We start from the raw sequence: 72,089 nt of genomic DNA, 5'->3' as shown, positions 1-72,089 counted from the left end.
GGAGTGCATAACGAGTACCTGAGCTTACTATGTGCTTGTTGATGCCGCCTTTGCGCGGGAACTTCAGCTGCCACAAGGGTTAAATAATGATCATGGGCGTTAGTCATTGGGATGGAGATGTGCCACAAGGCGTCAACCTGGGTGTATCCACGTCAAACGATAGTATAGCTGCCAAGCACCAATAGTCACTCTACAAGCTTTCATATTGGGTGCAAGGCCCACCACTGGAGACATGGGCGCTGCGATCGTTGTGACGTGCCGGGTTGAATCCCGTGATCTCCGTTGCTCCGGCGAAGGCAAGCGGACAGTTGAAGGCGTTGCTTTAAACCGCGATTTCTGGCATTGTCCCTTTTGAACAGCGTGATTGTGCTCTCACTTCATGCGTGCAGACATCGACAGACTAGAAAATCGGGGAAAAATGCAGTGGCAGTTTATACTGCGCCGTGCCACAGTGCGAGCCTAGCGTGAGCTTTCAGTTTCACCGTTACCCTGCTTTGCAACAACGAGATACCACTGCCACCTGAGAATCCTTTATTGTTATTTACAGCTGATGGGATTACTTACTTATAGAAGATGTCTTTAGAACGAGTCCATCTAATTTGACTTCTTGGTTATCTTGCGCTACAGGCGACAACGTGGCCAGCCTGAAACACTGATTCACCTTCTATAATTGTTGGGGTTTCAAGTCCCAAACGTACGATATGATTATGCGGGACGCCTTAGCGGAGGGCGCCTGAAATTTCGACCACCTTCATGAGGTTCTCTAAGGAGCACCTAAGTCTAAGTACACTGGCCTCTAGCATTGATTCGCCGTCTAACAGCAGCCGCGAAGTGTCATACTACTTATCGATAAAGTTGTAAATGCTGGACACCGTTATTTTCGCTGGGCCAAAAAATTGCCATACACAGCTATCTGAACCACTTGGAATCGGTTCATGCTTATGACGCGTGAAAGAAAACATGGGGACAAAGCAGAAATACATACAGGACAAGCGCTTGTCCTGTGTGTATCTGTGTTCGTTCCCGTGTTTTTCGCGCTTTATAAGCAAAAAATTGCCATCTAGATCATAGTAGGCCACTCCTTGCAGCATGCCAGTGCATTAAAATGGACAAAGTAATACGGCCGGCTGGCACGCGCTGCCTTTACTATCCCAATCGAGCCCTATCGGGACCGTATTTTTCGATCGCGATTGGCCCCTTTGTGCAAACTGAAGAATGGAGTAAACTGTCGAAAGTTTTCATTCCATTGTGGCTCGATGGCCTTAGAAATTGTACCTTCTGCCAACCGCAGAAAACTGCCACAATAAGGAGCAATAGATAAATAATAATATTGAGCCGCAGACAAACTTGCGCTCATGTAAAATGTTATCTAGCTACAACTCTGAATGAGGCGCACGCCTGCATATAGATCTTGTGCGTTGCCTCCAATAATTTGAGAAAGGTTGAGGCTGCATCCAGCTCTAAGCATGTTGAGCTGCTTTCCACAAAGCGTAGAAACCGTTCGCATCGTGCTTTATACGACTCAGTGTACTAAAGAGAAATGTAAATTTGTTCACGTCATTTCTTTCTCGTGTCAACCGCGACCCGTGTTTAGATGCGAACCTAAATGAATGATGTTGCACCGTGATCACGTCGCCTGCATTTGTCGCAGCTAGAATATGTTTGTTTTTCTCAAGCACACCCTAAAGCCCATTAAACGCTTAGTTTCAATTCGTCACAAAATATTTTTTTTACCTTTTGCAAAAGCAGCGCACTCAGTCCCCGTGGCTTTCATATCCGCGGTCGCAGAAGACGACGCCGGCAGTGAAGGTGGTGTCTAATTCATTTTGAGGAACGTATTAAATTTATTAGGGTTGCTTTTCATTAAATCTTGCAACGTAATTTTGAAAGTAGAAGTCTTTCGAGGAATTAATTTTGATCCGAAGATGTTTTTTGGCGAGGTTAAATTGCTGTATTTTAAGGGAGTCACCGTTTTTTTTAAACGCCTCAGTCTTAACAACACGACGCGACAGGTCAAGTATGTCACGCGATATCCAGGCAAGGTGGGGTTTTTATTTTCGTTTTTAGCAGGACGGAGCATTCAATACAAGGTGCCACAGTCTTTTCAAAAAAAGCCACCAATGAATTCACATCATTGCATTCGCTGAGTCGTTTGAAATCATCAAAAGAATTAGATAAAAGATCAAGAATAGACGCATCATCGGTGCGTGAAAAATCGGGGAATGCAGAATAGATAAAATGTTGGGGCGCACAGGAACAGAAACCGTACTATGTACCAGTTTAGATATCCGGCTCTATAATATTTTTGCTTGCAGTTCATTACCCTTGAGCACAATCAACCAGTATGTGAAACAAGTGTGCGAAGTGAGTCGGTGCCCCATCGAGGCGGATAAAGTTTATTGCGCGGGCCGCGTCGTTGCGGGGACTGTCGAAACAGTCCAGAAAGGTAATTTTAGGTCCCTCACGCCGATTTTGCACACTAGTGATATCAACAGTGCTTCACTAGAAGTTAAGTGTACCGCTTGCTACGTAACGGTAGATCGGACCAGCTGTTCATGCAAGTGAGGGTACAATATATAATCACTGATGGCTGTTGAGAACAAACATCTACATGCTCCAAGAACCAATACCTCAGCTTTTTCCGAAAGTACCATGTGACTGGCATTATAAGTTTGTTTAATTTTTCGAAAAACCCTGGGTGATTTTTTTTGTAAAAAGAAGGTTTGTCTAAAGTTTTCTGTAGGAGCGACAGCAACTGTGTCAAGCAACGTGGCTTATTCGCGAAAGTGGATGTAACTTCCATGAACAAATGCTAAGTACTTAGTTACCTAGAGATTTCCTAATTTCATTTGTATACTTTGGGACATATGTTTTAGTCTAGGCCATGCTATAACGGAGTTAGAATCATTTAGCAGAAAAATTTTCTTAACACCGATTTCTTGAAGTACAGAGGAGGAAAGAGAAATGCAAAAGGCAGTGAGGTTAAGCAAATATCGTCCAGCTGGCTACTCTAGCCTGGCGGAATGGAGAAAGGGAATAAAAAGATGAGAAAGTGAGGAGAGAAGGAAATGGGCAGTGAAAGCGTTCTATCGTGTCCGACTGCGTCGCTAGTCAAAGGGGTTCACACAGGCCCGTCATCGTCAAAGAACAGAAAATTAATTTTACTGCTGCATGGACCGCCGAGTGATGGGGACGGTGTTTGGGCAGCACCTGCGCGGAGAGTGGCCGATCGTCCAGTCGTCGCAACGCGTCAGAAAGTGTTTGTCTTCCTGAGGCTAATCGAGGACTGTAGCGCAATAAATGGTCGATGTTTTATTCGGTGCCGCAGAGCTCGCATCCCGCGTTGTCGCTCACTCCAGTTATTATATCGTCAATTACTTCGTGAATGAAACCGCGAATTGAAAGCTCACAGTGAATAGAAGATGCAGGTGTATCATGTCTGGAGTGAAGTTGCAGTCAAGCGTTCAGTTGATGGAGTCCGGTGCGTCTTATGCTTTGCGAGTTTCACTCTGCCATTGAGAGGATACGTGCAGCTGCCGAAGCTGTTTTGCAGTGACTGTCTTATAACGCGGATTTGGAATACTCTACGCTACTTGTCGGGATGTGTGAGCTGCTTTATATGCGTAATCATCGCCACTGAACCCGCGTGACAAGGCATCCGCTGAAAGTCAACCGTGGCATTTTGGATTCATGTGATGAAGCTTCACAATTTCTTGAGTCGGCTGTTCATGAAATCCGCGTCGTAGAAGAGACCGCAAACACTGTGACGTCGAATTTAGGTCGCAAAAGAGCCCATTCATTCGGTCTTTCAGAATCGATAAACACTAGGGCACTGCGCAGAGCCGCTAGTTCGGCCGCCGTAATAAATATCTGTGCTTTAACATCCTAACACCACAATATGATTCTGAGGGACGCCGTAATGGAGGGCTGCGGAAATTTCGGCCACCTGGGATTCTTTAACGTCCACCTAAAATCTAAGTACACGGGCCTCAAACATTTTCGCCTCCATCGAAAATGCAGCCGCCGCGGCAGGGATTCAATCACGCGAACTTCGGGTCAGCAGTCGAGCGCCATAACCACTAGACCACCGCGGCGGGGCAGTACGACCGTCGCAGGCGTAGGGATATGCAAGCTCTTGAGTCGCAGAGTTATTCCTCGTGTTGGTGTGACCACCACACCACCAGAACTACATACGCCGTAGCCAATCCATCGGCATAGATGTGCAGGCGGTTACGGTAGTTATCGTGCAAATATAACATACATTCAATTGTTTTCCTGCAGGGGCAGGTAGATCTGGCTTCTGCGGCAGCCCTGGAATTGTTAGGCATACCGGTAGACATTTGAAGCACCCCGGAGGAGACACACTTTTTCCGGCAGACAGGTACTTCGGAGTAAACGATGCACAATGTGATCATAGACGTGCGCTAAATGTCATGAGCAGCCTTTCAGTAGCGAGGCTTGTTAGGTGGTGGGAAGAGGCCTTAGCGTATTACCTGAGGTAGGTACGCATCGTATCAACGGTAATCTACATTATGATTGAGTAATCGCGAGCAATGACAATTATTTCAGCCTTTCACGCGCAGCGTTGTAAGCCAAGGCATATTCTAAACACTTGGGCTTGAAAGCACTGAATCGTACTCCGGTTAATTTTCCATATATTGGATATTCCAGACAGCCTGTGCCCCAGGGACCCAATAGACAACACCCTGCAAAGCAGTCACGTATACTGTAAGACACTCCCCTCTTTTTTGCCTTCAAGGAACCTCAACAAGTGACAGACTGCTGTCAGTTTCTTTATGACGTAGTTTACGTGTGAAGTTCAAGAGAGGACTGCCAAGATCCAGTGACTCCTGTTTTATGGTATAAGTTGACCGTTAATTTATATGCCGCAATGAGACACTGGCTTCTGGTAATGCCAGAGGCACACACTTTGCACAGGATATCTCGAGTCCTTGTTTACGAATGTAGCATGATGTCACTGTGGCTGCGTGCTGAAGCCGAGCGCGAAGCTGAAGCTGTGTCACTCATGACATCTAAATATAGATGTCGTCATATTGTGCTTGGCCGACTGTCGACTAATGCCATAAGCCGAACAACAGCGCGTAAAACAGGACACACAGAAAGGGAACGCACACAGTGCTCCCTTCCTGCTTTGTGCACTTCCTTTCTGCGTGTGTCCGCGCTGTGTGCATCCCTTCCTGTGTGTCCTGTGGCTTTTGGCACTGTTATTCGGATCATGTGAACCAACAAGCCCAGCTTTCCGCACTTTTGGAATCTTATGAGGCTTAGGTATAGCCGCGTCGGGCTTAGCACTCAGCATTGAGGGACGTCTCGGAGGCTTTGGTACACGGTTGTCGGGTCATATGCTGTGTGCACGCAGAAAGATTTCATCTATTAGCAGCTGTAAAGATCTTTCCACCAAGACCCACTCCTTCTAACGCGCTAAAGATCGCTTCACGGGTGACATTGTCGTAAGCCCCTTTGACGTCTAGAAACAGATATGCCTTACAGACTTTCTGGGGTTTGACACATGCCACAAAGCCCACAACGTTGTCTGCTACGAGAGGCCGCAGCTGAATCCGACTATTTTATGGATAGATATTGTAGCGTTTATGGCGTCCAGACGTGTTACAAGTATTCTTTTCGTTACTTTTCCCACACAACTAGCAAGGGTGATAGCACGGTATGAAGAAATGTCCAGAGACTGCTTGTCAGCTTTGAAAAGTGTAGTCACGTGGCTTGACTTCCATTCCTGTGGAGCAGCAGCACCAGTCGGCCAGGACTTATTGTAGAGGAGCAAGAGTGCCTTCCGAGCTTCGTTGGTTTCGTCTACAAACTTGCAAAGAGCGCGGTTCGTGATTGCGTTTGGTCCTGGCGCTGAAGAGCGTAGCCGAAAGCAAGCGCAGCTTCTAGCCCATCCATAGAAACAGGACACTCCATGCGAGAATCACGTGACTGCAGTGGGTGATCGAGCGTCCCCGTACCTGTTAAACTTGCCTCGCCGGCAGTCATTCTACAGAAAAATTCTGCGACGTCAATCTCTCTACATTCTACATGGAGTGCAAGGATTCAAGCAGATGGAGCTGACCAACGGCATCGCGAAGGCTATAGACAGTGTTTTATATAAGCGACAAAAGGCTTTCGGGAATGCGGGGACCCGAAAAAAATAAGTTATCGTTGCGAAGCCGGCTTGTTCATGTGATGCTGCATTTCCTTTTCTGTCTATCTAGATAATTTCAAATCATTGGACAATGCGCACCCACATCCTTTTTTTGTCACTCGAAGTTTCTCGAGTTTAATGCTGAAATTTGATGCTTGCGAAACTCTTCAAAAGCGAATGTGTGGTTCTCCGTAGGGCACTCTTTATGGCACATTTTATGTTATACGGCGAGCCGTCACAACACACTTCCACGAATACTTTGGTAAAAACAGCGAATGTGCTGCTGTCCTGCATTACCCATTTCACAGTGAAGCCTATATTTTGACGAGAGTATGCCCATCGTAAGCTTTATTATCGAAACTTTCTGCAGCTGAGTAAGCGAAGGGTAGCCGTTAAAGATTACATCTTCTACGTTGCGAGAATTGCACTGGGTTACGAGGATTACTCATCAGTGCATTTCGAAGGCAGTGGAATACGGCCGGGACAGGCAAAGGCGATCGTCAGCGGCGGAGCAGGCGAGTACTTGTCATGACGTGGCGCCCCCGCCATTACAGACACGCCAGTGTTCTTTGTCGGGGCTAATAGTAGTATGGCTTAATAAATAGCTCATAAATATATCATGCATTCGTCCACGTAAGATCAGCCTACACTGAACAGTCTCATTATCTATCCGGTTCCTTAGTTATTTCGCGTATATATATCTTAGACATGCAAACAGAGATGTAAGCATGCGCTGTGTCTGTGGCGTAAAAAGTGGAGAATTTTTCGCTGGCACGATCCACCGGAAGGTAGCCAGCTGTCCTTGCATGTTACTCGCTTATGTGTTTCAGGCAAAGCTGCCTGTATTTGTATGACAGCATAACGACATCTACAAGCTACACAAAGCAAGTGTGGGTGAGCATCAGCGCCATTTCTGTTCTCTAATAGCTGAGCCAGCTGTAGCTGGGAACGTTTGTTAATGCGCAAAAAAGGTTTCATGGGTGGTTATGCGCATGTGTCGCACTTATTTTTTTCTAAAATTTTAGGAACAGTTCCACAGTAACCTTTAATTTTTTTACCTTTTTGTTGTTGCATTTTCTGTATTCTTGCTTATTTATGTGACATTAATATCCCGAGGCTAAAATGAAATGACTGACACCCTCTTCTGAGGCGCGTTATTTTGTGCGCGAGCGTTTGCGCACAAATTAATTTAAGCTCCTTTATATTGCGCGAATACATCCATCATTACGTGTAATCGTAGTGTCCGGAAGCGTATCTGATACCGTTCATGGATGCGTGATGGTCCTGCCACTTTGTAAGCCTATCACTTCAACTGTTGCGTAGAATGGTACGTAATTGCTGGTGCTCTTGTGAACCTGAAAATATCACGCGCGCGGCAAGCTTTCATTTTCTCAGATTCATAGTCGGCTGTTCAACAGCAATGTCAAATCGAGCTTTTCTTCCAGTGAGTGGCAGCCATTAGAACATTACAGTGACCAGGCCCGTATCCAGGAGTTTTATTGGGGGGTGTGACACTTGCTGAAGGCCTTCACTATTCGTGAAAAACACCTATTTTCATTATTCATTTACTGTAAAACACCCCAATCCGTCAAAATTTCGGAGGGAGGCCCGGGTCCGTAGCCGCCCCCCCCCCGGCTACGGGCCGGACAGTGACGTTTCACAACCCGAACGCGGGCGGCGCTCCAGCGAATTGATGCTATCTCCTTGCGCATTGCCAATAGATTGCCCCTTTAGATTAACCGTGATGTCTTTGTCGCACAGAGTGTTTCGAGGCAATGAACGGAGCGTAGTACCACTTTGCACGGGCACGTTTACCACGTGCCCCCGATTGCCATATTGGTCGCCATTGCAGAGAAGCCGCACATTTTGCATAAACAGTATGCAGTTGTACATCAGCCGCTCCGCAGCCGAATCATCAGCCGCTCCGCAGCCGAATCATCAGCCGCTCCGCACCCACGTCATCACAACCACCACAGCGAGGTCACTTTTATTGTCTTAGCAATTATATGAGCACTCAAGGCGCATTTTTACCGCCGCTGTCATGTTCCGTGTAAAGTCGGAATTGATTACATGTCCCCGTGCGTTCTGTGTTCTATGTGCAAGTTTAAGTTCGCGAAAGCTGCCCCAACGGTCAGCTCACGCAGATATGTAACGTGCAGGCCGATTATGTCGTGCGAAGGAGAATGGAGGGGTGCCAGTAGAGAGGCTGCGTCGCTGGGGTTGCTAGTGGCAACGGGTGAGGTCGCGCGCACTATCTCAACAGAGACCACCAGCCGGCTCATACCTTTGTACGTGCTGTGCTCTAACCGCTTACTTCGCGTTGAAGCGGCAAACAGTACGAAAACTGCTTCGCTCGCTCGAGCGACCATGTTCCCTTACGCCAGCGTTTTGTAGAGTTACGCCTGATTGGATCCTAAAAGAGCTAGCCCCATTTCGTATAACATTCCGATTCATTACTATCGCATTCATTGCTTCACCCTTGTTGCAAAACTGTACACTCTTTTGTGAGCCAATACTGTTTTAACAGCGAATCAGGTTAAGCTGTCCGTAACTTGCGCTCCGTCGTAAAGAGCTATCATCATAATGCACCGGCACGCACTCTCTTCATTCTTTTTACAGTAAAGTTGTTTAATTTATCGGTAACTTATGCTCCGTCGTGCAAAATTCCTCAAGTGGGTATGCGCCTCAGGAATTGCGCAAGCCCCACTACCGCCCACAGCAGGTGCGAGTGTCAAACGAAAACGCACACGTGAACAAGAGAGATAGAGAGATAAAGCAATAGAAAGAAAGGGAAACAAACAAAAGAGAGGTAAAGTTGGAAGAAAGACAAATAAAGATAGAAAGAGCGAGATAGAGAAAGAAATACATTGAGGGTTCACAAAGAAATAGACAGAAACATATACGAAAAAGTGGGGCAATAAACAGAAAGACAGAGAAGGAAGAAAGAAAAAAATAAAGAGAAACAAGAAAGGCCACCCAGCAGCGCTGTTGTTTCAGGCTTGGCATCACAAGTGCGAAGCTGCCAAAGTTTTTTTTTTCTATGTCTAATTTATCAGTGCGGACACTAAACATATTGAAAACAATATTTTCGCAATGCCATACATAAGCTACTTATGGTAAGTAGGCATATCGTTGGCAAAACTATTTCTCTAACCGCGATAAATCATTCACGCAATCTATGACGACATCGGTCAGGATGTCACCCTGGAGTTCAGTCGCCTCCAAGTACGTTCATCTATTTGTCGGACAGGTCCTGACGCAGGCTGGGATTGTTTGTTCATCAAATACAAAATTTTGGATAGCTTTTGCTACAGGCTCCCAAAACTCATAATTTATTCGTCTGTCTGACAGTGCATTTCCGATACGTGCTGATAAAATACAACTGCCCGATGTGTGCATGACATGCACATGCAGTCCTACAGCATTAAATCAATGCACACAGCACACATAAAAAAGAGTGCTAGTCAAAACTTATTTCTTTTTTCGAAACAATACATAAATGTCGAGGAACACTTAAATCTGGTCAATGGCGGCTGCGGATGTTGAACGAAGAGTGCTGCTATACCCAACCTATGAAGAGGAAGATTTGAGATATATCTGCGTGCCTTAACTGTTGGCTATCGATTAAGATGTTTGTTATTATTACTGTGTCAAGAGACACGTGATGGCGGGCAACGCGGTCGTGCCGGCGTCTAGCCCGGCCGAAATTGGGAGCGCACTCGCGCCTTGCGGCACCATCTACATGACATTCACACAGGACGATGAGGAGAGGGAGCGATGATTTTCTATGTTATAAGTGCCCTGAACTTAAGCCGACATCAAGGCACAGCGTTTAAGGGCACCCGCCGAAATTTGATATTCCCGGGGAAAAGTTTCAGAAGCATCAGGTGATCAGTGTACGTAACTTCTATACTCGGTGTTTCAGATAGCATAAACTAAGCACCTGAAAAAAAAGTACTTGAATTGCCACCAAAGTTGTGTGCCGTCCTTCCAGTCAATGTCGGCAATATCCGCGTAATCTGGTTTGCTAGGCCCCAATGGTCACTAGTACAGAACTAACAACGTAAAAAAGGTGACCACCTCAATTTTAAAATAGTTACACGTAACCTGTCGTTAATCCGTCGCAACTGAAATACTGTTCATTTCAGTAAAACAGTATGGTGGACGGTAATGACCGAGATGATGTAGAACAGCTGAATTAGTGATGCTCCTATTCCAAAGTGGTAGCAATTTTCGCGCTTGTATTGCGCTCAAGCATATCCAAAGAACTCTCATGTCTACATTTTATGGGCATTTTTTCAACTCCAAGAACAAGCAAGATACAAAAAGTGGGAGGCTGTATTCAGTCGTGCAGTTCCTTCCTTTCACGTTACCTTACACTTCCGTTTAAGAGTAAGTCAAAAGCAGCGCCACAGCTGTGTCGCCTCTTCTTTAGAAACAAGTTTCTGGATGTGAGAAAAAAAATAGCTGCGCGGTGACAGAAGTTGCAGAAGCCAGCCTTTCACATTGCTTTCTTTAACATCTTCCACGCCTCAACTGCGGTTTAACAAATGGGGCTTTACCACGGTGACCACAAAGGGTGGCACCTAGTTGGCTCCTGCAAGAGCGGGACCTAGGTCTTATGCTCTTTGCTTTTTATAACACATCATTTCGTTTATTCCTGGACGAGAACTCTTGTAGGTGGAAGAAAACACGGCGCGCTACTAGATCATCATGACATGCGCTTGCAATAACCCGGATACGAACCGGTGAACATTCCTTTCACGTTTTTCAATGTCACTTGTATGACGTATACCCAACGCGCTTCCAGCGTTTCCAATGTGTAGCTGCAAATTCAAAACATTTCCTTGTTTTCAGTAACAACGGGCGCTGCGGGCCAAGTGAACAACGTGACTCCGACGCCAGTTCATGTCTACTCATCGCAGGTAACCTCTCGCGCAACTGCGTACGCTTTACTGCTGTGGCTACTACCGACGTTAACATCGCCGCATGCGTCTGCCGCGGTGGTACAGTCGTTAAGCTTATCGGCTGTTGATCGAGACTCGCGGTTTCAATCCCGGCAACGGCGTCGCATTTCAATGTAGGCAAAATACTAAACGCCCTCCTACTGTGCGGTGTCAGTGAACGTTAAGGAAAAGCAGATGGTCTAAATTTCAGGAGCCCTCCACTATGGCGGTTCTTATAATCATTCGTGCTTTTGGCACGTAAAACCCCATATTATTATTATTATTATTATTATTATTATTATTATTATTATTATTATTATTATTATTATTATTATTATTATTATCATTATTATTATTAACAGCTCTTCATGCATGAGGCAACGAGAAAGGAAGTCATGGTTTGTACACCCCTTCCACCCCCTCTTTTCATTTCTTTCATCGCGACACGAACTGACAGAACAAGTTCCCTTGAAAATCATTTCAATAAAAACAACACATTCAGTGAATATACTTCGTGAAGCCCTTATTATAAACTGGAACAAGCCTGGAAGCTTTTAACGCATTATACTATAACCAAGAGTGCTCCTGCCACGTTATCGGACGACGACGACGAAGTGTTTATCTTGCCGAACGCTGCTCATTTCGTTTGGCATTATATTTGTGAATTTTCGCAATTTCCGGGGATCATCGCTCTCCTGCGTGCAGCGATGGATCCAGACCCCACAGTACGCAGTCCGGACTTGGCGTCGCCTGCGACGTCAACCTCAAGGAAGCGCAACAGCCGAGATGACGACACCACCAGTGACAGCACTGAACTGTACACGGCGAGTAGTGAAGACAGCGACGACAATTTCATCCCTGCAGTGAAGCGCAAAGCTAAACGGCGAATGGTCGGTGCGTCTTCGCCAGCTAGCATCTCTACCGTGAAGGCTGCCTGCAGTCGTAAACGCCATACCATACTCTTTGTTCCTGTTGACTCTTCGGTCAACCTGAAGAACATAAACAGGCAAGTGATATCGGCGCGACTCGAAGCTATCGTACCAAATGAGATACAAGATATTAGACTCAACCCACGGAAGAACATCTTGGCCATAGACGTTGAGCACCCGGCTTCGCTACATACCTTGCGAAATGTTACGGAGCTTGGAGACATCAGACTCAGTGCTTACATCCCGCAGGATAGCGACACGACGACGGGCGTCATTTATGACGTCGACGTTTCTATACCTAATGCAGATCTTCCTGTGCTGATAAAGCCAGCTACTGAGGCCACGGACATATTGCAAGTATGCCGGCTTGGCAACTCCCGTTGCATCAAGGTGAACTTCAGAGGCGATTGCATCCCATCGCATGTGAAGGTTGGTCACTTTCCTCACGTTGTCCGACCCTACATTCCAAGGCCTCTGCAGTGCCACAAATGTCTGAAACTGGGCCATGTTAGTGGCGTGTGTAACAACAAGCCAGCATGCCCACGTTGCGCCGAACCACACAAAGCAGAGACCTGCAAAGCAACTCTCCTAAAATGCAGCAACTGCAGCGGAAACCATGACGCCACATCGAAAGACTGCCCAGTACTCAAGAAGGAGAGGAGCATTCTGAGGCAAATGGTGAAGGACGGATCCTCACGAAAGGAAGCAGTAACGGTTGTACAAAGACGGCGTTCCCGTCGACGACGGTGCTCGAAGAAAAGAAAAAGCAGTCATCTGCCAAATGTGTTTCACCTACGCCGCCACCGCCACCACCGCCGCCGCCACGACCACAGCGACCGCCCCCGCCCCCGCCGCCAGGTGTGATTCGTCCAGAGGTGCAGAAAGACACTGAGGCGCAAAAGAGAGCATCCGACACTGATTGGCCTGCTTTACCGCGGGCACACGTGCCTACGGAACCAAAGCATCTACAGTCGAAACGGCTACGTCAACAACAGACAGTCTATCCGCCCAAGAGGTCCAGGTTTTTTCTGTCCTGAGGTCGCTGATGAGTGTTATCCGCACTCTCCTGGCTAGTCTGCAGATACCTGCCGCTAAATGCGCACTGCAAGTCTTGGACACACTCGAACCAGTACTTGCCGGCTTGCAGTAACAAGATGGCACACCATACAACACATCCGCCTTTCCGTGAACAAGTCAAGGGCGCTTCCATAATTCAGTGGAACGCCAGAGGTCTGCAGTCAAGAATGCCTGAATTTAGACAGTTCGTTTTTGAGAACAAGTTCCCCATCATCGTCATTTGTGAACCACATCTTTCAAAAATAGCTCGACTGTCGGGCTATGAATCATTTGTTTCTTCGTCATGCATTGAGCGAAGTCAAGTTGCTGTGTACATCCGTAAAGAGCTCACGTATGTTCGCCAAAGAGTAGAGCCTATCGAAGGCAATCACTACGTGTGTCTACATGTCAAAAAGAAGAAGTTGTCGTTCACACTGATAGGCGCATATATACCTCCGTCGCGTCGCCTTGATCAACAGATCCTAAATGATATATTTGCAACGACTCCAGCACCTTGGATATTGATGGGCGACTCAACGCCCATCATCCACTGTGGGGAAGCGTCAGGACAAATCGAAGAGGCACGAGCCTTGTTGATCTTGCATCACAGCATGGACTTCGGGTGCTGAACGACGGCAGCCCGACTTATCTCCGAGGAGTAGCTTACAGTAGCTGCCTGGACTTGACATTAGTGTCGCATAGTATTGTCACGAAAGTTCAATGGTTCACAGATGTTGAAACCCACGGCAGTGACCATATTCCCACGTACGTGACAGTAAGAGGCCTGGGCGGTTCTCCTTCTCCTGGACACTCAAGACGTATTGACTGGGAAGCGTATCAGATATCAGTGGAGGACAAGTGCATGCACGAACCGCCGGAATCAATTGAAGAAGTGATTCGTAATGCGATGGAGACTTCCACGAAGATGTGCTTGAAAACATCGAGACGTACAGCACTCGACCAAGAGTTGGAGCAACTTCGAGCTATCCGCCGGCGTGCCGAAAGACGATATAGACGCACGAAATCCATCTATGACCTCAGAGAATCCAGACGCATTCAGAAGAAAATCCAGCGTCGTATGCACAAACTACAGGAACAACGATGGAAGAGCTTCTGTGACTCGCTGGATCCCCGCAAGCCTTTGTCCCCCGTATGGAGGACTCTTCAAGGCATTCACTCACATCCGCAACAGCGTCATCCCTTCGCTGCGCTGGCACTACATCAACGTCGCTCACAGCTTGAGGTCTCTGGTGAATTTTGTGCCAAGATCGCTGGGGACATCGCTATACCGACCGACCTGCTTACCACATGACGTTCCGGTTGCACGAGATCAGCAAATGGAGGTTCCATTCTCTATGGAAGAACTTCATGCAGCACTGAACACGTGCAGGCGCTCGTCGTCCCCAGGTCCAGATGGAGTGACCTATGCTGCCTTACGTCACCTGGGTCCGAAGGCACAACGCTGTCTCCTGGACATATTCAATCAATCTTGGCATGATGGCGAAGTCCCCGACGAGTGGAAGTGCAGCCGCCTGGTGCCTTTGTTGAAGCCCGGAAAGTCTCCGCTGGATTTGGCATCATACCGGCCCATCGCACTAGCAAGCTGCGTCGGCAAGGTCATGGAGAGGATGCTGCTGACACGCATGGAATGGTACCTCGAACATTATAACATCTATCCTGATGCTATGGCTGGCTTTCGACGGGGTCGATCTTCAATCGACAGCGTCATTGACTTAGGTGACCTTCCGTTCAGCAGCAGAAAGCTAAGAAGCGGCTGTCGGTAGCACTGTTCTTAGACGTGAAAGGTGCCTATGACAACGTGACCCACGAGGCCGTTCTCGAAGCTCTCGAAGCAGCAGAACTTGGAGGTCACGTTTTCGATGGGTAAGCAGCTACCTCACAAAGAGATCCATGTTAGTCCTAACAGAAGATGGGCCTACGAATAAGCATTTCACAAGTCGTGGGGTGCCACAAGGTGGCGTGCTGAGCCCGACTCTTTTAACCTAGGTGGGGCTCACCGAAACGCTGCCACAGACGGCTAATATATCTCTCTACGCTGACGATATCTGCATCTGGGCGTCCGGCGTGACACGGCCTCAAGTGCGCGCAAGAATACAGAAGGCGGCAACATTGACATCTGCATACCTTCGCCAGCAAGGTTTGACTATCGCTACAGAAAAATGTGCAGCAGTGGCGTTTACACGCAAACCGATGTCTTTCTACCCAGTGTGCATCGAAGGCCAATCAATTGCTTATAAGAGCAGCCATAGATTCCTAGGTGTCATTGTGGATCGCGACCTAACCTGGAGTCCCCATGTCGCACATCTGAAGAGAAAACTGATATGCATTGAGAACATATTTAAGTTCGTTGCCGGAAAATCATGGGGACCATCCGTGCATTCAATGCTGCAGCTTTATACAGCCCTCTTTCTCGGATTTCTACGGTACAGCCTTCCTGCCCTGTCCAACACGTGCAAGACTAACATCCGTGCACTACAGAGCGTGCAAGCCCAAGCACTTCGGACATGTCTTGGCCTTCCAAGATGCTCATCGACAGTTGCAACTATCGCTATCGCACAAGAACAGCCGGTCGCAACTCATATCATCGTTGAGACGCTGAGAGCGTACATACGGCATTTGTCACGGCTACCGTCACATCATTTAGCGTGTTTGCCAGCGCGGAGGCCCCATGCTTCATTCTGCGGTATTGTGACAAAACACTACGACATATTACCACCTGGCTTCAAACCTGCGATGCGTCCGGCATCTGCGTTGTGGACTCTGCATCAACCTGACGTGTGCTTATCGGTTCCTGGAATCGTTAAGAAGGCACGCATGTCACCGCTAGCCCTGAAGCAGTTGTCTTTGCGTCTGTTGGAAGAAACCTACATTGATCGCAAGCATGTTTACACCGATGGCTCCACTAATTCCAACAGCTCTACCGGAGCGGTGGCTTGTTCCATCTGATGACGTACTGTTACAGTTCAAGTTTTCTCACATCACGACGTCGACAGCCGCAGAGCTCGCAGCGCTTCAAGGTGCGGTCAAGTACATCCTGCAGCAGCCACCTAATCGATGGGCCATCTTTTGCGACTCCAGGTCAGCCTTACAAACACTACGGTTTGCTTTACGGCACGGATTACACGAACAATCCGTGTACGAGATAAGGCACGACTACCACCAAGCACTCGAGGAAGAACATGATATTATATTTCAATGGTTGCCGAGTCATTGCGGAATTGTCGGCAATGATCGCGCGGATGAAGCTGCACGATCGGCTCATGACCAAGATCTGCGGACACCCATACCACTCTTGAGAACAGACGCCGCGTGGCGACTACAATCACTTGCACGCCGTATCACTCTTCTGCAATGGAATACGCCGGGTTTTTCCAACGCGCGCCTGTATTCGATTGACCCAAATTTGCAACTTCGTTTGCCATCAGGGCTCTCAAGACGCGATGCAACTTTACTGTGCCGCATGTGGTTGGGCGTGGCATTTACGAATGCGTATTCGTGTCTCATTGGAATGGCCAGCAGTGCGGCATGCAACATTTGCGCCTGCGAGGAGACGCTTGAACACATTCTATGCCACTGCCCATCATACCAAGCTCAACGACGTAGTATGGAAGTCAAGCTCCGTCACCTGGACTCAAGACCGCTGACAGAAAAGAAGATCTTGGGACCTTGGCCTACGGTCTCGCATACGCGCAAGGCCACGAAAGCCCTCTTGTGCTTCTTGAGGACCACCGGACTTCACGAGCGCCTGTGAACTAACAGCGCGAGTTCGTGTTGTGTAGTTCATCCATCCCTTTCTTACTCTTCTTCTTTCTTCTTTACCCTTTCTTTTCTATTATTTCCCGTTCCCCCACCCCAAGTGCAGGGTAGCCAACCGAGCCAAAGCTTGGTTAACCTCCCTGCCTTTCCTCTTCGTATCTCTCTCTCTCTCTCTCTATAACCAAGCTGTATGGCTCTTCGTTTCGTTGCTCTGAAACTAGACACTAGACGTAAGAGCAAAGATAAGGGTATTTTGAACAATTTAACCAAGCCTGCAAATACGTGGCTGCACAGTCCTAAGGATGGGTTTCGGTGTTTAGTTGAGTAAATTTTATTTGTCCTACGGTTATTGCTACTGGTGCCCGGGACCACGCTCCCAGGGGTCCATCGCTCGAGGAACATTTTCCGAGGTCCTCAGTAATGTCAATGACCGGCTGGAGTGTCCACTCCTGGTCTTGGAGGACCTCGCTGAGGAGGGTGGCTTGCAATCGCTCAGCGAGGCGCCCCGCTCCAGGGGGTCCTGTTGTTGTCCTGCTTTTCCCTCTTGGTCTTTCTTCGCACTCCCAAAGCAAATATGCTTTAGGAGTGTCTTGGTGTCTTGTTTGTTACCTAACATGTGACGCCTCTACTACGGTGGAAGTAGCAGCAGCACATCCTCAAACCATCAGTCACTCGACATACAAGAATGATGACGTAAGAAGAGTGTTCTAACAAATTCTGTGCGTTTTGAAGCCTCTCTTAAAGAGATAAAGAAGCGAAAGCTACCTTTCCTAAATATTGTGGGTGTATGTACAAGTGCTAGGGAAAAGACAGAAAAAGGGATGCTGTATTCGTTTGTACACGAAAGGAACCCGCTCAGGAACCATGTTCTGGTCCTTAACGATGTGTCTGTTCTTTCGTTCGCATGACGCCATGCGTGACCGGGCAGGGTCATATCCTGTTATACCAGCGCAATGAAAACTTCTAAATCAAATAAAAGTGTTTGAGGTCGTATTCTATTTTTCGCGTTGCTTACACACACATAAGTCAACAACGGCGCCCATGTTGGCTCCAGCAGCTGGGGAACTAGTGTTAATGTTTTTTCTAATCGCGCTGGCATGGTAAGAGAATTGAATGCATGTTTTGGCCTAAGCGTTTTTCGTCGCTATTTTTATTTTTTGTGACCTAGCGTCATGAGCGATGGCGTGCTAATGCATACCCTCGAACCCAGCACAATTACAACATCCCAAGTCATAAATCTATAACACTATTTCAAGTTTTCTTTTTCTCTTTTTGATGCAGCATAATGTCATGTCACATAGGTTAACAGATGCGCCCATTTTGCTAGTGGCAGCTCAGCCATAGAGTGTGCGCAATTTCGAAGCCATGGTAAGAACAGTTATTTATTTGCGGTCGTCTCTTCCCGATTCAATCCACGCAAACCTAGCAAAGAAACGTTATTCTCCTTGACAGAACCGTGAGAAGATCGTTTCAAATGCTTTCCCAAATTTTTCTTTTAATAACTTGTAATAACATTTTAATTATTTTCTAATAACTTTTTATTATCTTCAAAATATTTTTTAATCATTAATACTTTTTTACATTGTCGAAAGCCTAGATTTCAGCCTATGCGCGAGCATCGCTGATGTTGAACATTCAGCAATCTTGATGAGTCCACGTTAAGCGCTTGCTGGTGAAGCATGACCATTATATATAGTCCTCCATTTTAATTTCCCTGACTCCTGAAATACATATTTATAGGCTCCTTTTCTTACCACGCATACCTAACTGTGATAGATGAGAAAGGGTTACGGGACTTGGTTAGTCAAGGCCTGACAGAAAGCACTCAGGCATGGATTCATCATGCCATATTCGCTGAATATTAAATAAAATATCTGATCGCTTAACGAAAATCGCTACATATCGCACCGTTTCTGCGCTGAATATGTTTGCTCTCGGCTTCGTGTTATGTTGAGCAGAACGCACTTATATTTACTTCGTAGAGGCACGTTTATGCCTCCATGATTCTGCAAGGCATTCTAACTTGATTATTATGTTTTTTTTATCTTGCAGATAATGTCTTTCTGCGATATGAAGCAGCTATGCATTGTAGCGTTCACATCACTGGTAGCAACGCTACTGATGGTGCTTTTCTGGCTTCGAAGCAAAACACGCATCAGCAACACACCACCTGGCCCATGGTCCTGGTTCTCTCTGGGGCGGTTCAATCTTTCCACATGTCGCATTCCTTTGGACAAAGCGACGGAATGGTTTGAAAAATACGGCCCCATAGTGAGGTATGTATGCTAGGTTGTTATGTAAAATGTTCTGTAAAACAAAATTTTGAGATTTCCAAAGCTCAGTGAATATTACACATGTGTTTCTTGCACAATGGACCTTATATTTAACACTGCGTTTGGCCTTTCGCTTCAGAGATCCTTTAGTTACCGCGATCTATTCTTGTGCCCGAGCATGTATAGGCGCAGTTCCTATGGCAAATGACCACGATATTGTGGTCACATGTTACTTTTATGAGGTGTGCCCAACATTTAAGACATGGTACAAAAGAACAAAGCTAGTTTGAAAGGCGAATAGATTGCTGAAACTCCAATGTACTTGCATTTTAACATAAAGTGCAACTGCTTTGAAAGCCTTCGTTACTCGGTACAAGGCGATATCATTCTTCGTCACCTAAAATTGTTGTGCACTGTAAAGCCGCCATCACTTCTATTTACACGTGAAGCACAGTAGGAAGTACCAGTGCGATAAAATGAATGTGAAGATACAGATTCAATAAAAAAGTGTGTATTTGCCCGTCCCCTCTGCTTTTTAACCAAATGAAGTGACCGTCACTGGTAACTCAACTTCGTTCTCACTTCGGCAAGAATTAACACTACTGATAATCATGGGACTAACCTGATATAACCGCCACTTTATATAACCTGGTATAACCACTTTATTTGTATATAGAAGAATATAAACAGCAGAAAACTCTCTCCTGTATTAGCAAAGTTAGGTGGATGATATAAGTATTCTGCTTTCGTGTTCCACTTCTACGTGTTCAACATCCATTTTTTTAAATTTCTTTAGGGTTCATTGAAAATTTCAGTCATTTATTTCTGTTTGCGCTTCGTAGAAGTACAAATACAGCTTCTTCAGGAGTGTGCTATGATTCTCTCGTAAATGGCCGTTTTGTTTTCTCCAACGATGCGTGTGCATCGGCAGCAATAAACAAAAGTTCTGGGTGTGTGTGAAATTTAATTTGAATAGCCTTATGGACGGAATTCGGTTTGCATGTTGACTAAATGCCATAGATGCTACGGTTTCATTTCTATGAATGTATTGTGACAAAGCTAGAAGACAGACACTATTATAGAGTGACGTTATTACCCTTGTAGAGAGCCAAAATGCTCAACTTAAGGCCAACTCAACGGCGTCTGTCAGATCATGAACAAAATGAAAAAAAAAATCACCACAAGTGCTGTTCACCGCTCATTCAAAGCATACTGTGTAGCATACATGTTAGGGGGGGCGCAGAATTATTCCTGGAAGACTTGTTGTTTTTGGTGCAGATAAAGGGATGCATCGAGGTAAAACAATCTACGGCCTCTGTAATGCCATCAGCGGTAAGCACGAAGCTATGGGTATGAATCATATGAATCTTAAGCAATACAACCATCTGCTTGAAGCAAGGCTAGCGATGGTAATAACTTCCATCTACATAGCGTGTTTCAACAACCTCCTGCTATTTAGGGCCTATTTATATCGCACCTAAAATATTCGCATGTGTGAAGCCTGAAGCAGGGCAGTGTGGATGTGGTGATGCTGAGCGACTACGAGCTGATCAAAGAGCTGTTCTCAATGCCACAACTCCAGTACCGCCCGACAACATGGGGCCAGAGCTCCCGAGAGAAAGGTAAGATGCGTATGTTTATAAGGTTCCTAAGCACCTGCCTCTCCCACCCCTCCGTAAAGCACTATTAGGTAAGGAGGAACACTGGGAGGCTGTCTTGCGCAGCTCCAAACCCGACATCCAGGAGGCCATCCTGGGTTGGGCAGAGAGGGTTGCGGAGGACTACCATGTGTAGCAAGCTCCTTCTCTCTCTGACCCCTTGTCCCTTACCTAAGGGAAAATAAAGTTTTCTTCTACCTATAGAAAATTGCATTTAAACCAAGCAAGCAGTGGAGTATAATAAACAAGGCCACCACCTGAATTCTTAACAAATAAAGCAAAAGCGAAAAAGAACAAAATTTAGATGTCTGATCGTCATAAATGAACTGTATGGAGATATTTCTATTTCACTGAAAAAAGTCGCATTTCATGAAGACAAGTCGCAAAGAAGCACGGACGTTACAAAAGGCGGAATGCATCTAGTGACGCTCAGGCCCTTGAAAGGAAATCCCACCTCTCACCCAAGACGTTCTCTATAGGGCTGTAACAAGGAGTCTTTAAATAGACCGCAATAACAGAAACCAATAAAGACCATTCGAGCGGCATTTCAATGATTTCAGCATTTTCGGCTAGTTTGAGATAGACGAAGAGGCACTACCTTGTAACCGACCGCATAAACATATTGGCGAACACAGAACGCTCTAGCTAACTTATTAGAAAATCTTTCAACGAACAAAAGTTAGCCTTGTTTTCCACGAGGTGCATGTGCCACGATAATAAGACGAAGAAAGTGGTCAAATGCAGCAGGATAGTTCATCTTTAATTTGGAATTTATATTATGTATATTATCGTACTCGTAACATTCATATAATTTTACATTACCACCTATTTCATGGTCATCCCCCACAGCCTATGCAGCCTCCAGTTTTTTTAGGCGAAGAAAAAAAAGAGGCATCGCAATTTTTAGAGCTGGATCACGTATTTTAGAAAGTTTGCCCAAAAGTGAATGGGTGGCTCAGGTACATGGTTACGATGTACAGCCGTCAGCACCGTTAACTCGAACGCTCCGACCCGTGCCCTCGGCTTGCTTGGACTGAGGTCAGCGCCGCCAAGCGTTGAAAATGATATGCTTGCTGCAGTTAACGATAGATGGAGCGCGCGTCGGTTTCACTAGTAAATTTCTGTTTCCAGTCTGCCTGACCAGCGGGTCGAATGCACTCACTTGGCATCCCGTTTTCGCCACGTTTCGCTCGTGGCTACGTTATCGCGCGCGCCCATGGCGTTCGTTGTCTTATACTTATCTCGACAATGAACCGTTGCGCGCGGCAGCTTACGCACATTTTGAGTTTGCATTCGTAGCTGCTGCTCAAAGGAAATGACATGTATAAAAAGCAGAGCAAACGCACGTTCATGGCGTTTGTAAAAGCTGCGCAATTGCATTTTATACATGTGATTTTTATACATGTGATTTCCTGACCTCAGTCCAAGCAAGCCGAGGGCACGGGTCGGGGCGTTCGAGTTAAAAGTGCTGACGGCTGTACGTGAGCATATACGTTGAATTATTCAAAGTACGCATTGTACGAGTGCATAGTACAAATGCGGTGCCCTTGCGGCACAGTGCAAATGGTTGTTCAGCCACCTTCAATGTCAGATTAGCGTTCTTTGTATTTGCAGCTCCTTACACTCGGTCAATATGTGGTTATATGTGCTGTAAAATGTAAGTCCCATAATATAAGCAGTATACGTTACAAGATCACGTCTCATCCGCAGGAATAGAACGCGTTTAAAAATGCCCCGCGTGCGAGCAATTGCGCAGGGACGCTTGGCGCGTCGCTACAGTGCTCACGGTTGTCCGTCAGTCTCATCTTGTTCAACGTTGATCTTGTTCACACACCATCGAGATGCGAAGCCTGTACCGCCACTAGCAGTGCTGTTGATCACCACGACATTCCTGCCGGTTTAGCGACCATGACTTATTTTTGCAGCTTTTCAAAGAGGTGACAACTGTACTTGCGAATATTACGCTTGATTGCTTTGCTTCAGCATCAATATGGGTTTAGTTAAAAGTCATATTTTGTACAATTAAATGCAATGCATCATTCTTCGGACCACACTGCGATTTTGCGTTTCAATCAGAGCAACTCTCGGGCCGGGTTTCCATCATTGATCGCTATGGTCCCAAACTTATTCACAGGTTGCTGTGGTTGGTCACAGCGACTTAGTGTATTAGTACTAAAGTGCATTTGAGAGATTTAATGTCCGGGACCCCACGCGGCCTGCGTGCCGAAGCGCTTGCACTACTTTGTATTGTCGTTTGATGTGACTGGCGAGCAAAGGAAGCTGGAAGGGTACAATGAACGCAAGAAGGTGGGGACCAAACAGCTAGGGCGCCTAGCACTAAGACTGTTTAATAACACATCTGTTTAGAACGTTTTCTTGAAATATCTTGAAAAATAAAGTTCGCTTATGTCATTTCCGTGTTCTTTCTATCGATAGCAACGGAGACGGTAAGGAATATAATTCGTTTGGAATAACAGTTACAAAAAGCGTTAGGTCCCCGTGCACCTAAGCGCTTCCTCGGTATAGCGTTGATTCTCTCTCATGCGGATATGAATGTGTGTTTCCTGCTTCGCAGGTTTAACGGCACTAAATGGAGAAGCGTGGAAGCAAAACCGGGAGTTTTCGATGAGAGCACTGGCTAAACTAGGATATGGAACTGAAGTCATGCGTCAGTACATTCAGGTAAGGGCATCGAATTGATCTATAGGTTTAACGTGACCTACGGGTAATCATTGCTCTTCTTTTTATAGACAATGCGTGAAAGCTGTGGCCACGGCGCAATATCAGTGGCTCTATATAAAGCATATTACACGGTCGTTATACCTCTGTTCAGTCTCATTACTTCGCTGTAAACGGGAAACAATTATCGCCGTTAAAGTAAAAATAAGTCTACGTCCCGAACTGTCCAGCTTCATCCATCGGATGTTGTCTATAACAGGAATGTATCATTGAGGGGTCGCTAATAAGAGTAAAATGTACAACAGTGGCGTTGTTGTTATTACTGCGCAAGTTTACAAAATGCATACCGCTATGAAGCAATCAATGAAACAAACCATATTTCAATTCAGCACAAAAGTATGTGTCCGTCATAAAACAGACGTGTCCTCAAATGCGAGGTATACAAAGAGAAACATTTCAGCTGTCCCGATGTAAGATATTTATCAAGTGCAACAATCTTCTATGGAGACCTTACCAACTTGAAAACTACGCGAGCTCCTATTCCGTCGCTCACTCGGCGCTAAAGGATAGATCGACAACATTAATTTTTAAAGCTACAAAACTGCACGTCTCGTAATTTTTAATTCTCCGCTGAGTTTATTAAGAATATATGGAACAAATCTAACGCAATTGTTCAGAAATATTTTTAAACATTACCTTAACGACATGGAGCAAGAAATACATGATCATTTTTAAATGGGCCTTGCAACGCTTCTTTAGCATGGTCAGAAAACGCTGCCGATCGGTGGTCGAGCCTCCTGAGAACATGAGAGCCAAACATTATAGCGCAGCACGCGGCTTTGAATTTACAATTGATTCTCTAAGTCAGCTAGAAATCGTTCCCTGTTATCTCTTATCATCCCTGCGTAGCTTTCAGCGCGCTCGCTAGTACGAAAGAAGGGAGAAAGCGCTTTAAGCCTAACATTTGCGATGTCACGTCTGGTGTTCCCCAGGGCAGCGTACTGGGTCCATTACTCTTTTTAATATACATTATCGACTTGCCTGCTAAGCTTTCATCCAAAGTTAGGTTGTTCGCGGATGATTGCGTCATCTACCGCAAAATTCAATCCATTGACGATCATCAAACTCTACAAAATGACCTTAATCTAACCTTAACGCCTCTTAACGCCTCTAAATGCAAGTTAATCTCGTTCACTAGAAAGCGTACTAAGTCATCGTTTCTCTATACTATTGATAATAACATTGTTTCAGCCACACTATCGTACAAATATCTCGGCGTTCACCTTTCATCAGACTTATCTTGGACTACGCACATATAGCAGCTCTTTCTTCAAAAGCCTCCCAGTCTCTCGGCTACCTGCGCAGAAATTTGCGCAAGGCTCCTTCTCACGTACGCGCATTATCATATCTAACTTACGTTCGCCCACAATAGACACTTTTAGTTGGGCGTACGTATCGAGCCCACGTACGCAGCACTGCCACGGGAGAGAACTGCGCATGTGCAGTACGTAACGCATCGATTCCAGAGATGCGCGCGTACGCCCGATAAAAAACGCGGCGTGCGTAAACGTGACCAGGCGAAGCGTACGCGGCGTGACGCTCTCGCGATATCTCGATTGATATAGTAACCAGATAGCAAAACGGCAGCGATGGCGTCGAACGCAGAGAGCAACAAAGCCGGCCCAAATCGAGTTTATTTTACTTTGAGCGACGATATTGCGCTGCTAGCGGAAATACAAACTAGCGATCCGTTTAGGCACCCGGAGCAGTGGGAAGAGATAGCTTGGCGCCTCAGGGAAGCCCTGAAAAAACCTTTTACAGCGCGCTGTGTGCGCGAGCGCCTGAACCTGTTGCTGGCACGGTACTCGGAGAATGATCAGCGAAACAAAAAAAAGTAAGTCTGGATGGCTTGGATGCTAGTGGCCATTATGACGGCCGCTACTACGCGAGGGCGCTAAAAAGCACCCAAAAGCTGTTTTATTTCTAATAACATACGTCCAGTTGAACCAAACGCATCTCTGTACGGCAATACGGGGAACTAAAAGTGTCGTTGAGCGCTTCGCATGCAGCGTACGCAACGTATCGTGCCGCGTACGTGGGCTCGTTACGTACGCCCAACTAAAAGTGTCTAATTAGAGTATGCTTCATCCACATGGTCACCACATCAAGATTACCTTATCCGTACGTTGGAAGCCGTCCAGAATAGGGCCGCGAGATTCATCGCCGGTAACTACAACTATCATTCAACCATCACCCTAATAAAACAAGACCTTGCATTCATGTCACTGGATCAACGACGCGTCATCGCCCTTTTATGTTTATTTCATAGGTACATCTACAGTAACAAATTCCACAGTTTGCCGCTTCATCTTCCTCTGCGCACATCTCGACGCATTCACAACGCACGTAGTTTCATGCGAATTTATGGTCACACACAGGCATTTAACTCATCACCATTACCTCGAGCCATAGCACATTGGAACGGTCTTCCAGATCACATTGTATCCATCTCTAATGGTGAAACTTTTCGTGATCACCTGATTTCGTTGCGTTTTTCTATTGTATAACTTTGTTGCGCCTTGCTGTTTATCATATGTATATTTTTTGTTCTTTGTTTTTTACTTTTTGTCTGTATTTTTTTCTTGCAATGTATCTACTAATGCCCCCCTTATACAATGCCCTTTAATGGGCCTGTGAGGCATTTTGAATAAATAAATAAATAAACAAAAAAGCGTGTGACAAATGCCTATAACTCTGCTCGTACGTCGTGGATTATAAAAACTTTTGCGGCAGTTGATTCGTGATACAATAAGCTCTTTTAATGAAGCAATTAGACGATTACTTGGAAAAGTGTTGCAGGGTCCTTTAACGTTTCCTCATGCCAAGGCCAACTGTGTTCAATTCCGTTGGTTATTATATTCATCGTGTCACTATCAATACTTAATGCACTTGACAAAATGTTCAAAAATTGTTTTTTGCATGAAGATTTCTCGTTTCAACAGGACAATCTAGTCAGCGATGTTAACCCCTAAAAAAGAAATCGATGCGTAAGGAAGTCGTTTTTATGTATTTACGACACATCGTGGCGTTCAGAGTGAGTGAATATAATTACACTTCTGTAACAATACAGCTTGATTAGTCGACAGTATTGTCAAGATTAGCAAGCGTTTACTACCATTTATCCAAGAGTGGTGGTAATGGTTGTCATTTAGCTAACATTATCCAACATATTCTGTAATTAAACAAGATAATCCAAGACGTGGCGACATTATAGTTAATTTGGCAACACTTAACGTGCACTCGCCCATATATCCATCACTAAGCGAAGACTAGCCCGACTTTTAGAAATACTGCCCGTTGCTCGTATTATGAGAACAGAAGCGGCAGGCCGGGACACTATCGCATGCGTTTTGTAAATCGCAAGGAAGAGGTTCATGCCGACGCCGAGATATAATATCGTTTATAAAAATATTTCTGATATTTTTGTGACATATGCTACATAGATAAGGCTTTCGGTGACTATCGCGGGTTGTTTCAATAAGAAGACCACAGAGACACTATTAACCCACATTCCCCCCCCCCCCCCCTCCACGTAAAACGCAGGAAGAAGCTTGCTACTTGTCTGACTTCCTGGAGCGCCAACATGGATGCCCCGTATCCTCGTTCCCAGTCGCGCACAAGAGCCACATAAACACCATGTGCCGCTTCTTGCTGGGTTACCGCTTCGACCTCGACGATCCGCAATTTGTCCCGATACACGAAGCCCTGTTGGGTTTCCGGCTACAGTCAGCTGCTGCACCAGTCGAACATCGCGCTGCTTGGCTCCGCCGCACGATCATCGACCGCCTATGGCCGAGTTCTGTAAGCGCAAGCCGTCACCGCCTGCTGACTTCACTGAACACCGTTGTAAGGTGGGACTTCGTTTCTTTCTGCCAAGCCTCATCTTCACTGTTTCCTCTTTACGTTCTACAGCGTATTGAAACATGACACAAAGGCCGATACACGCTTCACCTACGTAATGAGGGATAACCAAGAGGGTTGTTTTTGCCCCGGGGGGAAAGCATAAGTGTAAACCACTTGGCTGGACGCCGGAATTGAAGTCAGGGGAGTGGCATATGTCACGGGAGCTTACTAAAGGAAATCCTATTTGCTGCTCGCCGCTATTTCGAGCATCGCTGCGTGAAAACGAAGAGAGAAAAAATTAGATTTCAGGAAATATGTTGACATTGAACTCCTTTACTTTCATTAAAGCAGGCCCTTATACCGGACTCGACTGGTGATGATGATACTAATGAAGGCCGCGAGATCTGATTCTAAGGCTAAATCTTTATGTATCTCGTTGCGCGGCCCCATGAGCGAAACACGGCAGGCTAACGAAATGGCGTCTAAACCCACGTGACCCGCGTCACTAATGGCGGCATGCTGTCACGTCGCCGTCTATCATCGTCACAACGTCACGTTGTGATGTCATTATTACATCGCATTTCTTCGAAATTTGTGACGCCATAATCACTTCTTCACCAGCCGTCATACGAAGACATCATCATGTGATGTGATCAGTTTACCAGTTGAAAACAGTTGAGAACGTGCAACACCAAGTGAGTTGCGGAAATGTTTAGAGTGTGGGACAAGGCAGTCGACTGAGAAAGACCAGGTAATTTAATGTGTGTCTCACACTGCGGATCATTGTGTATCGCAAAAAATATGGTCCCCGATTGTATTACGTAATGCGTTACCAAGTGTGAAGCGAAGTTTCGCCTTCAAGTGTTACAGGCAGTGTCACATGATGCAGACCTTTTTGTCAAGAACAGATGACGGTTTACCTCGCTTTCATGAGTAAAGCAGAAAAAAGAGACATCATAACCAATGAATGAAAGTTTGTCGAGAAGAGTCTTTTGTTTTATCGATCAACTAGAATGAGGGTAATAATGCTGTAGCGTTGCCTTATCTATGTCCGTTTCAATTCATACAAAATCCTCCTCTTCGTGCTGTGCCTTTTAGTGCTTTCTTGTACAATGCAACGCCACATCATCCTATCTTTAAGGTGAAATTATGAATTGCCATATAAACTATTCTACTTTCCGCATTGCGCGGTTACCCACGTTGAAACCACATCCACAGAGGATGCGCTTAGCAGGCACTTAAGAATTACTTTTTTGCACTGTTCATTCTATTAGCTGGCATCATGATTGTCATAATGCACTTCGTACAGGTTTTTCTTTTGTTCTACGCATATGTGTTATTTATTTACTAATGCTTTTTAACGTTCATTTGCAACACCCAATGAGTGGCAAAGTATTTAGTGGTACGCCTTCATAATAAATCATAATAAGAATTGTCTTGGTCTCTGCGCTTTTGGAATGCTCATTAGCCAACTGTATTTACGCCGATGACTGTCGTAATTTATTGCGTGAATACGACGAAAAGATAGGCTTCCTTGTCGCACGTGGACAGGAAAAGCCTTGTTGTATGCAAGTCGTTTTCCTGTTTGCACGTACATGTGCAGGGTGAGCAATTTTTGGCGTGCACTGTGTCGAATAGAATGACTTCAGCCAGTGGAGCTGAGAAAGCTGCATTTAGTGAGCAGCAGTAGACTTCCTATGTGGGACGCGGTAATGTTAATGTATGTAGGCTTTGTAATGATTTTTTTACCTTGTATTAAAGCTGCCGTTGTCAAAAAAAAACAGAATGATATGGTTGTACCAGCAAAGTATTCGCGAAGCGGGGAAGCTCAAGGCAAAGGGATGGTTGACAATGGCAGTAGCGTAGCCTGAACTTTTTCGGGGGGGGGGGTGGCGTTCAGCCAACCTTTATGTATGTTCGTGCGTGTGTTTGTATGTGTGCGTATACACACATGCAAAACTGAAATTTGGGGAGGGGCAGAGTTTGGATACACCCCCCTGTCTACGCCAGTAGACATTGGTGAGCGTCATTGCTCCCGTCCATACAACGAATATACAAATGGACAAATAATACAAAGTTTCCAGCGCCGATCTAATAGACAAGAGAAAAAGTGCAATAAATACAAAGTCCGGAAGACTTGAAGTCTTCACCTTCACTCAAGATAAAACGCCAATGTGAATATTTCTATATTAAGAACGTAGCGGGGTCAACAAACAGTACCCTAACTAGCATTTTTATTGCGATAGCAATTATATGGACAGTCTCGGCTGGATTTTGCCGTCGCCGCCGCCGTCATGCGCCGTATATGTATAAGTATGTGTATATATATATATATATATATATATATATATAACTGATATATATATATATATATATATATATATATATATATATATATATATATATATATATATATATAAAAGCCCCAAGAAAAATAATTCAGAAAATGTTTCCGAAGCGCGGAATCGAACCAAGGACCTCTTGCTCCACAGCGAGTGGCGCTAACCACTACGCCACGAAACGCAGATCCTCCACGTAGCTAACGGTGAGCGTTATATACACATCCTTTACCTCTGGACGGACTCAGAGATGGCAGGCGATAATAAGCGTTTCTTCATTACCAGTGAGATGGCGCTAGGAGCGCGACGGGTGCATTTAAAATCGTCGGCGAGCTCGCTCGTTTCTTATATTTGCGCAGGGAGAACCTTGCCCTTCCGCTGTCTGCTCGCGCGGTTTTCCCGTGGTGAGGGGAAGAGGAATGTTTCAAGCTTTCACCGTGATGTCCGCGCTCATGTTACGGAGCGCACGAAAGTCACTCGAGCTCAAGGGACGCCGCTAATCGAAGAAACAGAAGATGAGCGCGAACTATCAAGTGTAACAGCTCGACACTTGAAGCACGCTAGTTTCCTTCGCTGCTTCGGCCGCCTTTGCAACAGGAGCGCTGTTCAAACTGAGAGTATACATTGGCGAGCCTCACTTCGTATAGCATTAGTTTCTTGCTATCGCATTCATTGCTTCGCCCTTGCGGCAAAACTGTGACTTTTTCTTAGAACAATAACACACAAAAAAAGGATTCCCACAGAAAGCATTTTCAAAATCATGTAGGAAAATTATCCAGCTTCACTGAACTGCACACATGCAAGACCTGAGCAGACAAACAATGTTGTGTTGTCTTCGCTATAAGTCAACATGTCATCTAACATACCTAGGAGAGTTTCATTACTAGGCAGTGGTGATCAATTCTTCGGTGTTACGGCTCGCAACATATTCCGCGCGCTCATATTAGAGCAAAATATTAGCGCAAATAGGAGCCGCAGTTTTCGTGTAAGAGATTGCTGGTGATCATGCAAGTGTGACATGGCGGGTGAGCTGTGTAGTCTTTAAAAAAATGCGTAGCTTTCCGAAGATAAAAGATGTAAAACGCTTTTCCCACCACACAGTATCTGAGTATTTCTTAACCTAACATTAATGGTGCTGAAGTCTTCAATTAAGAAATAAATATTAGACATCCTAAAGAATATGTGTTAAATAGAAGAATTGAAGAATGTACGCTAGTGCGAATCATGTTTGATTTCTTGTTGCAGAGATCTAATTGCTCTTAATGAAGGCAGTAACATGGGGGAACGTGACAAGAGCTACGTTGACATCTACAAAGCGAAAATGCGCGAAGCGGAGAAAAATAACAATCCGTACTTCACAGGTAACACAATTTGTTAATTGAACAATGCTCTCTTGTTCCTCTTGTTACTCTCTCAGGGTAAATTACAACTCCCTAGTGCAGGGTAGTACACTGAATGTTGGGCAACGTCTTGCATTTTACTTATATTTTAAACCGACAGAAAGGCGAGCTATATTACGTGGATTGATCGTGGAGCGAAGCACGCTGTGCAGACATGGATAGTTGAGAAACAAAAAGTTGTTTCTGTCTGACTGGATTAGAAAGTGGCTGATCAGGACACGGCGCCACATTCTACAGCATTGAAATTGCGAATAGTTGAGCAACTGCGTATGCTATAAATAAAATTCTGGGTAAAAATCGGTTTTGCAAACCTTTATTGAGGCAAAAATTCGAAGCGTTAACTGCTCGCAGCTCTTTTGTCTGTAATGGGCTAAGCAGCACAAACTTAGATGAAGGTTGACTCAGATTAAGGTTGTCCTATTGAAGAACAGGTTATTTTTCGGAATCATGGGCCTTTATTTTATGAAATGTGACACACTTAAGTAAATTTTTGTCATACATTGAAGTAGCCGGGGCGCCACAGCTGAACACAGTAGCGAAGGCTGCTATCACCATAGACGTCCGATTTCATAGAATACCATCGTCAGTCTTTACGCGAGGTAACTTTGAGTTCTGGGTCTTTGTAACGTCTGAGCCCTTCTGACGAAGACGAGAATTCCCGAGTCACAATTATCTCCTATATGCTGACCAATAGAATATACTTTAGCAACACAGCCATTTGTCCTAATTAGAATCAGTTCATGCTTTTGAAGCGCGAAAAACATGGGGGTGAAGCAGTGATACACGCAGGGCAAGCGCTTTGCCTATTGCATTCACCTATTGGACAATTAGTCATAAAAGGGCCATACCTGAGAACCATATTGCCAAATGAATGCAAATGAGTTAGTGCCCATATAGAGAAAATTGCGAAATCACTACCGACTGCTCACTGCTTTTCTGGAAAAAGAAAAGTGTACAATTATTCTAGTTTACAGGTAGCGATGTACGAAGCACCAACTTGCAGGTAAAAAAAATAGAAACCGATAGGTCTTAAAGGGACCGACAACTGATTTTTCTCGACCCAGTGTTTTACGGCGCGACAGGAAGCTCACCCTTCGTAGCGTTTGTAGCTGCAGTGGCTTATCTGAAAAGCACGTAGTTATTTTATAAGCAGTATTTTTCGATCTGAAAGGCTCCAAACACGCATGGAGGCTTGCTCCAGCAACGCTGAGAATTGATAGCGATGCCGCTAGCCCTTGTGAAAGCTGTCGTTGTTCTGCTTTTGCAGGAGTTACTGTAACTGTGCTTAACCACCTTTATTTTGAGCTTTCCAACCATTTTTGAAAATAGCAAGCTGTTACAGTGAGATGTGTGGCTTTATACACCTTCCCGTTATTTGTACAGCGTTGTGTGCGCCTGCGCCCAAGGTTGCCTGCGCCTGTGTCATGGATGGCTTGTCCCGGCGTCGTTACTCTCTCGATACACGAGCCAAGCCAAGTAATCGAAAACGTAACTGTGCATATGCACGGCCGCACCGAGTAGCAGCGCGCGTCATTTCTGAGACGAAGTGTAGGTAGCAAAACTATGTCGCTCCAAAATCTTAGCGACCTGGAAACTGCGTGCACGGTTGCATGAGAACGCTGAAAAGTTGCTCAAGACGCGCTGACGAGCATGGGATCATTACGTCACGTGAAGGCAGCGCCACTTTAATGCATACTACTAACGCAGGCCTATACGTACATTATTATGAAGTAATACCTTTTAATATAAAGAAACGAACAATATTTCAATACTAACAAAAAAATCGTCGACCGCGTACAGCAATCAACGGTCACGTGGCCGTCTTCATCGGTTCGTTCATGTTTTTGCCGCCAGAGGCGCCACAAGTCATTTTTCGCGACATTCAATTAAGAAATAAAAATATAAATCCATCTCTCACGAAAAAAACAGGGTTGGTTTGAGTTAGTGCAACGGACAATCTTTACATCAGTGGAGTCAACTCATTTCATATCCTGGGCAGTTGTCGGTCCCTTTAACGACTGCGTAACGAGAAATGCAAAAAAATGACAGCGAACTATGTAAATTAAGAGAAAATGAAGGTGGAAGACAATATTGTGACATTAAGAGCAAGTGGGAAGCACAGTATACAGCGTGTTTCAAGAAATGTGTCCGAAAATTCTCAAAAATAAGGTACATAAAATAATTGCTCGCTTCCTTCGTAATTGTTTTTTTTTTTCAGTAATAGCAGACATGTTAAAATGCCTAGAGTCATGAATTACTGCAGCAATTGAACAAATTATTTTAATTAGCCTTTCAGTTAGTGCAGACAGACAGTCGGGTCAAATGGGAGATTTGAAGTCCTTCCTGGGATACCGACTAGATGCCTGGCGCTGTTGAGGACAAAAGGACTGCTGGGATTAAACTAGAAGACTTGCAGGCAGTAGGGGTGAGCTTGCGTAAACGATACCTATAGTGAAATGTCTAGAGAGGCTTCTTTCTTGAAGGAGATATTGATCGGTTGATGATGACGATAATAACAACAATGACAATAGCAATGATCACAAAAAGCACATGCCGCTTATTCTAAGCATAAACTTATTTCAGGTGTTATTGTACCGTTCCCTTTAACTTGCTATTGTTTTTTCTACGCGCTTAGCACAAAAGTACTTAAAAAGGTCATTGGTTATCATTTTGTGCTTCGTGAAGAATCGCCATTGTACTTTTTTTTTGCTACAGAATTTCTTGTAATATGGTCAACAGGGACGTCTGGCGCAACGATCTATCGCGAACACTGTGTCATCATAGGGCTGGTAATATACGAGCGCGCGATAATTGTATCCACTTGTGTTGAGAGATACTTGGCCCGAAACATTGATACGGTTCCATGCGTGCATCTTTAACAACGTGAAATGTCTATCAAGAATTTTAATGATCCCTGTTGCATTCTTCAGGAAAGTTTGCTCCCCCAAAGTGCATAGCCAAGCGATAAAAAGACAGTCGCACAGCTAGTGCAAAGCCTTGTTACCTACAATACAACGTTAGCAGTGAGCCAACAAGTTCACCCCGACCGAGAACCCTCCACCTCCTCACACACACATGTATTTATGTGCGTGTTCTTTTGTACGCATCAGTTTACAGATAATGTTGTTGCCAATCTAAGCAGGAAACATACCGATTCTATTCAGACGATGTGGTAGGGGTGACACGAGACCAATAAGACACCGCTTAGAGTAAAGACAATTATTACAAAACGGCATTCGGGTGCAGGAGCGTCGCATTAAAAGAAAGTGTCGAAAATAGTGTTTTTCACTGTACTGCGCAGTGGACAATCTCGCTGGTAATATGTGCGACATAGTGCTGGGCTCAGCGACCAGCACTAACGTGTACCTGCATTGGAACCTACTCAACCTTGCCAGTCGTGCCGACGATCTACAGGCGGAGCTACAAAGGGAGATTGACCGCGTGGTGGGACGCAGTCGTTCACCCTGCTGGGAGGACCACAAGCGCATGCCACTTACAATGGCCACCATATGGGAAATGTTCCGCTGGAAAGTTGCGGCGCCATTCAACCTACCACGAGGGTATGTTGTCATGTTTTAGCTCGATTTGATGTCGTTTGTGTTGCTTTTCGTTTCTGTTTCGCAGTGCTCATTTCAAAAAGATCTAAACGACCGGCATATCTGCTACATACACACTACACGCACACACACACACACACACACACACACACACACACAGCCACACGCACGCACACACATGCACATACATGTGTACAAAGAACCGTTCCTGAAGATGCATAGTATTAACGCGATAGCGTTAAAGAGCTCGTATCGCAGAAATTCCGCCGTCGGCGTCGGCGCCGTTGGTTGTGAGCGAAAAATCATCATCTTGTCCGTGACCGAAAAATCGAAAAAGCTGCAAATAAAATAAATAATAAAATGTTGGGTCCGAGTGAGGATCGAACACAAGCCGTCCGCATGGCAAGCAGGTGTTTTACCACACAGCCACGCCTCTGCTTGGAGTTGCACTGAAACTAACTTTCATGCTTCCTAAAAAATACGCGTCCTGTATACAGGTGTCACAGCACGAGATGTAACATCGCAGTAATATTGCGTGGTACAGGCCTACATTGCAATCGGGCGTCACACCATGTCAATATCATAACGACTTGGTGGTTTAAAGACAGCCCCCCATTAGAAAAGGAAAGGCACACATTACTGCCCGTATTCCCTTAAGACCATGTAGTGGGTGCATCGCAACTTCGAAAAAAGTTTCTCGCGCATAATAAGCTCCTGGTTTAAAGCATGCTACCCATTACATAAGGCACACACCTTAGTCCGCGCATTCTCCTAAACACTCGTAGTGTTCGAAGTGCGCACTAGGGGCAGGATATCGCTATCGCGTTCAACTCTTAAAGGCGAAGCTTAAGTGTCCCCCAATTTTTACTGGCATCATCGGATCAATGTGTCCGCATCAGTGGTGTCAATCTAAATAGCAGTGTGACTGTTTGGTGGTGTCGGTCAGACATCCACAGCGGAGGTGTTAGGGCTCGGAGTATGGTCGGCGTTGCACAAAACTCCGCGGGTATTCGTCGCAGAAAGCGGGTGCGTTTCGAGCAGCTCCTAGCATAGCATATTTAGGCATAGTACAGCATAGCAAGGGTGTGGGAAGGAAATTTAGGGTGGGGAGGAGTGATGTGAGGGTGAGGACGAAGGAAAGGAGGAGAGGAGAGAGTAAATCATGGCACAGCCTTGTATAATTTAGTTGATAAAGTGGTGGGGAAAGGAAAGTAAGGGTCGGGAGGACTGATGTTGGGATGAGGCGGAGGAAAAGGAGGCGGTGGGATGGTAAACCATAGCATAACCATGTACAGTAAATCATAGCAAGTGGTGGGAAAGGAAAGCGAGGGCGAAGAGGAGTGATGTGAGGGTGAGAAGGAGGTGAGAGGGTACATATTGACCACGTATAATATATTATATCAAGGTCTGCGAAAGGCAAGTGCGGGTGACGAGGAGGGAAATTTGGAAGTGAGAGGGAAAAGCGTAGCATAGCCTTAATACTGTTCTATAGCAAGGGGTTAGAAAGGGTGGGGTTCTGGACGGGGAAAAGGTGGAAGGAGCGTATAGCATACATTAGCGGAGGCTAGTGGACGAGAGAGGTGAGTTGTACGTTGCAGACGTGCAAGGAAAGGCCACCAGCTGCGCTGCTTCCACAGTGTTCGTACCACTAGTGAGCAGCTGCCCAATTTTTTTTTATTAAGCGCGCCAAGTGGCCAGCTACCACCAATTCGCCGGAAGCACAGCAACGGCATCTTTGGAAGTGTAGATGTGGACCCTGTCACCTTCATTATATGCCCGTGGCAGTAATAGTTTTGAAACGCAGCTCCTATGATTTCACCAGTCGGAAAAATTACACCATTTCCCGCTAAAGGGGACCATGAGGCGATGCGAAGCCGGAACACTTGCACGATCGCGTTCCGCTGGCGTTCTTCGGGCATGCTACCGACCTCGCATCGTGGAACGCGAAGAGGAACGCTACGCGCGTCTTGTCTTCCCTCTAGCCTGGCCGTTAATTGTCACAGGGCGAGCGGGGAACGCGGTCGGCAGGCGTGCGAGAGGGGGGCAGCGTAGGAGAGGAGAGAGAGGGGGAGGGGACGCGCTTGCGCTGGTGCTCATCGCGCCGTTGCTCAGGAGAGAATTTCGGCATGTCTAGCCCGCGTTTCAAAGGAAGAGTGGAAAGGGGGAGGGGATAGGGGAAGTGGAGAGGGGGAGAGAGGGAAAGTGGAGAGGGAGAGAGAGGGAAAGTGGAGAGGGGAAAGGGTAGAAGGCATGTGGAGAGGGGGAGGGAGAGATAAGTGGAGAGGGGTAGGGGAGAGGGTATGCGCATGCGCAGCAAGGGTGGTCACGCCGCACACCACCACCACCACCGGATTGAACTCCGCCATAAGATACTTCGCATCTAAAAAAAGGTTGGTAAGGCTCGATCGTCCCATGCTTGCATTTTCGTGGGTGAGAAACCGCTGTTGCAAAATTGCGAGAACTTATTTCAGTGTTGAAGACTATTCTTTGCCTAATAGCGTATAGTTTCTAAGTACATTAATGTTGACTGTTCGAGGGGAGCTGCATACTCACTTGGTAAGGACGAGTAGTAAAGGCGGTAGAAGGTGAAATTGTTCTTATGCAATTAGAAAAAAGAGAGAAAGCTGTGTCAGCCTCGAGTATAATGTGCTTCTCGCTTGAGTGTAGTTATCTAATGGTGTTGCAAAACTTTGCAACGATTACACATTGAACTTAAATGCTAGTTTCTTGCGAGACGGTCTACTTCGCAGCTGGTACCTTTGTTAGAGCCATGAAGTGACAAGCTCTTCGAAAAAAAATATACTGTGCAATCTCAACTTCCCGTTACGCGTGCATTAGACTGGCATACAAGTTTGGTGCTTGGTTAGTACACATTTATAATAGCAGAACGAATGCTGAGCATGCGTAGTAACGTGAAAATTTGGGCGATTTGATGACACATAGTGAACTACAACGCAACTACCGAGGTGCGGACGATAAGACAAGGACGAACAAGCCGCTGTTTTAAAACTAGTTTATTTTCTTCAGAAAAGCTCATATAACCGCGGCACACAAGAATAACGCAACGCGCAAACAACAACAAAAAAAGAAGAAAACGAAAGAGAGAAAACCATATAATAAATCAGCAAGAAATGGCGCCTAATCATTAACCGTTATCGACACGTGCTCTGCTGAGATCATTAAACTCTCTCTTGGTGAGTGCTATTCACCCCACGTTTATGTATTGCTCACCCCAGCGGTAATTCGCGGCTACCTCAATTATTTCCCGGGTATGCGTGCCTGAAATTTCGACATTCATGCGGCAATTCTCAAATTGGCGCGAAGGTACATGCGTCAAAGTGGATGGCAAGGTGTCCATCCGCTTTCTTTTGTACTTATTATGATGTTCCCTGAGGTGGTCATTGGTACATCTCACAGTTTGATAAATATACGTTTGGCCGCAAGTTAATGAGAAATCATATACAACACCTTGCATACAATTATCGAAGGACTTTTCGAGCGTTAGTCTTGCAAGCATTGTTTCCTTTTGCCAAACCATGGTTCACAGGCATCAGACGCTGGAGTTTTGCAAGACGGGTAGCGCGACCTGTCGGAGCAGTATTGGCTAGTGCAAAGACCGACTCCTTCGCACAATTTGCTGTGGGACCAGGTTCAACTAGGGAATGCGAAACAACGATTGAGCTTAATATTGCGTGTGTTTGCGCATTTACACTCCCAAAGAGAGCTGTGTCTTTCTCTCCGCTAGTCGGTCGCGCCACCGAACGGCCTTGCTTGCGAAGTGCTTGCTGGACCAATCGCCAGAACGACGGCACAAGCAAAAGCAGACGAGACCGCTTCACACGCTACGTAGAAACTCCGCAATCGACGCTACTGTTGCGTTGCCAATTGCCACGGAAGTAAAGGACTGAATGACAACGTTCAATTTTACCGACTTCCATAGCTTTCGTACGAAGCAGAAAGGCGAGAGTGCTGGACACGGGCCGTTGCGAGCGTGTTGGGTAAGCGAATTACTCGCGTTCTGCACAGCCGGTCGCATGAGAAAAATGTGATAATGTGGCTCTGCTGTTATTGATTTGCGTAGCCCTGACGGAGAACCGTAGTAACCTTGACTATGAAGCTCAGCAGAGCCTCTTATCGCGGTGCGCGCCGTGTAATACGGAGTGAGAATCTAGAGGCAGACTAGGCATGATAAACATCACGGAAACCGCGAGCTCCCATATTCTGAATTCGTCGTTACCACACAGCATCGCGCACGTACGTTTTCAAGGCCCAAAGTTCCGGTTTTCACTTGCATATGCTAACACGTGCGTCATACAATTAGATCGCAAAATATTGGGCATCACCGCTTTCAGTTTTTGTTTTACCCGTGGTCTTCGAGATTGCCGAAGCTAATCTCGCCGGCTATGGTATTGCCTTCGGTTGTTCCCAGCGAAAGTGAACACGCACGTATCCCAATTAGCAGTATATACAAACCTAAGACAACCGTCAGCAGAACATTCGAGGACGCGTAATAAAACAATCGAATAGACAGCAAGCTACAGCTGAAGGGAGAATGCAACTGAAAAGGCGAAAATTGGCGGGGCCATTCGTCTCTAATAAAGCGAGCATTGTACCACTGATCGTAAGATACATAGCTAACTAAGTTGATCGTGCATGTACTTCATCGCTTTGGCATTATGTATAGATCCGAAGTTAACGATTTAAGCGCTAAGAACGGGCGTCGGAACGCTTGCCTCGACTCGATGTCATGCGATGCCTGCTTGTAATTGCAAGTTGCAGCGAGCCGAAATGACTGAAACTTCTTTGGCCGCAGTTTGCTTTGATGAGCTTCCTACTTTTCTGAAGCGTGGATTTGCGGAAGAAGCTTTCGATGTCTTTTATATTCAGGAAACCGCGCCTCGACACCAGCGAAAGAGGGTGTTCTGTTGTGGCCTATGCACATTCGCTTGCGGATGGCTCTCTTTGCACTACCCAGTTAGCGCTAGAGCTGCGGTGAGGGCGCTGGTGGTGGTGTCTTTCGCATCGCCGCCTGGGCAGACTCTGACGTCTATACTGCAAAGTGCAGACACCTTCTTCGGGACTGATGAAACCACCTCAATGCCCGCTCGTCCAGCGATCAATTTAATTTTATGTGAAAGTGCATGGATATACGGAACGATGACCAAATTCCTCTTACGCACTTTTTGTAGGACTTGTGGTTTGGGAGCCCCATAAACATTGATTTTGCACCTAAAAATTGGAAAGCAAGTGAGTGTTTCCGTGTTGTTTCCATGTTGTTTTCTTCTTCTGTTCCACGTATATATGCGCGTTTCTGAAGAAAACAAACTAGTTGTAAGTCAACGCCTTGTGTGTCCATCTTCTTATCGTCCTCGTCTGGGTAGTTGCTCTGTGGTTCACCAGTGGACATACGTGTTTCCTAATAACTACAACAGGCGTAAACATGAAATTCGCCCCACCAGTTCATACCGCAAGCGCCCTAGATCGATTGAGGTTCACATTTTCAACATTTTCAGCGTTGGCGAAGACATGAAGTTCAAGCAGTACAGTTTGCTGAAGGACACCGTCGTTTTCCCGAACCTAGTGGCAGTCCACAGGAACAGGAAATTATGGAAGGACCCGGACGCCTTTGATCCTTCACGTTTCCTGAGAGGTGATGGGAAAGCTCAGACGACGAGACCTGAGGGGCTGCTGACATTTTCTGTTGGTGAGCAAAACTTTCCTATTTTGGTAGGACCAGTTTTAAGCAAATTCGCTGCGCATGCTCGTTGAACTCTTCATGTTTGTTTTTTTTTATTCTTCAATATTTCAGAAATAGGCTGCCCTAATTCTTTTAGTCACATAGTAAAGAGCTTAGTAATGACGTGAAGGATATAGCCAAATGTCACTTATAATCCTGTATACACACACAATTTGCCTCTGCTGCCCCAAAATAAGAGATTAGCTGGTTATATAGTTCTTCTTAATTATTCTGCCAGGTGAGAGCATAACCTCTGTCTGGTACACCTCCAGTGCGATAAACAACTGCGTAGTTGTTGTCTAGAGGATGTCGATCTCCTTATTTCTGCTGGAATTATAGCTTAGCGGCTTTCATATCTACAGATTTTACGTTATGTTTTACTGGAATGCTGTTTCAAAGACAAGATCGCTTTCACAACTTGCGATTCTTTGGCGTGGTTAATATATCTGGCCCGCGTTCATTGCGCACCTAAATCACCCAAGCCGTCCTCAGAACCATCAGTAAACTGCAACAATAATACAGTTTCACGTTGTTAGTGGCATTGTTATTCGATGAAGTGGGCTTCTCAATTCTAGCGCGTGCCTGTTTTCACCTTTAGCTTCACAAAAAGCGCCAGGGATATCTGCGAACTTCTTTGTGCCTTACACTTCTCACTTGCTGAGAGTATGCGCGTGGATGTTTCGGGCAATTTGGAGTGTTCCAAATGGCTAGTCAGTCAGTGCCTTTTTTTGTATGTGATGAAATACTGGAAACTGCGCTGTACTGCAGTGGCAACGTACGAGCTGTCCCACTAGCTTGCCAACTCCAGAGCATCAAGTTGAATCTGCTGACAACAAAAAACACACTGCCAACGTAATAAGTCTACGAAGTAAGAATATTGTATAAGTACGGTAACACTGCGAGTCAAAAAGTAATACAATGTATTAAATTTATATTAATATCATCTATAGTTAGGGTACGCGCAGTGGCACTATTGTGTACCAAATCCAGGGTCTTTTTTTCTGAAGCAGCATGTGGTACACATGTTCTTTCAGGCGATTGAGGACCTTCATCTAAATTGCTGTATTCAAAACGTTACGTTCACACACAAATATGCGGAGCACCTTAACATGTTACTCAAATTGTACAATTCACGTGTCTTTAGTGCCTTTTTTTGGTTATGGCTTTTTCGTTGGTTTTAGCTGTTTTATTTTGTTGTTGCATCGTTGTACGCTACTGCACAATGTCATGCTTTAAAATTCAGATTTCGCTGACAGTGACGACTGTTTCCCACGTAGTTTTCAGAATTGTTTTATAAATACAACTTTGTTTTTACCGCAAGTTTTACTCAGTATTCAGCACTTTGGACATGGCGTTGCCATGCACCCTTTTTCTTTATATACAATTTCTCAGTCAACATGTACCGTAGAGAAAAATTCTTCGAATAAAATGCTTTCCCTGTCATTCAAGCCTTCAACCATGCGCCACTGAATGCGATAGAATGGATTCGTTCTCTCTTTTGATCGTCACACGGGGTGCAGGACCACCAGTATCTCTCAGTATCCCAACGCATTTTCATGGGCTTCTTAAAGCTCATGCCCGCACAGCGCATCCGTTCTAAAGCCGTTTGCAGACGTTGATGCATATCTTCAGCATCCTTGGCCGATTTTAGAAGAAATTTGAATTCGACCAAGCGTACGAACATATTTTTGCTACTAACGCCGAGAATACCGCATGACTTGCGTTGCAGTATGTTTGAATGAATGCATTCATATTACGTACTACCTAACGGCGATTTCGAACATCGTGCGTCGTTGCGTTCTATTCTGCAGGAAAGCGAATGTGCCCTGGAGAAGCAATGGCCATTTCCCAGATATTTCTCTTCATGACGACGCTCCTTCATCGTTTTTGCATCCTTCCTGTGGATGGCGAAACGTACAGCATTTCGCCATTCGGGCCATCTTTGGAACTAGCGGACACAAAGCTTCGATTTATTGCCCGGTCAACAGGAAGGGAAAGCCATTGTTGAAACAATGCGTTCTAAGAGTAATGTCAGAACATTACTCAACATTTCTATACTGGTCTAAGCATCTATGTTTATCAAAATGCCAAGGTAGGCGCAAGTGCATGATCTTCAAGAACAAATGCATCTGCTATTGCGTTTACGTTGCTATGTAGGAAGGCTGAGCGTTCGGGGATGTATATTTCGGAGGAAATGAACCGTTCTCGAAAATCATATGTTTGAGATAATATCGTTACGGTGTGCAGAAAACTGCATTCATTAAATTTGTGCATGGCGAGATTGAAAACATGCCTGGCTACTCAAGTAGTTGTTTTGTGGATCTGAAGACAAAACAGAATTGCTTGCTTTTCCTAAATAAACTGCGTTCACATACAACGCTCAACTGAAGAAGAACAAAGTGGATTTAGTGCAGGTGTTGCCGAAATTGATGTTGTGCTAAACAATGCAATAACTATGAACGTGATACATTTATCATGCACAATAAGTCATCGTTATTACTTTTGTTATAAGGCAAAATAAAAACTTGTTATTGTAAAGAGTTGTGGCTTTGTCATAGACGGCGTTTCCTTTCGATGTGGTATAATAATGTGGATTATTGATGCATTGTGTTCTGCTGCCCAAAAGAGCACCGATGTCAGGCTTTTACTATGGTCGCGCTGTAACTGCATGTGCCTTCGTAACAGTGATACGCTGAGTATGTGTTTGGAAAGAAGGCAGGAATGCCAATTTACCGCATGCAACTTTCTTCCAAGGCACACGTTTGTACACTTGGCACTGCACAGATGTAATTTTTTTTCAGGTATTCTACAAAGGCTTGCGCAAATATATTCATTCAAATTACAATTGTTCTAAATAACGTGGAACCGTCGGAGGACGTAACATTTCTTAAGTATTTCCTGGTAAATCTATGGAAAACGCTGGCCTTAGACTGAAGTGCAGAAAAAAATATAGTTGCCTCGACAACACATTTCCTGAGGTGCGCTCCTGCATGATGTTTCTAATCAATATGAATATCGGCCGTTCATTAGGAAATTTTCTTGTAACGTGTGTCACATTTCATCTTGAGTTTCAAATGGGATAAAATGTGGTTCTTTGTATTAAGTTGACTGTGTTTGCTTCCAACGCTCGCGGATACTTATTTTTGGCAATCAATATGTGTTCACAATACCGTAAAAAGTATTGCTGTACGTACATACCTTTCATTGTAATAAATACCGCTAAAAATCAGGATAGGGCGTTGATTCATCACCCAACGCTCGAATCCAGGAAGCTGCAGCGATGTGTGTTCGAATGTCATGAAGTTTTCTTTGTGCTTTGCGTGACGGGGAGGCCTGACAATGAGGAACTAGTGTCAGCGACGATGGCGGCCACGTTATGTAGAGTGATGTCACGGAAGTGCGGACGAAAGCGCAAGCGCAAGCGAAATTCACTTTCGTGGCGTTAACTTCCTGCGGAAGTAAAAAAAAAAAACGTAACACTATTTCTAATGTGTATGCTCTCAAATAGGCAGCAACCTTGTGTAGTTGCCATCAGTGTTTATTTTTACAGCGAAAGCTGTTATGACATCATTTCAGCGGCTGTTTTTGGCGCCGTAGTTGTTCGCCGCCGCCGCCGGTGTCCGTAACCACTATCGCTCGAAATAAGAAAAAAATTCCAGGATGGAACGAGGTTGGAACCTGGGCCCTCTGCGTGGGAGCCCAGTATTCAACCTCTGAGCCATGCCGGTGCTTGAAACTGCTTTGCAAAAAGGTCCTATACAGGCTTGATATCGAGAAGGAACCACATTAACATATGCAATATAGCGTGGTAGAAGAGTAAAGTAAGCACCAAGCGTCGCACAACGCGAGTTCTGTAACTAGGCGTCACACAACGCGAATTGCGCAACGAGAAGGTTGTTGAATGCTTCCAACCCATTACAAAAAGCTCCGCCATAATTCTTCATCGTCATCAGGCGCAGCATCAACAAAGTGCGCATAATGCTTTACATGCGTTTAGCAGGTACCGCGGCTCTCCGTAGAATGACGAAAAATGGCATAGTGGCTGATTTCCTACTTCTGAAAAATTACAATGATTTAGCGTAGTGGGTTCCTCGCAAGTGCACTTGTATCGGTTGCGAAGGAAGCCCATAAGTGCATGATCTATTTCATCGGGGTCGCAATAAAGTTCTTCGCCCCCCCCCCCCCTCTCTTCCACGTCAACGTATGCTATGCGGCATGGCGGGAGAGTGGAAATAGCGACCGGGTGTCACCCAATGCAAATTACGTAACTGGTGGGCCGGTTAAAGCTTCCAAACCATTACAAAGGACTGAGCCATAATTCTTCATCGCCATCAGTCGTCGCGTCAAGAAAGTGCACATAATGCCTTACAGACGTGTAGCTGGTGCCTCTCTTCTACGCAGAAAGACGAATAATGGCATAGTAAGTGCTTCCCAACTTCACAAAAATCGTGATTTATGGCGTAGGGGGTACCTTGCAAGTGTACTTGTATTAGTAGTCCCAAGAGAGCTTACAACGGGCTCTAGAAACGACGCTCTTCCAGCTTTCGCTGTGACTGTGCTGCGGTTTCAGCGCAGGCCTGGCGTTTTTTTATAACGCTTTCAAATGGAAACATCGCTACACACCTGCGCAGCTATATTGAAAGGAGCAATTTCGTTCAAGCCAATTTCTTTTTTATAAGTTACTTCTCATGGCAAGTACTTGTACACGGGATGGAGCGCAAAAAGAAATACAACCAGGAAGGAATCGATGCGACTTCTGCTATGTTACCTAATAATAATTGAGGGTGTTTAACGTCCCAAAATCACGATTTGATTATGAGAGACCGCCGCAGTGGAGGGTTGCGGTAATTAGGACCATCAGGTGTTCTTTAAAGTGCACCTAAATCTAAGTACACGGCCCTCAACAACTTCCGCCTCCATCAAAATTGCGGCTGTGATTCCATCCCGCGACCTGTGCGTCAGCCACTCGGCATCATAGCCACTAGGGCACCGCGGCGGGCTTTGCTATGTTCGCGGTTTCTTCGTGTGCTGTCTAATAACACATGAGGATGAGAGGAACACGTTAACAAATGATGTTGTGCAAGCTCACGGTTGGTTTATTCGTACCTTGTGAAGTGCGATGCAAAAGTTACCAGTCAGATGGCATGGGAGTACATGAAAAGAACAAAATAACAAAGTGAAACGTTGACAGATGCCACGTACCGTGGGAATTGATGTAATGCGAAACATGCAGCAGAAGGGTGACTGTGGCGTATTTTTTCACAATGAGCGAGAGATTACGAAATGACGCTAAAGATAGGCACAAATGGTATACACACACACATATATCTTGAAGAGTCACACATGTGTTATATAGCCAGTTGTTTATAGTTGTGTAACGATGCCAACATCAACATAGGTATCACCAACACCAGACGCGGTGAGCCGATATGTAGTGCTTATACTTGTCCGTTACGAACCATTCACGCACGCTTCACGAACCCATGTGCATGTGTGGAAGGGGTTCTTGACAGTTCTCATTAGATGGTGTCGAGCACAATCTCTGTTATTGATGTGCGCAAAGCCTACCTCACCGATTCCGCTGCTTGTCTGTGTGTGTTTGGTGTCTCGCGGCCGGAGAAGTGGGATGCGGCCTGCGTTGAAGTTGCACATCGCCGCATTGTTATATGTGCCCACGCTTCCGCACCAGTAATGAAGCCGCTTGCTGTGAATCGTGAGCAGGACGCCTTTTTCGAGGTCATGCACGGGCGCGTGCACAGACTGTACGTTCAGAGCGGCGAGCGCGATATGATTGTTGTAGTTGTGGCACCGAATGAAGGTGGTAGCCCGTACCAAAACAGCGTCTAGAGGCCTGTTTGCTAGCCAGGTAATGTCGTCGCAAGATTGCGTCGATGGAGCCGGCGTCATGTGCGAACGTGAAGTCACCCTTTGCGTTGGTGAGGTATAGACCCTCGAGGCTGGTAGCCCTGGAAAGTGCTACGTAGACCAACTTCAGTGGATGGCGGCATGGCACTTATCGTATCCAAAAACTACGTGGGCGTATGTGGCCCTTTTGACTTATATATAGCTATGACATTTGCTTACACAAGGGAAGTCTGTGTCCTCTTACGCGAGACATTTTTCTGGCGTATTTCGTGGTTGCGGTGGTTCACAATCCCACGGGCACTCATTTCATTTCTACTGAGGGTGTGCGGTAGCGATTTGCTTCGTCCTGGCTGTGACAACAATGCCTACCGTGGGCGTTGGAAGTTCAAACCACAGTCCCAAGCGGTTGCCGTGTTCATTTCACTCGGTGTGCCACAAGGTCCCAATCAAGGAGGTTTAAAAAACTTCTGGAGTGGAGGTCCCCTATGCGCGCCCACGCGAGCGGGTGAAGCCTGGGAAACCGGTTGGCGGCCATCTTGCTCCAGGCAAGAGGCAGCGCAGCTTGAGCGTGGACAGCGTAATTGTGAGCTTCCGCGGGGGCGTTTCAGCGTGAGAACTGGATAGTTAGTGTCACTTATTTGGCCGAATTTTTTTGTTGTCCTGCAATATTGAAGAAGGCAGTCTTTTACGTACGCCAAAATACATGGGCTGAAACGGGCCTGATAACATGTGGAATTCCCTTCCAGCATTCCCGAAATAAAGCACATGGTGGAGCTAATAAGCGGTACATAAAATTTTATTCATCCCCGGCTTTTATACAATTTCCAAAAAAGAGAAGCATACACAATGTGATTTATACGTGAATCGATAAAGCAACAAATCCAAAATAACTTCGAAATGCATCATAATGCAGACAGTCACGAAATTAACCTTATGAAACACGCACCCTTAAAAAGTAAAGACAGCAAAAGAAGAGATACGAAAGCGGATTAGTTGACTATCTTGCTGCAGCTCTTGTCTACACTCGTCTACAATTGTTTAAAACTTGTCAGCCGCGTTCTTACTCTGCTCTGGGAGTTTTAAATGCGAAACATTTTTTAGCGAACCTTTGGCACATTCAGTGTTTTCATCTACGAATCTATCTACCTAGCCACCTACGCCGGGGTGCTCTCATGATCGCCTCCTTAACTTGGTGTAGACCAAAATCGGCATGGGAGGGTAAGAGAATTTGACGAATATGGCTGTCGCATCATGACATGAATAACGGGAAAATTCTGTCGCGTACGTCGTCAAACCCTTTCCTCCAGACACGTGTGGCACATAGCCGTTTACCACTGGCCGCAGTGTACGGGTATGCGCCACATGTGATTGACAGTTTATATCTACCCAGGAACGGCGAAAACAGACATTAGTAATTGAAATGCGGGAGCGTTAGGAAAAACTGACATCGGCAGCGTTGACCCGACGAATGGAAAGAATAAAAATTAGGATCACATCAGGAATCGAACCCAAGCATTCTGCGTGGCAATCAAGTATTCTACCACAGAGGCACGTCGGGTATATAGACTGGTTTGGAAAAACAGCCTATGCAGGCGTAATGGCGGTGCAACGTCAAGTGTGGTTGTGGTGCTGGCTATCTAATTTGGCAAGAAAGCAATGCACAGTACGTATGTACTTCTACGATACAGGCGTCATATCAGATTAACGTCTGTGGTTCCAGTGTTGGCTCCGCTTTTATAGCAGTGTAATAAACATTACATTTGTATTCCTATGTTTCAGCAAGCTATATTGAAGCATTGCTCGATTCAGAGGAATACATTAACGAAAGTTACGTATGGTATCCACATGGTTGCACCATAATGTGCACTTAGTTTCGATAATACTGACGTATGTACTCTAACGTGAGGGCTGGCGTTACGTCGCACCATAATGTTACCCTTTAAACGCCAGTGTTGTCGACGTGCCTGTTAAGCCCACTATGTGTACATAGCTACTACACTTACAAAAACACGTTGATCCACCTCGTAACGCTTGGCTCAAAGCCACAAAATACAGCATAGAAGTACTCGCTGACTGCTTCGCATGAAACAGATTCCCACAACGTGTGGGATCTGCCGAATTTTTTTCCGGTTGATTTCTTTTGAAATGTGGTGAAGCCTGATTTTACAGCGAAAGCTGTTATCTGATCACAACGGCAGTGGGGTGGTTGTCCGCTGCCGCCGCCGGTGTCCCTAACTACTTTCGCGCGAAATAAGAAAACATGAAATAAATCAAAATAAACAGGCTCATATGGGATTTGAACCCGGGTCCTCTCCATGGCGGTCGAGTATTCTACCACAGAGCCACGGTAGTGACTGGAACTCCTTTGCAAAAACATCCTTACAGGCGTCATGTCGGGCAAGGAATGGCGTTGAATGTGTAATATAGCGTGTCAGAAGAGTAAAATAACGACCAGGCGTCACAAAATGCTAATTGCGCAACGAGTAGCCGGATCGTTAATTGCTTCAAATCCATTACAAAGGCTCTGCCATAATTCTTCATTCATCAACCACAGGCAGTATCATCAAACTTCACATAATGCCTTACAGATGTGTAGCGGGTGCCTCGCTTATCCGCAGAAAGACGAATAACGGCATAGTGAATGCTTCTGTACTTCACAAAAATTATGATTTGCGGCGTACTGGGTACCTTGCAAGTGTTCTTGTATTAGTTTCCCCAAGAGAGCTTAGAATGGGCTCTAGAAATGCCGCTCTTCCAGCTTTCGCTGTGACTGTGCTGCGCGCTCCGCGCAGGCCCAGCGTTTTTTATGTACAGCCTGGCAATCTTCGACAAATTGTAAATGTGGTTATCGAGTGGATCGCAGTCCAACAAGTGAGACATCCACAACACTCGCTTGTCACCAAAGGAGCGGAGAAATTCGCCATCTGTGGAACTTCCCCGTCCCGACATGGGACCGGCCATGAGTTGGATGTGTAAACATCTCATACTCTTCCCTCCGGACCAAATAAATGTCTTTTCTCTCTCCCTCTCCGCGCGGGCTCAAGCGACGACCCACACGCTTCCTGCCTGGAGCAATATGGCGGTCGTCGGCTTCAGCGGCGGCGCGCCGCCTCCACTCCAGAAGTTTTTTTTCAACCTCCTTGGTCCCAATGCTTCCATAACGAGGTCGTCGCTAACTCGACATTGGTCGTGATCATGTACAGCTTGCCGATGTTTAGGTAAACTCAGACCGGCAGGGTACCGATGTCGCTTGCGTTCATGTTGGCCCCCTTGGTCAGGACATCCCTGTGTACCTGCTCGTTCTTATAGCCAGGTATGTTATCACATGCGGGATGCCATAACACATTATCCGCAGCGTCGAGGCAACGTGCATTATAGCGGTCGTCGTACGTATTGCTGTATAGCTGTATACCATCAGGGCACTTAACGGCGGCTTCTTCGCGTATCATAAACCGGTTCTCAATCAATTTGACATCATCCTCGGGAAGCATGAGCCCATCGCCCAGCCTCATATGAAATTAATGAAGAAAGCACTGCGACATTCTGGCGGACCACGTGGGTGAGTGAATGGCTGTCAAGCGTCTTCCAGGGGTGTTCTGTCTTCATCTCCCTCACTTGACTTGCGTTTCAATGTGTATGTTTGTGACTAATGTGTTGGTTCAGACTGTAAGTCAGCTGTGGCACATACTCCATAACACAAAGTGCGTTATGTGTGTATGTGCCACGCGGCACTGAGAAACGATTTCATGACATACGCGACAGCCATTTTGCGTTATTCTTGTCATGACCACTGAATCGTGTTCGTCATGCACTGATCCCTTGCTACGCCAGTTTTGGTATGTTAAACTTATGGAGACGGACAGGAGAGCGCCCAGACGTAGGTCGATAGATAGATAGATAGATAGATAGATAGATAGATAGATAGATAGATAGATAGATAGATAGATAGATAGATAGATAGATAGATAGATAGATAGATAGATAGATAGATAGATAGATAGATAGATAGATAGATAGATAGATAGATAGATAGATACTGAGGGGAACAGCGCAAAAAACGGGACGGAGAAAGATTGAACACACGACACAAGCACTTGTGTCGTGTGTTCAATCTTTCTCCGTCCCGTTTTTTGCGCTGTTCCCCTCAGTATCATGTACTAACTGGCCCTTCAAGAAACCCATCTGCAGATAGATAGATAGATAGATAGATAGATAGATAGATAGATAGATAGATAGATAGATAGATAGATAGATAGATAGATAGATAGATAGATAGATAGATAGATAGATAGATAGATAGATAGATAAAACGTTCGTAATGTCTTTGGTTCGCTAAGAAATGAGTGGCATTTAAAACGATGATAGAGAAAAAAGAGAAAGCACAGTCATGCATAGTAGTACAGCAAGCATAGATTGCCATGTACCGTAGAAAATGTCATTTTCATGAACCGGCGCGCACTCTCTTGGCTATTTGCCACATCTTCGTCCTCTTCACCCTCTTCTGCTTTGCTCCCAGAACACGTGCGCCAATTTCTTTATATTTGGGACATAGACTTGCCCTTAAGGCATAATATTTCTTGTGTATTCATGTGTGTCATTACGCCGGTTTTGTGTATCAACTGAAGAAGTGTCTTTTGGAATGTGTTGTCATGTATCCATCGGTCATAATTGTTTGTGTCACTGTAGCGAAGGTCAGCTTGGAGGAGATGACGGGAGCGTTCCGACTGTAATCCTTGGCATGTCCATATAAGGCGGTATGCATCTGCTTGCATCACCGAATCAGAACAGTAAGGGCATGTAGCACCCACTGGTAAATGCGACCAGTTCCGTGTTGAGATAACAGCCGGGCAACAGCCCTGCCCGAAGCCTCCTAAGCACGACTTCCTCCGCTCTAGTAAGGTGATGGGGGAGAGAGCAGACACACGGTGGGATAAGAGCGCTTGTATACTGCCGGAGAACATTTTTTACGGCCACGGAGTGTATTTAGGGGTTAAGGTGGAAGGGGAACAGATGGGAGATCTGTTAAGAGGGCAGTGTGCATGTTGTTCAGCAGCAGTATTGTGATGGTTCGCAGCATGGCCTTGAATGCAGTGGACCCTGACGCAAGTGGCTGTATTACGGTTCATCTCATGTATCGCCTCGCAGATTTCCATCGCCTTGTGAACTTTCTTGAGTTCCTAGATAGCCGCTAAAGAGTAAGTAAATACGTCAGGCTGCTTAACTGTAGCCAGCTTAGAGGTGATACCCCGCACTGAGTCATGGATGGCTTGAAGTTCTATTACAAGAGGACTGACTGGCTTCCGTAGATAGATAATGCTGGTGACCACTGATGAATTTATGAGTGGTACTTAGCAATGATACCTTCCCGCCGTCTTGTAGGATAGCAGCATCTGTATAGACTTTGCAGGTATTAGAGCATGGTGTTTAGAAGATAGAGCGTTCGTCAATTATCCCTGATATATCGCTGCGCCGTAACTTGGTTGTCTTATTAGATGCGATGGTGGTGAATTCCCAGGGAGGCATTGTATCGAACTGATTGTCAATGCGAGACCTGCGTTGAAAGTGAACATACAACGCATCATCAACGGGAAGAAGTTGCTTTTTTATTTCACGCGCTTTTTTCCCTTTGCGCAATTAGCTCTGCAATTGTGTTAAGCTTAGCGTGCTCCTGTGGAGTTGGTATCGGAGTGATGCGCGATAACGCTGTTATAGTGCGAACCGCATCGCGGTTAATACTGTCCAACTGTGCCAAAGTTAAACGTTGAAATTGCGCTGGTATAAAATTATTGGATGCAGAACTGTGCGTACGAGCCGCCGAACTACATCAGTACGAGCTCCATCTGTTCGTGATGCAATGCGGCGAATCACATGAAGCATTTTTGTGGAAGTCTGCCTGATTTGCGGAGCCAGTGCGCACCACTGCCGGACCGCTCAATGTGAAGACCCAGTATGCGGACCTCCGAAGCCTCGGGAATTGTCACTGTACCAAGTGTAAATGTAAAGGAGCATTGCGTGATCTTTCTGCGGCTGGCGTTGTTAGCCATCACAACATAGCTTGATTTTTGATAGGAAATGTCCAACCCTGCGTTCCGAGTGTCAACTAGCCATGCTGTGACACTCGGAACGCCACCAGTCAACTAGCCATGCTGTGACCCAGCCCTGCGCCATTTTGTGCAAACTGCGCCAAATTTATTTGCATTGCGCTCAAAGGCTGAATTAATTACCTCATATACAGGGTGTTTCAAGAAATGTGTCGAACCTTCTCAAAAAATCAGGAAAATGCGATATTTGATTGCTGCCTTCAGAATTGGTTTTTCTGTAGTGGCAGGGATTTTAAGATGGTTAAAGAAATTATTTGGGACTATAAATAAAAAAGTTACATTAATTAGCTTTTTAATTAGTGGAGTTAGGTGGTTGTGTCAAATGGGAGAATTGAAGTTCTTCATGCCAGAAACCAAACCCAACTTTGAGATTTTGAAAAAGTGGCATCTAGTAATAATTACGAAGTAATGAAATTCAACCAAATTCAATGGCGAAACCTAAACAGAAACATGGAAGAACGTAACTGTCATGTTCTTCTGAGACGTCCAAAATGAGTGAATTACTTTTTCTGAAGCGCTAGGCATCTTAAGATGGTTAGAGACAGTAATTCAGACAGTAATTAAGAAAGTTAAATTAATTAACTTTTGAACTAGTGGAGTTAGGTGACTGTGTCAAATTGGGTAATTGAAGTTCTTCGTGCCAGAAACCCATCCCAACATTGAGATTTTGAAAAAGCGGCCTCTAGTAACAGCTACGAAGTAATGAAATTCAACCGAATTCGATGGCTATCACTGTTAAAGCCGTTGCATTTTGTTGAATTTCATTACGCCACAACAATTACTAGAGGACGCGTTTTAGAAATCTAAAAGCTCGGATGGGTTCCCCGCATGAAGAACTTCAATTCTCCCATTTGACACAATCACCTAACTTCACTAAATAAAAAGTTAATTAATGTAACTTACCTAATTACTGTCCTAAATGATATCCTTAACTACCTTAAGATTCCTGCCGCTACAGAAAAAGCAATTCTGAGAGCCCCGAGCAAATATCGCATTTTCCTGATTTTTTTAGAAGGTTGGACACATTTCTTGAAACACCCTATATATATATGGCATTTTTAGGGCTTTTTTATTGTCTGACACAACAATAATGGACACCAGCGGATAATATAGCCAAGGAACGTATTGGGAGCCTTAATTCCGCTGTTTTAACTGTATCGTAATGATTGTTATATGGTAATAATTGTGAGTCAGCTATTGTAATATTACTGCAATCTAACCTACTGCAGTGAATTAGTACACTGCAGCGCCGTTAACGTCAATTTTCTAGGCTTGTAGGCTACGGTGTAACCACACTAATTTCTAGCTCGACAAGGCTCATCCCAGCAACGTGTGCATGCCGGTGCAATATCTACAATGAGGATTGAAGTGAAGTCACCACGTTTTCTATCTGGCACAAGCGACACGTTTCTATAAGTTTTTCAGTCGTACTTCCAGGTTTTTTGTGACACCATTTCATTCGATCGGTGGCGGTCAAAAGACGTTGGGTAACTTGCACCACCTTCCTTGACGGAAGTGACTCCGTGGCAAAAACGCTGTCCTATGGAAATTTTCATGCAAAGTACAGACCGGCGGCAGGTTTGCGTGTCATCTACTTCGGACCAGAGGCGTGAGGTGGCAACACACTCAAGGTGTTTCATTACGGAAATGTACGGCACACAAACTGGAAAGCACATACCAGAACAAAACGTTTCGCTAATGGGGAACTTATTTCGACGAAAGCAAGAACCTCCCAGAAAGTTTCTCTGATGTGTAAAAGATAGCTGACGATGAAGAACATGGGGTCCATAAGAATTTCGGATAGAACGTACGTACGAAACAAATAAATGTTAAGTATACTCTACATCAAGACTCATTGTGTGGTTAACGTAAGTGCAAGTCGGAAGTCGGAAAAGGGCACTTCGGAAGTCCCTTCCGGGGAAGTGCCGGACCAGTGATTTTTTGTCGTTGTGGTCGTCAGTGAAGACGGCAGCGGACTTGCCGTAAATACATGATATAGCGGAACAAAACAAGGACAGAGAAAGAAGCACACAGGACGACCGCTAGTCAACTTATCTTGCCGGACTTGCCGAAACGCCAGCGTAAGGAACCTAGCTTCCACGCTCCGTTCCGCACACCTAGTCCGTCCAGACTTGCCCACTAACTCTTGCCGCCGTCACACGCCGACGAGTTCGTCAGGACGTGGTCAAGCAAACAGCGCGAACTGAATGAACCTTTCTCTGATTAACTTCAGCGCGCAAAGAGTAACGCCGTCATCAGCGATGTACTGGCAACGCTTAGACGAGCCCGTATTATAGACACTTTGTTGAGAGAGACATAGAATAAACTTTATTGTAAAAGTGGTCGGGCAGTTTCCCACCCTCCGTCGTGCAGTGGTCGTGCTGCAGGTGATGGCTCCAGGTCCTTGGTCATGGGCGGTATCTACGGCTCTCCGGACAGCCCGAAGCTGCTCGGCCAGCTTGCCACTGGGGAGTGCCATCTCATCAAAATTGCCCCGCAGGTCAACTGCGATAAAAATTTAACGTCTGGTTGTGGGGAGGAATGCTGCGTGCTTCGACAAAATCATTTAACAGCGACACTGGATAAGCCTCACAATTACTTTCGAAGAGTACGGGATAATGCAATTGAAGTCGAGCTTTTTAAATACCTCTGCAACCTGCGAAACACATACCTGGGTGCTGGTGTACCTGAATCTACCAGCCAGCAGAATTGGCGCGTAGATATCTGTGAGCCATCCCATTCAGGGGCTATATAACGTGAAACTACTGAAGCAAAACGGAAAGGCCAGCTAGTTGGTACTGATTCATAATGGTGTAATAGTAGCGCAAAAAAAGACGAGGACAAGAAAGTGAACACCACAAGCGCTTACTCACAACTGAAAGCTTTATTGCTTGAACAAAAAATATATCTAAACTTGACGCTCGACTAATTCCCGCGCATGCGCATCGCGGGCAAGGCAAAAGGCAAAAACTAGAACGAAAACATTAGCACGAGGGCATCTACGTGCGTTAGTCATCCTTCTTTAGCCATATCGGAGAGGGAAGTGATGCTACTCAAGGAAAGGGGTAGCCTGTTGGGGGGCGGAGGGTTGAAGGCGATGTGTTTTTGTTCTGGTTTTTGCCTTTTGCCTTGCCCACGATGCGCATGCGTGGGAATTAGTCGAGCGTCACGTTTAGATATATTTTCTGTTCAAGCAATAAAGCTTTCAGTTGTGAGTAAGCGCTTGTGGTGTTCAATTTCTTGTCCTCGTCTATTTTTTGCACTACTATTACACTATTATGAAACTACTCACAACCACATATAATGCCATGTTTGTTTGAATCGTTCCTAACTTCTAACCTTGATAGTTCATATCAAAACTGAAACACCAGAATAATTACGCTGCATAGCCGGCAATGACTGCGCCGATAAACGTGCGCAATCGGTTCATGAACAAGACCTGGGGATGCCCATACCACTCTCTAGAAAGGACGCTCTGCGGCTAATCCAATCACTTCCTCGCCGCCTCACACTTTTGCGATCGAATACACTAGATTTTTCCAATCTATTGATTATATTGACCCGAATTTGCGACTTCGTTTGCCATTCGGACTCTCCCGTGGCGATGCAGTGTTGCTGTCTCGAACGTGGTTGGGTGTGCCACTTACGAACTTCATATTCTTATCTCATTGGAATGGCCAACAGTGCGGCATGCAACATATCCGGCCGTGAGGAGACCATTGAGCAGATGCTATGCCACTGCCAGTCCTATCAGACTCAACGACGTCTTCTAGGAGCCAAACGCCGTCGTCTTGACGCAAAACCACTACAGGAAAAGAAGATCCAGAAACCTTGGCCTAGGGTTTCGTGCATGCACAACACCAAAAAAAGCGCTATTGATCTATATACTGAAAGACGACCGGACTTCACGAGCGTCTGTGAACAACCAGCGCGAATTCGTGTTGGGTGTGTTCACACTAACTGTTCATTTCCTCTTTTCTATACCCTTCTCTATTTTATCTAACAATTCCACTTCCTCCCACGTATAGGGCAGCAAGCGGAGCCAAAGCTTGGTTAACCTCCCTGCCTTTCCTCTTCGTTTCTCTCTCTCTCTCTCTGTGGTAATCTGCTGTTGAACTTTCTCTTAAACTTTCTGCTGATCTGTTGTTGCGGCAGCGGATTCTCTCTTCATCTATTCTGCCTTCCTAGATCGCCTGCGTTGCATTAAGGTCGCGTGGTGCTCTTGTCGGGCCGCTGCCGCAGCTTCATTCATAGCCGATTCCTCCCGACTGACTGTGGTTACGACGAGTTGCATTTCAAGCGGCTCTAGCCACTTCTGCCGTAGCGGACTTTCTCTGTCTTCCCCGCCCTCGAAGACGGATCTACAGTCATAAGCCCAGGGGACTGTTAAGCACTCCCAGGAGACGAAAAACCTCATTAAGAAACGTCAAAGCATGAAAGCCTCAAACGCACCAGAAAAAATAGAATTGGCAGAGCTTTCGAAGTTAATCAATATGCGTTAGGTAGCCGACATAAGAAGATATGATGCGGACAGAATTGAACGTGCTCTAAAGAACAAACAAAACCTCAAAGCGCTCAAGAGAAAACTGCAAAATTCAGATCTGGTTTTGCATTCTCTTGCAAACCGCAAGAGAATGCAAAAACCAGATGTATGCACTGGAGACAAGGAAGGCAACGGCACTACCAGTATACATAGCATAGTTAAAATAGCTGAGGAGTTTTACAGAGATCTGTAGAGTAGCCGAGACAACCAGAACGATAATGTGAGAAGTAACAGTAACCCAAACGAATCGGACATCCCACCAGCAACGACAGGGGAAGTAAAGACAGCCTTGGAGAGAATGCAAGGAGGCAAAGCCGCTGGTGAGGATCAGGTAAAATGAGATCTGCTGAAAGCCGGTGCACAGATGGTGGCAGAAAAAGTAGCCACCCTGCATACGAAGTGTCTCTTGACGAGGAGGGTACCAGAATCGTGGAAGAATGCTAACACCACCTTAATCCATACGAAAGGGGACATCAAGGACTTCGCCAATTACAGGCTGGTCCGTTGTCTACAAGTTATTTACAAAATTTGTAGCTAATAGCATTAAGACAACGTTAGAATTCATTCAACCTAAGGACCAAGCAGGATTTCGTACAGGCAACTCGAGAATAGACCATATTCACACTATCAATCAGGTGGTAGAGAAATGCGCGGAATGTAACCCACTTCAACATATAGTCTTCATTGATTACGAGAAGACATTTGATTCGGTCGAGATATCAGCAGTCGTGCAGGCACTGCGGAATCAGGGTGTCCACGAATCATATCTAAAAGCACTGGAAGAAACCTACAGCGGCTCCACGGCCGCGAAAGTCATCCATTAGGAAAGAGACAAAATTCCAATAAAGAAGAGCGGGATAGGTTGAGAGAACAGGAGAAAGTGCCTCAGTCAGGCTGGCCTACGTTTCGATAGGAGGGCCTATCTTTTTCAAAGACGCCTTGTCATTTCGGGCGTGTTAGATTTAAGGGGTTAGTGTTGACGTCATGTTCAGCGGTGGGGCGTCTCGCTGTTGGCAATTCCTGCCTGGAAATGATGTCAACACTAACCCCTTAAAACTAGCACGTCAAGAATGACAAGGCGCCTTTGACAAAGATAGGTCCTGCTATCGAAACGTCGGTCACATTGTCTGAGCCACTTTCTTCTGCTCGTTCAACCTATCCCACTCCGTTTTTCCATCTGTCGGCTCCCATCTTGACTTTGCATAAAGGAGAGTGTAAGACAGGGCGATACGATCTCCCCAGAAATAATGCATAAACTACTACTAATACAGAGGCATTCTAAGTTGGACTAGGTGGTTCATGAGCATTGTGGCGGAACAGCGCAATATACGTTAGAGTGAAACACACTGGACCCAGCGGAAACATCGGTGAGACCTTTGTGTTTCTCTCCCCCATATCTTGCACTGTGCTGCCGTTATGCACAATTGATATCTGCTTGCAAGAGAAACTACTTTAAAATCTTTACAATAAATTGCCAGAGGGCGCTTCATGTTAATGCACTTCATGCTGTGTTAATATTGCCATGTGGCTTTAACATAGCTTTTATTATCTGATCACAAATAAATCACTTCTTTAGGCAGCGTCGAAGATTTTTCAGTTCGCAACCTGAAAGTAGCGCGCTTCTAATAAACGAAGTGATTGTACAAAAGCCGACTGTGTCTTCGAAGAGAAGGAATAAGCAAGCAATTCATTCGGAAGGATTGCCAAGGTTGCGTCATTGTCACACAATTTTGAATGCTTGATTCATGTAAGGTCAAATGAAGCATTTACTTCGATTGGTCGGAACATTTTGCAACTCCACATTCCGAAACTACGCGGCTTCAAAGAGATCGGAACTATGCAAAATAGCAGTTATATCTTCCATAATAAAGAACAATGAAAACATTTTAGTATTTAAGAATAACAAAGATTGTGTTAGCGCGACGCAATTCGGTGCAATTGATTCGAGTGAGCCCATTCTCTTTCGACGACGTGGAAAACTTTATCAGTTATCGTCACAGGTGGGCACTTCCAAGCTCGTATACGAAGCTTAGAAAAACAGAGAGCTGAGCTAGTTGGTAAGTATTCATTCTAAAGCGACAGGGCATGCACACGGCGTTTGTGGTGTCCTGATTTCTTTCTTGTGTCCGTGTTTGCACGCCCTGTCTTTTCAGAATGAATCGTATAGGAATACTCCCCTTGCCACCGCCCCACGTGTACGGTAGCCAACCGAGCCAGAGCTTGGTTAAGCCCTCTGCCTTTCCCTATCTATCTATCTATCTATCTATCTATCTATCTATCTATCTATCTATCTATCTATCTATCTATCTATCTATCTATCTATCTATCTATCTATCTATCTATCTATCTATCTATCTATCTTGCACCATTATGTAACTACGCAAAACACTGAAGGTAACATAAGAGGAGAGGAAAGCACAAACAGGCGCCTGTTTGTGCTTTCCTCTGCTCTTGCGTTACCGTCCGCTTTTTGCGCAGTTACATAATGCATCATTACCAACTCGCCCAACGTACCACTCTTCTGCTATCCAGCACTATTAGGCAGCTTCAGCTGAACGTCCGCAGCAACTCTGCGTGCGCAGGCTAACAGCCTTTCCAATAGATGTCTGTATGCGGAGAGCTGCTCGAGACGCGCAACTGAAACTGCCTATTTTTCTAGCTTCTGCACCATTTTCGTGAAGTTATGTATGCAGAAAACGATTAAATTGGCAAAAAATGAAACGACTGTATTAGCTATTTTTAAACTCTAATTTACTCCTTTCGCTAATGTTATACGGAACGATTGGTACGTAACAGGCGAAGGCGTATCGCTGAGTACTTTGAAATATGTAATCCTTTACGTACATCGGGAAAAATCTATTCGCCCACAGATGGACGAACTCACGCGAGACACAGCTTGTCTTCGAAGAGCGATGTTTCTTGCGGTTTATCCTGGAAAGCCACTGGAGGCAGCAAAGTGGAAAACTACTTGCGGGAAAAATCGCTGGAAGATAGTATATGAGAAATAAAAGCCTATTAGGCATCGCGTTTTTAAGACAGGGTAATACGAGAACGTTTTGCATAATTTTCGAAATGACGTTTTTAAAGCCGTTCGTCAGCAGTCGCTTTAGTGTATCAGACAGGTGGCTGGAACAAAAATGTATGGTTTTTGCTTTCGCTCTTCTGCTATTTATTATACCGCTTGTCAACGCTGTGGTAGAGAGAGACTGAGAGGCAAGAGAAACGATGGCCGAGTATTATTTTCAATTCAGAGCGGCTGAATTGAGTAATAATGCAATCGCCCGCCTATCGAGAATATGTACGTGTGTGCAGGAGCGGACCAGTGTACCTGTTCCGCAAGCGAGCTGGTTTGTGTGTGCGTCAGGGTGCGATCGATCTAGAGCTGCCAAAAATTCAGGGCCAAATGAATCCTCATGCGAGGTCATGGACAAGTTGAACCTTCATGCTATTACCAGACGGTTTCTAACAACTGAGAAAAAGTATTTTTTACAAGATAACGTCAGCATGCCTAAAGCAATATCTACACCTACATGACCATGGTAGCCATATGCATTGCTGCTTTGCATAAAAACATACAAACATATGTCATAATGTGATTGAGATGGCGTTTTGGTGCAATTTCCTCAACGCTCACGTGAACTTGTGATACTTCATTCGCAAACCGCAACAGCTTATGACGTGTGCGATGACGCTGCTGTGAGCATCATAATATTGTCTTTTATTCGAGTGCTTGCGGAAATATAATTAGAGAACTATACTACAGCTACGCTAGAGTCGGACTTCACATGTGGCGTTGATTTGCTATGCAATCACATTCAAATGATACTGGAATGTAAGTATTCCTAATAGCAATTTCGCTTATATCATCGATAACGCGTAAGGTGTCTTAGAATAAGATGGAGCGTGTTGGTAGCACGGAGACGAATTCATTAAACCCAACTCGATTGTGCATGTACAAAGTTGGAAAATAGGAAACTGTGTCAGAACCTGCATACATATCAGCGTGCAGGTTCCTCTATGACGACTTAGGGCGTGTGGGTTCGTGGGGTATGTCTGATGAACATGTAAAAATACCAAAAGCTTGAGCATAAATTCTCCATATACAGGATCAATATGATGCATCATGACGCTCTTGTCAGTCGTAGATCATATACGCAACAGCTACATTGAATGCCTGCCCCAAAACATGCACGTGATATTACTTAGTTTATGTTGTCCTGGATATCCCTAAATGACCAAAGTGCGTTTTTATGAGATGGTTCCATTCAGCATATTGGGTAGTTCATACTAAATGTAATGAGGGCCCTTGCGTCCGATATATTAAGGTATTAGTATGGAACAGCGACCAAAAACAACCTAATAGAAATGTGACGTCACATAAAGGTTTTCCGTCAGTTTTTTTTATTATGATGTGCACCTAACCTGTGCCTTCTAGTACTTGCACTTCCACCCGTTCTTCACACCTCGCCCGTCCTCTATTTTTTTTCATTTTTACAATTTTTCAGTGGTGCTTTCATTTTAGCTCTGCGGTGCAGTATGCCAGGCCGTAAAGCTTCGAAGATTTCAATAAAAAAAAACAATGGACTTTTTTCTAAAATTCAACAAGTCAGTGTTATTTTCTTCTTCTTCTTAAGATAAAAAGAAGTCATCTAGGGTACGATCGCACCCATAAACACCATCTATTCGCGTCCATAAAATATAGTTTTGTCATGCTATGCTCGCTTGTTTGGAGCACCTTTTGTGATTTCATGCCAGGTTTGGCGTTTTTGGAAGTGTTCATGTTTTATCTCTTAGCTCTTTCCATACTGTCAACACAAAAAATAATTTGTCTGTATCATATGAGCCCCACTGATTAAAATTTAGAGCATTCATTTCCCTTATCTCAAATAGAAGAGTAGTGACATCGGCACACTTTGGACTGCCAACTTTGCGAATCCAAAGAGAGCAAGGGAGCCGTCGGTTCTCATACTGTATCCGTACTACGCGCTTACAGCAGTTAAACCAAAGCAGGTGTTTACGATGCTCTCACTACCTAAAAGCAATGGGGCAAGCATGGTGAGGGGCATGCATGGTGGCATGCATGGGCCATGCATGGTGAGGAATTCCATTTCGTATGGGCCTAATTACCAGCTAGTCGCTCGCTATTGTAAGGCTCCTTCCCCACCATGCAATCGAGAAACAGCACAAACATAGCGTATCAGTGGATACGGATCATTGTGGTATATATGGTAACGACCGTGTGGATTGAGGCCACCCGATCTACACATGACAGTGACCACTCCGCAGATATACCGTTCTCCAGAACCGACGCAGCTACAAGACTTCGTTCGTTGGCAAGTGAACTCACACTTGCTTAGTGGAGCTCTGCGGAATTCACCAACGCTTGTCTACACAGCTTGGATCCCAATCTCCCGCTCCGTCTTCCGTCGGAAATATCGCGAGCTGAGAAGACGCCTCTGTGCCACCTGTGGCCTTGTCGTGGCCTTCACGAATGCCTACTCCGGTCTGAGTGGAATGGCCAACAGCTCTATAATGAACTCACCATGCAATAACTGCAGCTGCGAAGAAACGATCTCCCATCTTCTGTGTGAGTGTCCCCATTTCAGTGCGCCAAGACAAGAACTTTCGTATGCGCTAGATAAACTTGATAATCGCCCGTTAACGGAACAAAGGGTTTTGGGACCTTGGCCGAGTCCATCGTCAGCACAGAATGCTTTGAAAGCATTATTGCGCGTCTCGCGAACACCTGGTCTTAGAGACAGACTCTAAGCAGTGTCGTATTCTCCTTTCCTTTTTTCTCTCTTTTTTTCTTTTCTTGCTCTCCTTGTTTTTAGTAACATCTCTCTTCTATCATCTTTTATCCCCCTTACCCCCTTCCCCCAGCACAGGGTAGCTAGCCGGTCTAAGAAATGGCTAACCTCCCTGTCTTTCCGCTTGTTTCTTCGTTCCTTCATTTGTTGTCATTGCTCACTACACTAACTTTTAAACAGCAAAACTTCCTTCAAGATTTTATTTACAGATACTGCAAAAAAAGACCAAAACAATAACAAGGAATGCAAACATCAAAACACATGATTGGGCACTTGTCTGACAAACTGCATGTGGTAGTGGTCCCAACGAACTGTCGAGATTATCCCAAGTGTCAACTGCGCACGGGAACAAAGAATATTTGTAATAATCAATAACAGATCTGAATGGTGACAGGGCTAGTATGACTGGTGAAAGAAAAGAGTGTAGCTATGTGGACATATTGACGCACAATGTTGCGTAATATGATCAGCCGATCGCACATACGTCGGTGTTCTAAGCGAATCAGCGATAAAGCTCCGAAGGAAAGAAGTTGCGGTCGTAGCGTATAAAAAGAATCTGATTGCTTTCCGCTGGGCGGACTCAAGTTTATCTGCGTTATTTGCAAGATGAGGTTACCACACAGTTGACACACATTCAAGGAGAGGCCTCACAAGTGACCTATAGTGACCTACATAGGCTATAAGCTTGCATTCTTTCGTGGTGGCCTTTAAAGTTCTTCTCAAGTAACCAAATTTTTAAACGATTTTGCAGAAATAAGTTCAATATGTTTGTGCCACATTAAGTTTGGAGAGAATGCAACGCCAAGTCACTTGAATTCCAGGACGTTTCCTAGTGTATGTTCGGCATTGCCATACCTAAAGCTATACATTGTCATATTTGCTTCAAGCATTATCTTTTTTTTTGTTTTTTTTTTGTTCACATGTAAAAACCCACGCCCTTCCTACCGAATGGCCAGATTCATTTTACGATTAGTTTGAAAAAAAAATGCTGGTGTTCTTACCGTAGAGTAAACGCTTCAGAGGGCTGAGAGAGACTTACAAGCAGACGGAAATAATATGGAAGTGTAGTTTGGCTCCATATTTTCAATCAAGCTAAGAAAACGTTCACGCAGAGTGCACTTTTGACGTTCCTTGCTACTTGCTCTCTTGCGAACGCGAAGGTAAAATTTAATTTTACTCGATCTTGTCAAAATAGGGAACCTCGTTACAGAACGCGCGATGGAAGGCACGAAAAAAAAAAACGCCAGGCCTGCGCTGAAACCGCAGCACAGTCACAGCGAAAGCTGGAAGAGCGGCGTTACTAGAGCCCGTTAAGCTCTCTTGGGGCTACAATACAAGTACACTAGAAAGGTACCCACTGCGCCATAAATCCACAACTTTTGTGAAGTTAGGAAGCACCTACTAAGCCATTATTCGTCATTATGAGGAGAAGCGAGACACCAGCTACGCGTCTGTAAGGCATTATGTGCACTTTGTTGACGCGACGACTGATGACGATGAAGAATTATGGCTCAGCCCTTTGTAATGGGTTCGAATCTTTAAACGGCCCACCAGTTATGTAATTTGCATTGAGGGAGCCCGGTCGCTATTTCCCTCTCCCGTCATGCTGTATAACATACGCTGACGTGGGAGAGAGACGTGGGGGGGGGGGGGGGGCGAAGAACTTTACTGAGACCCCGAAGAAATGGATCATGCGCTTATGGGCTTCCTTGGCAACCAATACAAGTGCACTTGCGAGGAACCCACTACGCTATAAATCATTGTAATTTTACTGAGACCCCGAGGAAGTGGATCATGCGCTTATGGGCTTCCTTGGCAACCAATACAATTGCACTTGCGAGGGACCCACTACGCTATAAATCATTGTAATTTTGAGAAGTAGGGCGGCAGGCACTGTGCCATTTTTCGTCATTCTACGGAAAGCGTTGGTACCTGCTAAACGCGTGTAAGGCATTATGCGCACTTTGTTGATGCTGTGCCTGATGACGATGAAGAATTATGGCAGAGTCATTTGTAATGGGTTGGAAGCATTCAACAACCTACTCGTTGCGCAATTCGCATTGTGTGACGCCTGGTTACAGAATTCGCGTTGTGCGACGCTTGGTGCTTATTTTACTCTTCTACCACGCTATATCGCATGTGCTAATGTGGTTCCTTCCTGACATAAAGCCTGTATAGGACCTTTTGGCAAAGCAGTTTCAAGCACCGGCATGGCTCAGAGGTTGAATACTGGGCTCCCACGCAGAGGGCCCAGGTTCGAACCTCGTTCCATCCTGGAATTTTTTTCTTCAGTTTTTTTAAGTGCGAAGCATTTCTTAGCGAACTTCTGCGACTTTGAGCGTATCTATCTATCTATCTATCTATCTAGCCGCCTACGACTTTGTGCTCTCCTGGCCGTTTCGTTAATCGGATGTATACCAAAATTGGTGTGTCATAACATGGCCTTATTACGAACATAAACGACAGGTCATATCATGAAAATCATGACACGCATGTCATGAACAGCATGATTTACATTCCACGGCCTTTGGGCTCCCTGGCCGTTCCGTTAATCGGATGTATACCAAAATTGGTGTGTCATAACATGGCCTTATTACGAACATAAATGACAGGTCATATCATGAAAATCATGACACGCATGTCATGACCTGTCATGAACAGCATGATTTACATTCCACGGCCTTTGGGCTCTTGCGGCCGTTCCGTTCATTTCATATATACCAAAATTGGTACGGCGTGACAAGAGTTCATGACGAACATAATTACAGGTCCTAACATGCAAATCATGACGCGCATGTCATGTGTAGCATGATTTACATGACATGGTCTCGGGGCGCTCGCGGCCGTTTAAATGAAGGGATACATACGAAAACTGGTATGACGAGACATTTCTGTTTGACGAACATAACTGACACGTGGTAACATAAAAAGCATGATATGCATGTCATGTATGACATGATTTACATGCCACGCTCATGGCGCACTCGCGGCCGTTTCGCTAGATTGATATACACCAAAATTGGTAATGTGCGATGTGACTTTATGAAGAACATGAATAACAGGTGGTAGCACGAAAACCATGACATCAATGACATGTATGTCATGATTTACATGCCACGCTCATGGTGCATTCGTGTCCGTTTCGCTTGCTTGATATACACCAAAATTGGTGTTACGCGACACGACTGTATGACGAACGTATGTGAGACGTGGTAACATGAAAATCATGACATGCATGTCATGTACGGCTTGATTTACATGCCACGCTCATGATGCGCTAGCGGCAGTTTCAGTAGATTGATATACACCAAAATTGGTATTGCGCGATGTGACTGTATGAAGAACATGAATGACAGTTGGTAAGATGAAAACCATGACATGCATGTCATGTATGTCATGATTTAATTGCCACGCTCATGATGCATTCGCGGCCGCTTCGCTAGCTCGTTGTACACCAAAATTGCTATTGCGCGAAGCGACTGTACGACGACGGTAAATGAGACGTAGTAACATGAAAATCGTGACATGCATGACATGCACGACATGATTTACATGTCATGCTCATGACGCACTCGTGCCGTTTCGCTTGCTTGACACACCAAAATTTGTATTGCGCGCCGCGACTGCATGACGAACGTAAATGAGAGGTGGTAACATGGAAATCATGACATGCAGGTTATGTATGTCATGATTTACATGCCGCGCTCATTGTGCATTCCCGGCCGTTTCGCTAGCTTGGTACACACCAAAATTGGTATTGCGCGACGCCACTGTATGACGAACGTAAATGAAAGGTGGTAACATGATAATCATGACATGCATGAAATGTACGACATGATTTACATGCCATGCTCATGGCGCACTCGTGGCCGTTTCGCTAGATTGATATGCACCAAAATTGGTATTGCGCGATGTGACTGTATGAAGAACATGAATAACAGGTGGTAACATGAAAACTATGACATGCATGCAATGTATGTCATGACTTACATGTCACGCTCATGGTGCATTCGCGGCCGTTTCGATAGCTTGATATACACCAAAACTGGTATTGCGCGATATCTGTATGATGAACATTACTGACAGGTGGTAACATGAAAAACCATAATATTCATGTCATGTATGGCATGATTTACATGCTCTACTCATGGCGCACTCGCGGCCATTTCGCTCCTTTCATATACACCAAAATTGGTATTGCGCGATGTGACTGTATGACGAACATAAATGAGAGGTCTTAACATGCGAATCATGTTATGCATGTCATGTACGGTATGATTTACATGCCACTGTCATGGTGCTCTTCCGGCCGTTTTGTTAACGTGATATATACCAAAATTGGTATGGCATGACACGAGTGCGTGATGAACATAAACGACAGGTCATGCATTTATATACCAGAATATGCGTTTCATTGGCATGGTGTACACTAGATTGTGCATGCATGCGTGCATGGCAAACATGCGATATATGGTGGACTAGATGCCATGGCATGAATGATTTCATTTGGCTCAAAGACAAACAAGGCGATGTATGCAGCTCTTTGCTGGCTGCTTCGCATTACATCGATTCCCACAGTGCGTGGGATCTGCCGAATTTTTTTTCTTATTTCGAGCGATACTGGTTACGGACACCGGCGGCGGCGGCGGCGGCGGCGGACAACTACGGCGCCAAAAACGGCCGGTGAAATGATCTCATAACAGCTTTCGCTGTAAAACGTTCGCCTAGTAAACTCCCTGTGGCGTCGCATGGAATTACGCAAAGCCCGAAAGGGTCGTAAAATGGGCAGTAAAATTTCCCTTTTCAAAACGTCAAACACTCATACCCTTGACGTAGGCTCTAAAGCTTCTCGTTGCAATTTCGTCGAGAAGTTCTGTGTGCTTTTAGTAGCAAAACCGATGACTTTACGTAAACATTTTCGCATTCGTTGACATTTTTGCTTCGTGTGTAAACAAAGCTGTGATCATGTGTGTCAGGCGACGTAAAATTCTACTTATCTCGTATAAGAAGAAGGAAGCCTTGTGTGGTGTATTTATTCAAGAACACTAAAGCGCGTAACCCAAACCATACCTCTGTAAACAAATCTTGGCCTGTCAAAACGAATGCCAGGTGTTTTTTTAGCCTGCCAAGTAATGGAATGTATGCGGCGCTGTGTGTGTATGCTCTTGTAAATCTTACGAATTTCAGTAAAAAATGTTCAGAAGGCCTACACTAACATCGAGTGTAAATTTTATGCTCGGCTATCATTGTATACTAAGACTCGAGAGTTAAAACTTTAAAAAAACGCGGCAGATTCCACGCGTTGTGGGAATCGGTTTCATGCGAAGCAGTCAGCGAGTACTATATAGAGGAATACTATAGCATTATGAGAGGGTGATATGTATCGTAATTAAGTTTAATAAGAGGTACAAGATGAAAGTGGTACAGGCCTACGCGCCTACATCCAGCCATGATAATCAACTAGTTGAACGCTTCTACGAAGACGTAGAATCAGCAATGAGTAAGGTAAAGACACAGTATACTGTACTGATGGGCGACTTTAATGCAAATGTAGGCAAGAAGCAGGCTGGAGATCATGCAGTTGGGGAATATGGCATCGGCTCTAGAAATGAGTTACTAGTAGAGTTCGCAGAACGCAATAATTTACGGATCTTGAATACCTTCTACAGAAAACGGGATACTTATAAGTGGACGTGGAGGAGTCCTAATGACGAAACTAAAAATGAAATAGACTTCATAATGTGCGACCACCCGGGCATTGTATAGGATGTGGAAGTAGTTAACAAGATCCGATGCAGTGACCATAGAATGGTAAGATCTAGAATTCAACTAGACGTGAGGAAGGAACGGCAGAAACTGATACGCAAGAAGCCGATTAATGAACTAGCTCTGGGAGGGAAAGTACAGGAATTCAGAGTTTCACTTCAGAATAGGTACGCGGCTTTAACCGAGGAAACCGACCTTAGCGTTGACGCAATCAATGATAATCTGACTAGTATCATTAAGGAGTGTGCAGTGGAAGTCGGGGGTACAGTCGTTAGACAGGACACTGGTAAGCTATCCTAAGAGACGAAAAACCTCATTAAGAAACGTCAAGCCATGAAAGCCTCAAATGCAACAGACAAAATAGAGCTGGCGGAGCTTTCGAAGTTAATCAATAGGCGTAAAGCAGCCGACATAAGAAAAGTATAATATGGAGAGAATTGAGAGCATGCTCTAAAGAACGGAAGAAGCCTCAAAGCTACGAAGACAAAACTGTGCATAGGCAAAAATCAGATGTATGCATTAAGGGACAAGGAAGGCAAGGTCACAACCAGTATGGATAGAATAGTTGAGGTAGCGGAAGAGTTCTACAGAGATCTGTACAGCAGCTGAGACAGTCAGGATGATAATGTAAGAAGCAGTAATATCCCAGAGGAATCTGACATCCCACCAGTATTGACAGGAGAAGTAAAGAAAGCCCTAAAGAGAATGCAAAGAGGCAAAGCCGCTGGTGAGGATCAGGTGACATCAGACCGGTTGAAAGACGGTGGAGAGATTATGTTAGAAAAACTGGCCACCCTGCGTACGAAGTGTCTCTCGACGGGGAGGATACCAGAATCTTGGAAGAATGCCAACATCATCTTGATCCATAAGAAAGGGGACGTCAAGGACCTGAAAAATTACAGGCCCATCAGCTTACTGTCCGTTGTCTACAAGCTATTTACAAAAGTAATTGCTAACAGAATTAATACGACATTAGAGTTCAATCAACCAAAGGACCAGGCAGGATTTCGTACAGGCTTCTCAACAATAGACCATATTCATACTATCAATCAGGTGATAGAGAAATGCGCGGAATACAACCAACCACTATACATAGCCTTCATAGATTACGAGAAGGCATTTGATTCGGTGAATACATCAGCAGTCATGCAGGCACTGCGGAACCAGGGCATCGGCGAAGCCTATATAAACATAATGGAAGAAATCTACAGCGGATCCATAGCCACTATAGTCCTCCATAAAGGAAGTGACAGAATCCTAATAAAGAAGGACGTACGGCAGGGAGAGACGATATCTCCAATGCTATTCACCGCGTGTTTACAGGAGGTTTTCAGGGCCCTAGATTGGGAAGAATTAAGGATAAGAGTTAATGGAGAGTATCTCAGTAACCTACGATTCGCTGATGACATTGCATTGATGAGTAACGCGGGAGACGAATTACAGCTCATGATTACTGAACTGGAGACGGAAAGTAGAAGAGTAGGTCTGAAAATTAATATGCATAAAACTAAACTAACGTGGAACAATCTTGGCAGAGAACAGCGCTTTGCGATAGGTGGCGAGACACTGGAAGTTGTAAAGGAGTACGTCTACTTAGGACAGGTAGTAACCGCGGAGCCGAACCATGAGAGTGAAATAACTAGAAGAATAAGGATGGGATGGGGCTCATTCGGCAAGCATTATCAAATCACGAATGGTAGTCTACCACTACATCTCAAGAGGAAGACATATAACAGCTGCATCTTACCGGCACTTAACAAGGTAGCAGAAACCTGGAGACTTATAAAGAGGGTTCAACTTAAATTGAGGATGACGCAGCGAGCGATGGAAAGGAAAATGATAGGTGTAACCTTAAGTTGGAAAACCAGTCGTTTGGTACCACTGTTGAAGCCTGGCAAGTCACCGCTCGAACTGGCATCTTATCGTCCGATCGCATTGGCCAGTTGCGTGGGCAAAGTGATGGAGAGGATGATCCTCGGACGCCTGGAGTGGTACATGGAATACAATAACATCTACCCAGATACCATGGCCGGTTTTCGCCGTGGTCGATCATCAATTGATAACGTCATCGACCTCATCACCTTCGTGGAACACGAGAAAGGCCGCAAGCGTCTTTGCGCTTCTTTGTTCCTCGACGTCAAAGGGGCCTATGACAACGTTACTCATGAAGCCGTCCTTGCCGCGCTAGAAGACGTCGGAGTGGGCGGTCGAATGTTTAAATGGATACGCAGCTACCTCTGCATGTGATCCTTTTTTGTGATCACGGAGGACGGGGACACCTCCCTACACTACAGTTATCGTGGTGTTCCCCAGGGCGGTGTGCTCAGCCCTGTGCTGTTCAATCTTACGCTGATTGCTCTCCATGCACACCTGCCAAGCACTGTTTGTTTGTCAACTTACGCAGATGATATCTGCGTCTGGACATCTGCGGTAACTCGCCTGCAGCTGCGAGCGAGAATCCAGAGAGCAGCCACTCAAGTTGCTCTGTACCTCTGTGATCGAGGCCTGGAAATTTCTACCGGAAAGTGTGCTCTTCTGGCATTTACGCGCAAACCCATGTCTAACTACAGTGTATCAATCAATGGTCAAAGCATACCGTATTGTCGATCACACAAGTTCCTGGGCGTCGTAATAGACAGAGAACTATCATGGAGTCCTCACGTCTCGTACCTGAAAAAGCGGTTGGCAGGTATTTCTCACCTCTTCAAGTTTTTCGCGGGAAAGACTTGGGGAATGTCGCCCAGTGCTATGTTACAACTGTACAGGGTGCTGTTTCTCGGTTTCCTGCGATATAGTTTGCCTGCATTAACTAACGCAAACAAGACAAGTCGACGCATGCTACAGAGTGTTCAGGCCCAGACCCTCCGGATTTGTTTAGGCCTGCCTCAAAGTGCTTCAACAGCGGCGACCATAGCTATCGCCAAGGACCACCTCATAAAGACTCATATTGAGGTTGAAGCACTGAGGACCCACATAAGGCATCTTGCCCGGACACCCCATAACCACCTAGCCTCTCTACCAGCGGACAGACCACGCACCTCCTTTTGCCGAGCAGTAACCACGCACGGCGAATGCCTACCAACTGGCTTCACACCGGCGGCGAGACCTTCGGTTCCTCCATGGTGCCTGAAACAACCAATCATCAACCTGACAATACCAGGCGTCCATAAAAAACAAGATCTGTCAGCCCCAGCTCTTAAACAGCTCGCTTTACTTCTATTGTACGAGAAGTATCACGACTCGACTAACGTTTACACCGACGGCTCCGTCCTACCGAGCAGTTCAACAGCGGCGGTCGTGATTCCAACGATCGCCACAACTATCAAGTTCAGGACGGCTCACCCAACAACATCGACGGCAGCAGAGCTCACAGCGCTTCGCGCTGCACTGCTTTTCATTAACGATCAAATGATAAAAAGGTGGACGATTTTCTGCGACTCCAAGGCGGCACTGCAGTCTCTACTGTCGACTTTGCGCCGCGGTCCGCACGAACAGTTGGTGTTTGAGACTGCCGAGATGTTCCACCACCTCACCGAGAAAGGACACTGCATTACTTTTCAATGGCTACCGAGTCACTGTGGGATTGTCGG

At 45.3% G+C, this 72,089-nt stretch overlaps 1 protein-coding gene across 1 annotated transcript; it reads left to right on the top strand.

Annotated features, from left to right (window-relative positions):
• The first annotated feature begins 34,424 nt into the window (after positions 1 to 34,424).
• Positions 34,425 to 42,432, top strand: LOC119381245 (cytochrome P450 2H1-like). The gene is made up of 3 exons (XM_037649178.2): positions 34,425 to 34,680; positions 40,191 to 40,381; positions 42,226 to 42,432. Exons 1-3 carry the CDS (start codon positions 34,442 to 34,444, stop codon positions 42,420 to 42,422), a joined length of 627 nt encoding a protein of 208 aa, XP_037505106.1. The 5' UTR covers positions 34,425 to 34,441; the 3' UTR covers positions 42,423 to 42,432.
• Positions 42,433 to 72,089: the final 29,657 nt, after the last annotated feature.

This window comes from Rhipicephalus sanguineus, chromosome 2, assembly GCF_013339695.2.
Source record: "Rhipicephalus sanguineus isolate Rsan-2018 chromosome 2, BIME_Rsan_1.4, whole genome shotgun sequence".
Lineage (NCBI taxonomy): Eukaryota > Metazoa > Arthropoda > Arachnida > Ixodida > Ixodidae > Rhipicephalus > Rhipicephalus sanguineus.
This window is presented reverse-complemented; position numbering and strand designations above follow the sequence as displayed.

Coding starts and splice junctions, on each gene's coding strand:
- LOC119381245 (XM_037649178.2), top strand. CDS start 34,442: ATGTGCGACATAGTGCTGGGCTCAGCGACCAGCACTAACGTGTACCTG. Junction 34,681..40,190: donor CCATTCAACCTACCACGAGG/GTATGTTGTCAT, acceptor CAACATTTTCAG/CGTTGGCGAAGACATGAAGT. Junction 40,382..42,225: donor GCTGCTGACATTTTCTGTTG/GTGAGCAAAACT, acceptor TCTATTCTGCAG/GAAAGCGAATGTGCCCTGGA.